General features: G+C 34.8%; 1 protein-coding gene across 1 annotated transcript; it reads right to left on the reverse strand.

The window, feature by feature from the left end:
• Positions 1-30,826: 30,826 nt before the first annotated feature.
• Positions 30,827-60,576, reverse strand: FHL5 (four and a half LIM domains 5). The gene is made up of 6 exons (XM_039853127.1): positions 60,359-60,576; positions 43,556-43,726; positions 42,554-42,728; positions 41,466-41,635; positions 37,560-37,746; positions 30,827-32,998 (listed from the first exon to the last, which is right to left on the reverse strand). The coding sequence occupies exons 2-6, from the start codon at positions 43,712-43,714 to the stop codon at positions 32,835-32,837; spliced, it is 855 nt and encodes a 284-aa protein (XP_039709061.1). The 5' UTR covers positions 43,715-43,726; positions 60,359-60,576; the 3' UTR covers positions 30,827-32,834.
• Between the last annotated feature and the right edge of the window lie 4,215 nt (positions 60,577-64,791).

Raw genomic sequence — 64,791 nt, forward strand, 5'->3', positions numbered from 1 at the left:
CCAGTGAGAGATGTCATTGAGATAAAGTTGAAAGAACAGCTGAGCTGTTTGAATACATTGAGAAGATACTGACACAATAGGGGAGAATTTGTGGTTGAATTTGTGACAGAAAAATTAAGCAAATGAGACTTCAAAGCAAACAAACTTCATCAGAGAAGGGAAAGACATCATATTATGCTACATGAACATTTACCTAGTCATAACAATATAAACATTAAGCCAATCAAAATGACAATACATCTATGTTGGAAGGATGAAGATTGCTAAGTGCATGGTGAAAGCTGGGGAGAAAGAGATCTAAATTTTAATTTTCTATGGTGAGAAATCAATAGTCATGCCTACATTAAAAACTCAAGCATAAGTGATATACACATGTTATTTAAAAGTAAGGACACACATATGCCAAAGAATCACTTAAAAGTGTTGAAAATAGTTGCCTGCAGGAAAAGGAAGTGGGAGGGAATCTAAAATTAGACAAAAATGTGAGGTGAGGCAGGAACAGTGAAGATTTAGGACTGGATGAGAGATATGTGGTAAAATTAAATCTACAGGACTAGGCGACTGGTTGGATAAAGAGAGTCAGAAAAAGATGACAGGGGTTTCAGTTAAGGTAACTGAGAGTACAATGAAGTCATGAGCAGAATTAGGAAATCCAGAAGAGAAAGGGGTCATAAGGGGGTAGATAAAGGAAGATAATGGAATACAGCTGAAATATAATGGCTTGGGAGTATAAACACCCTGATTCTGCCACTTTATCTATGTGGCCTTGGGCAGAGCTCTTAACCCCCATGGGCTTCAGTGTCCTTACCTATAAAGCAGGAGAAGCAGTAGAGCATAGTGGTGAAGAACCCAGACTCTGGAACTGTATTACTCAGGTTTAAATACCAGCAAACCCCCTTCTCCCAACCTATTTACTAGCCATGCAGGGGTTAGCTGCAAAAAAACAAAAAAAAAAGAGGAAAAGTAGGAGTTCAATATGTGTTTTATTGAATACCTAACCTCTCTACAATCCAAAGCATTGGTCTGTGTGCTTTAGGACAGCAAGAAAAGAACCTAAAATGACCCCAAATAAAAACAAATACAACAAAATTCTTGAGATATATTGACACAGGGAAAACTAGCCACTAGTTAGAATCTGACAATATAGATATATACTAATTATTATGGCATATTCATAGTCCTATTTTAATATGTATCTTAGCCTTTCCTTCCTATTTGAGCATTTCATCCTTCTTCAAAAAGTGTTATATTTTATCATAAAAAGATTTACATGTGAGAAATCAAGTACATCTCAACATATCTATTACACTCCCCAAAATGTCCTTGTAATCATAATTCTGGGCTTTGAAATTAGGACTCTGCAGAAGCAGGAAAAAAAAAATCAGAAAATCTTTCACATTTTATCAACGTGTCACATTAAACAGGCCAATCTTAGAGCAAAAGACATGCAGAAAAAGAGAGATGCTTAAAGTCCCATTGCCCATCCCAAAACTAAGTTCTGCACGTTTATGTTTCCAGTAAACCAGAATGTAATACCAAGATGTGGAATTTATGCTCTATTTTGTACTCTAGGCTTATTGCTACTGGCAAGGAAGCATCTAGTTCTAGGTAAAGTGATTGGAGTTAAATCAATACTCAGCACTAATGATTTCTAATCATTAAATGTGAGAAAGAGATGTGGCCCAACCTTAAGCAAGTAAACAGGATTATGGTGGCCTCAAATGACAGACAATATTTTGGTTATTATGCAAAGTTTTTGCAGCAAAATGAATTGGTTATGTCCAAAAAGACACATGCAGTATGCCGAGGTGAGGTGTGTTGCCTTTGAAGGTAGAGAATTTGCCTGTGTTATGAGTCTTGGCCAATACTTAAAGCATCAGATCCCTTATCTATAAAATAAGGATAATAATATTTTGTAGGGTTATTGTGAAGGCTGAATGATTAAGCATAAAAAGTGGGCCCAACTCAGGGTCTAACATATATTTAGAAATCAGTATTTTTATTTCTCTGTGAATGGAAAAGAGAAACAGTCCTGGGTAAATGACTACCAAACTGATTTTTTGTCTACCTGAAAGTAGAGAAGAGCTTTCCTTTGTAAGCACATTAAGCACATTAAGCTCTTTTCCACTTAATTATGGCCAGAGAGGTGATCTTTTGTTGGCCCTGCTAGCTTTAATCTCCATAATCGTTTTTAGTGGGGGAGGGCTGAGAAACGCAGTCTTGGTAAAATGCCAGACACTCTTGCTTGCTCAATTGATATTAATTAATCCTAGGGAGCAGTATTTTGGCAACAGATCTTGACTTGTGCGACCTTTCATGCTGATTTAGGATTTACTCTTCCATGATTCAGCCAAGCCCTTTAAAACCTTCTTAGGCTGTTGGCAGAATTCCATGAGCACTACTACAGTTTTTTGAGAAGTCTGAAGTTGGCACCTTAAATGTGTTATTGACAAATAAATGGAATGTGAGACATTACATATCCAATTTTAGTGATGGAAGATATCTGAATAATTGTCATAAATACACACAAATTCCTACTCTGACTCTGCAAAGGCTCAGGAGGATGGGTTCAGGAAATAGTTTCCTATCTGCTGCCTTCAATCATTCATAAGGCCTGTGGTTACTCAGCGTGTCCACTCACCATGACAAGGGTTATTGCTGGCAAAATAACTGTTCCTCTCAGAGGATAAGTAGCTTAAATTTAGTGCCTTTGGGTAGCATTGGCTTTACATTAGTTTTTAGTCTCCTCTCACTTTTTCTCCTGCTGTTTATGAAAAGGTTTCTTATTACGTGATTTTATTCTGTATTTGAAATGAAGGCAGCAGGAGTCACAAAGCTGAAACAAAGAACTGATACTTCTAGCCCTACCTGGGCCTCTTTCTGCCCAAGATGACTGTGCCTTTGCACCATTTGTGGCAAGAAGAGAGCACTTAATGTTCTAATCATCTTTTGCATCCCTACGAATGCATTTTCTTGTATAAGATATTTAATGTGGTTTAAAAATCTACTGTGAAGATAATTCTCATGAACTTGATAATATTATTTTGTAATTGGAGAAACTGTTACTGCTATTAATGCTATTTCTTTCCTGAAACTACACAACACTAATTATAATGTGTTGAAATGGTCAGTTTACTTTTCTCTCCTCTCTGCCCTATTACGAGATCTGTTTCATTATATCCCAAGCACCTGGAACTATGACCCATACAGAGTATAAACCCTTCAATCAATATTTGCTGAACGAGTGAATGACGAGGTCTTATGTAAGTAGTGGGACACAAATGATAGCAATGTATTAAAAAATTTACAGACTTCGTTTGATGAAAATTAGTATTTTTGGCATATGTTCTCTCTGCCTCCAACTTGCCCTTGATTAACTCCAATTTTTTCTTCAGATAAAATGAATTTCTCAGGGAAGCCTTTTTTCCTGCTGCTTATCTTTTATGCTTTGTGAATGCAGAGACCATAGTTATTTTTGTTATTTTTGCCCACCATTCTATTGAGAGCCTGGCATATTATAGACACATGACTATTTGCTGAAAAACTACTCTGTCCTCTGACTTTTCTTTTCTCTGAATCCTGTCCAATTGTCTAGGCACATGTCACGATTCATTTAGATCACTTCAATCATCTTCTTGCTGAACTTCCTACATCCACCTACTCCCCATTAAAACTGTTACTGGACACAGCTGCCAAAATAATTTTCACCAAGTTATGCTCAGGCCATAAATTTCCTTTCCTCAAATTGCTTTCAAATTAATTCTATTTATTAACTTGTAAAGAGAGACTTTTAACTTTTCCACAGTTGCTCTCCATAAACTTTTTGAAATCTCATTTCTCCTTAGAAATTCTTTGTATTACTGAACCCATTTTTGCTTTGTCTTTAAGTTTATACATCCTTTTCTCTCGCTATATCTAGCTTGTTGTTTTGCCTTTAGTCATGAAGATTCAAGTGCTTTCCATGTGTGAAATATCCATGTGTGAATATCCCATGTGCTTTCCATGTGTGAAAAAGACCCAGGAAATGTTTTACGTCCATGGTAGGTAAGCTGTCAATATAAAACAACTCGTAATATGAGAAATGAACCACACACAGTGACTTGAAATTACTGAGTAATCTGAATGAACTATAAAATAAATATATGTAAGCTGACCATAGAAATAAATGGCTTTGCCTTCCAACAGGGAAAAAGAAGAAAAGGAAGAAGCAGGAAATGGGGCCCCCCACTGTGCCGTGTCACTGCTACCTCACTGATGCTCTGCAGTAGAGTGGGATGGAGGTGTGAGTTTTGGAAGCAAGTGGAAGTACACAGGGCTGGTGGTGGTAGACAGGTAGGTAATGGCAGATAAGAATAAACTCAGCAATGCTGGCAGCAGCATTGATTGGCTGCAGCATTGATTGGCTGTTAGAGTGAGCAAGCCAGAGTTTGGTGAGAATATCCAACCATAGCAGAAGAAATCAGAAGTCTGTCCTTGAAGTTGTGAGAAAGCTCTCAGTCAGGCTATCCTACTAGAATTTGAACGTTGCTCAAAATATGTGATGACGTCCATGGTCTATAATACTTTTTGCTCTTTTGAGTATGATAGTTTGCCTTCCAAAAATAACTACTGTTTCTTGAGACTATAAAATAGGGAAATAACACATTTCATTCAGTAGGAATTATCAGTGTACTGTTGGCCTACAAAATCAACTATCCAGACAGTTTTTTCTTCTCAGAGGAAATTATCATATTAATAGAATTTATGAATTTTATGATGAATGTAAAAGAAAATACAATATTCAACCATGAAAAACCCCAAGTAGCTGTTTACAAGTATAGCTATCATTGATGAGAAAAATTTTAATATTATGACATTTTTAATTACCAAATCTTTAAAATATCTATAGAATTAATTCAGCAAAGTGTATAACCAAGTTACATACCAGGTAAAATTCTTTTTGTATTTTTATTTGGTGGTCTCAGAAAAGTTGTTTATTAATGAACTTGGATCTAATGGATTATTGATATTAGACACGGTATAAGTTGCAAATGTGACCCCTTCCTCTCCATACTAAAGTTCTTGTGGTATATGGCATTATTACTCCTAATTTTTTACCCCTCTATTCAGGCCCTTTGCCGTGTTGAAACTGGCTAAGAGGCAATGACCACTGTGGAAGGCTTTTGGCTACAAAAATCAGGATCTCTCTACAGATCAAGCAATATTCTAGCAGGCTGCCAATGTATTTTATTACTGGGGACACAATGATCTACTAGTCATCACTAAACATCTCTATGCATCAAAATAGCCTGATCACCACTAGGTGTCTGATCCCTTTTTATTTAAAGCGTCTACCTTGTCTTTGGCAATAAAATGCTGACATTTGATCTCTGCCATGTTGGAATCTCCCATGTATCGAAGGAACCTATCTCAATGGCATTGTAACAAAGGTCATTCATTACTGGCCTAGAAATGAGAGCAAATACAGACATTTTAAAGGATATCCTCACTAATATATTTCTCAGCCTTGGAGTGTCTTCTGAGCCTTCTCATGTGATATATTTGGTATATGCATGTTTGAAGCTAATACAGGATAAATCCATTCCAACATTCCTGTCTTCCTCAGTCTTTGTATTTCTTTCTCTACATTGTGCCAGAAAAATACTGGCATTTCAACTTCATTAAACATAGGCTACCAGCGAGTCCAAGTTTCAGTCAACCAGCACATTCTAGCTATAGAGTCGAACACGTTAAACAGAATATCTTTAGTAAGTATACTCATATGAAAGAATGCAGCCTGATATAGTATTATAATCTGTCCTCCTTGGTATAACAACCTACAAATTTATTCACATGCATATTATCCAGGATTCTCTAATATACATTAGCAAAATACTGCAAATCTTTTGGTGTAAAACTGCTTCTTTTTTGGTCATAATTATATTTGACCCCTGGAGTTTGTAAATTTATATTTGACCCTTAGTTATGGCTCTTGTGGCAAAAGGATGGTTTGGGTGCATCTTGAGCAGATGAGCATTCTTTTTAAGACAGCTGTCTCAGGTGAGGTTATTATAAGGTTTACAAGCAAGGGAAGGATATTCTCCTTATAAGGGAGAGCAAGCGCATGCTCCTGATAAGAAAGGGTGATTGACTCAGGATTTGAGGATGCTCGCTGTGTCTGAACTGAGCCAGGTATTCCCATTCACAGTTTCAAGGTCCCATTCCTTACTAAATGGTGCCTTAAATTTTACACAAGAAACTTGGCAAAGCTTCAAATTCAACTGTCTTTGTAATACTGCAACCTACATTTTATATTTAATTTTAGTTAATCATTTATATTAAAATTTTCCAGTTCAAATTACTAGTGTGTTCTCTGTCTCCTGACCAGATTCTGACTAATAAAGAACATAAGTTACAAAACTGTTTGCTAAAACATCGACTTAAAGTTAATTTCAGGGTTCATTTAGAAGGGTATTATGGTAGTAATGATGACAAATGACATTGACTGAGGTATGCAATAGATTCTATTGAGTCCACCTGAGTTTTTACATAAAGAAAATGACAAGCTCAACTCAAGTTACAGGCTGAGGACCAAAGGGTTCCATAGCATTCCTAAAAGAATCTAATTTCTTGAAGTTTTGTGGCAGATATTGCTGGAAAAATGTCTCTTTCTCCTCTAGTCTCATCTTTTCCCTTTAATACCTACTATTGGCAGAGCTGAACATCGCGTCAGCTGGCAAAGAGGCAAAGTAGTTTGCAGAGTTCAGATCCAGCATTATAAAGTAGGGAAAAGACAGGTGAGTTTGAATCTGAGACAAGATAAGGGCTTATAAGGCAAACCTATTATGGGCACGGATAAGCAGCTTGAAGTTGAAATAAGTAAATCCAATTCTAACTGAAAAAAAGCCATAGATTACTTTGTGATTCATAAGAAGAGCTGGAACATTTGTGCAGGAAGATAAAAAAGAAATTTATGATTTAACTCTTCAATTTTATAATTATCATATGTACAAAAACTGTACACTTAAAGTACTGATACATGTAGATCACTACTTCACAGAATTTCAGAGGTAGAAAATATTTTTTTGTTTTCTAGTCCATCTTCTTCCCTTTGGTTTATCTGGATTACAGACTATTGATATTAGCCCACTGTATTCAAGCTAAAAGTCTTTGTTTGTTTTGAGGTAATATGCCCACATGTGAGAGGGCAATAAGGACTTTATGAGAGGTTCATCAAGTCAAGTCAGTTTTTGTTAATATTTGGCCACCAGTTTTTTTTTTTTAATTGAGCAAGTATACTGACTTCTTTATCTCTTGGTTTCTTTATTTATTAAAAAAATTTCGAGGTCTAGTACCTTTATGACTCCATACCAATGAAAGCATCTCAGAGGATATCTTCACTTTCCAATGGGATCAGAGGAGGCATTTATAACAATAATGAGTCAGAATCACATTTCCAGTTACCTGATTTACCAGTCAAGTGCTAAAGAGGAGAAAAATTATTTTTCAATGACTTCTGTCACAAGCTTTAGATTCAGAGAATGCACAGATGCTCCAGTGTTTATCGATCTTTTGGTAATGAGTCTGATTGGGATAGTTCTACTGTTATTTTTAAAAGTATGAGAAATGTTACTATAGAAAAATTGAAGAGTATTTAGCTCATTAAAAGACAGAGGCAGCAAAATACTAAATTTCTTTTTTAAAGTTTAAGATTTAACTGTAGTACTTGTGAATTTCTAAGGTTTCAAACTTGACTGTACATTCATATTCATGATGCTGTATTTTATCTTTAAGTGCTATCCACTAGGTTTATTTTAGATGATCTTGTTTACACCCTAACAAGCAGTGGACTTCTTATTTTTATTTCTCAGAAATGTGGAACAAAAGATTGGGTGTTGTAGGAAGCTGAGAAAAAGAGGCAACGGGTGCAGGGAGCTTCTACTAATGCTCAAATATCAGTATGAAAAGGTTTTGGTGGTCAGAAATGAATTTGAAATGTGGGAAGAAAGACTATATAAAATACTATAGTAATCTGGGTATAGAATACTTAATTCACTGTATTAAACTAGTTATTTCAGAGTAGAAAATATTTTCAACAATATGAGAATGTATTTCTCAAAGATTATTTAGGTACCTTAAAATGGTGCATTTGATTCTTTATTTAAAAAGAAATAAATCTTAGATCACTGAAGGATCAGTTATTACCCTTTTGTTCTAGGACTTTAGTTTTGGTTAGGTTATTTTCTATCATTCTTATAAAAAGAAAAACATTTTAATATTATGATGAAAATATAATAACATAGAAACTAGATTTTGGTGACTTTTAAGGTAATCTCTTCAACATAATGTGAATTCAGAAATTCACCATATTGACTCAACAAGAAGACTTGCAACAAACTTAATTTTTATTTCTGATGTCTACTCATTTTTCTCTTTTCTTTCAAAATGCTGGAATCTGGGGTAGATATGTGTGTTAGTGTAAGGAGAAGGAGAAAAAGAAAATCCATTTTTAAATATTGATCAAAATCTGTAAAATAATTAGTATCTTTTTGCAATTTAAAAACATTAGTAATGTACTTTTTGAAAAGTACATTAAAATGTATCTAATAATAAAAATGTCAGCAAAGGATTTTATCATCAAATTGCTCTCTAAATTGAGAAAATGAGTTTAGATCTTTCTTCCACTTTATATTATGTTTGACAGGATGAATGGCATGTGTAAATTGTCTTTCTGTGTTCAATTTAAAGAGTGTGCAGGACCTGTTTGTCTGGAGAGCCCATTGAGGCCTACTACTATGCACTTCTGGTTTCATTTTGAGACTGAAATTATAGAGCTCTTGGGAAAATAAATGAGGAGTGAAAACTTGGTATTGAGACTTCTCATTTCAATATTTGTCATTCAAAGCATCCTTTATTCTTAACAATGTAAAATAAAAAGTTCATATCCACATTTATTCTGCTAATCATTTTTTTTTACTGAGCCTAAAGAATCTTACAGAAATGGAATTTTTATAGTAGCCTCCAGAGATATTGAAGTGACAATGATATCTGTATCCTAGATAAGAATGTCTGTTATTGGCAAAATGAAGTAGAATGACTAAAACTCAAATGAATCTTATCTGTACCTCCTCACCATCCTCAGAGTACTTATCTTGTTTTATCTTTATTGCGTGGTTAATTTTATGCCTATGACAGTGTAAGCTTAGTAAGGGCAAGATCTATACATACTTTGTTTGATACTGTTTTCATAGTACTTTGAACAATATCTGGTTTATGGTAAATTGTTAATAAGTATTTATTGAATGTATGTCTAAGGAATAAAATCAGTGAACAATATTATGATCTCAGCTGCTAAAAAATACACTATTAAATGGAAGGCAAACTTTTAAAATAAAAGAACTAAATGATCATCAGGAATTATCAAATGATTCATTGTCAACCTAGGGTCAAAGACTGAGTCAGTAAAATTCAAACTCCTGAGAAATTCTAGAATTTAGTAATTTATTAGTGATTCTTTGAAAAGAGCTTATTTAACATCTATTATATATTAGTTCCTGGAGTAAGCTCTAAGGCAGCAATTCCCAATGAGATCAGTATCCCTTCCCGCCCTAGTGGTGTTTTGCCATTTATGGGGTATTTTTTGTTGTCACAATCATGCTCTTTAGTCAGGAGCCAATAATTCTATACATCTTTCAATTTATAAGACAGTCCTTTAATATGAAGAATTACTCTAGTTTCCACAAGATTTTTAAATAGTTTGCGCCATATTTATGTAGCATATTTTATTCAATGTAAGATACCACTGATACTAAGATATACCATTATATGTGTAACTGAGAAGGGAGGAATGTTACAAGTTAAACTATGACACAATGCCTTTACACAATGCCTTTACATTTCTGCATGAATATAGATCAGTCTCAACAGCTCTCGTTCATTTGAAATTTCTTTTTTACCTATTTTGAAGGATCTACAAATTCACCTGTCATCTGTTCCATTGAGTGGCATATGATAAGAAATCCTTGCACATATTTCATTAAGAAAATGTAAGCCACCATTTATTCATGGTATGTTCCTTTCATAAAGAAGCATTGTACTCTTCCTTCTTAAAGAAGGAAGCAATTTAAACTTTCCTTTGGAAAAAAATATTGAGTGATGATCATTTTTCCAATGATTAACATTTTAAAATTTCAGAATGATGTCCCACTACTCTGTTGCCATGCCTGTGAATTTATTTCAATGCTGAATTAGGGCATAATTTTTTAAATGATGTTTTATGTAGTAATTAAATGCAACACATGTAATATCCACAAAGCAGGTAACTCAACTGAGGTGATGACACTATGAGCAGCAGATCAAGTTTGCTGATCTTTCCTGCCACTGATTGAAAGAAACTGTAAGAATCTATTGATTGTTAGATGAATCCTCTAATTTCAAAGTTGTTAAAATGTGAGGAAAAAAATGCACCCAGAGACAATAGGTGAAAAATTTATTTTTATAGTAATCTGAGTCCAGAGCGTAACTCCATTTTATTTATGTATGCTGACTTTTTCAAGAATGCTAATAGGATGTTAATCACAATAAGATTGTACTTTGCTTTGTTCATAACATACCAAGAGTTGTTTATTTTGGAAAGTCAGGTCATTCATTGTTGGAAAAGATTTGTGGTATTTGAGTCTTATAAGACACACCTATAACTGATTACATTAGAAGCTACTACATTCAATATAATTCTTTATGTAGTTGGAAATAGGAAATTCAAATCTCATTTTGTTCAAGGATTTACATATTCACATATAGCCTCCTTAATAATAAGTGATTTCTTTTTATTACTCTCTTATCCCTCCCTTATAGTGAGGGCATTTTGTTGATTTCTTTGAATAAAGAATGTTCCTTTATTATATTTATAGCTATATATATATATGTATATATAATTGCACACATATACACACACACATATACACACATACAGATGTAGATTTGAAATGCATCCATGTTTTTCTAAGGTCTATAAACTTTAATCTGACTTTATTCATATTCTTAGAATTTTCACACATCTTTAACAAGTTAATTAAGCTCAAGGATTTTTTTTTTTCTAAAAGAACTGGCCTTTTGTACTAAAACAATTATCCTCCAAAGAAGCTGTTTCTGATACATAGAAGCTGAGAGGATATTGATGAGTTTTGACCTAGTTCCCTTTTCATTTAGAGCAAAAACAAAAACTTTCAACTAGGCATCTAGACCACCTCCTAAAGACTGACTATATCATTGAAACAGAACTCATTCAAAGGCATATCAGACAGCCATTTTCATGTTAATAGATGAAGATTGTAACCTTGAATCTAAAAATCTTGTTTTGAAGTCACTAATTGCCTCAACGTTTTGAAGATTGTAAGTTTGAGAAAAGGTCTAATTAACTTCCAATGGTTCAATGTGATTCAAGTAATCATGAGCATTTCCCAGAGTGTGTGCAAAGTCACCTGCTGCAGGTCTGTGATGTGTGGGATTATGAAAGTGAAGCCAAAAGACCCTTAGGAACCCATCTCTCCGGGTCTGGTGAAGTTCACTGTTCACCATGGAAGTGGCAAATGGAATGACATTAGGACCATCAAAAAATATTTTTGTAGATTTTAGGCACACCTGATGATTCTTTTGTCATTGGGTTTGTTTTGATTGTGTCAATAACCTTTGGCAGGTAGTCTGCTCCTTAACCTGAATAAGCTGAATTCATCTCTTTGTGTTCCATCCCAATGCCTCTCCTGAAAAACTGGTTCCCAATCCTTTGGTGGAGAATCCCAGATTGTCCAAAAGGTTTTGGGATCCATTGGCAGCTGATGTTTAGTTCCTCGGAAGAAAATTCTTTAGCATGTGTGGATGCCTTGATAAACCACAGCAGATTCTCCAGAACACCCTCTCAGGATATGCATTTGGTTGCCAGCAAAGAAAACTCTTCTCTTGGGTTGTATGGTGATTGCACACTGAACATGAACAGGGCACTGGTATGACTTCCTTCCTGAAGCCACAGTGAGAATGTATTTGACCTTCTCAGGGTACTGCAATTGGCCATGAGGACACAGCTCTGCTCTGGATCTGAGCAGGCAAGTACCAGGAGTCTGTGCTTCGTTCTTATGTTCCTATTTAGCAAGTAGCACCTCAGGCTGCTGCAAATACCACTGAGCTTTTTGATATTTAGAGTGTGTATTTGTGTATGTTGCATTAACTATGGACTTTATTTCAGGAAAGTAAAGGAAGTACATACACATCTTAATAGGGGACTTGATCAAATAAGGTTGAGATCCACTGAGCTATTTTGGTAGCCAAAATTTAAAAAAGAAAAAGAAATTTCAGAACATAAATTCAAAGAAATTTCTCAGAAAATACAACAAAGAAACAAACAAAAAACAGGTGGAAAAATTAGAACAAAGAAGATATTTAGAAGATAAAGTTCCACATCTGACTAAACTTCAGAAATAAAGAAAGAAGAGTGAAAATGGAAGGAAGGAAATGATAAATGATGAAATACAAGAAAATATTTTAAATTGAGAGATAAATAACCATACCATTCTTAAAGGCCTTACCAAGTCACCAGTCCCCAAAATGAAAATAATCCACATTAGAGAACACCATAGTGAAATTTCAGAGAATAAACACAAAGAATATTTCAGGACACAGATATAAATGTCTCCTGAGTATTAGAAATGCCACATACTAAGGACTGAGGGTCAGAATAGCATCAGACATCTCAAGTCCGGAAACAATGGGACAATAGAAGATGCTTTTCAAAATACTGAAAGAAAGTCTATCTACTTACTACCTACATAGCTAGCTAGTTAGCCAGCTAGCTATCATCTATCTCGATATTACTAAAAACTTTATACTTAAATTTCCAATGAAAAGTAGAGCAGATGAAGACTTATTCAGAAGGTTTACCTTTTATGCAAACTTTCTTAAGCTACAAATGGAGAATGTGTTCCAGCACAATGAGGGAATAAATCAAGAAAACGAAAAACAGAATCTAGAAAAATATGCAAGAGCACATAAGGAAAAGCTTAACAAACTGCCTAGTGCATACTAAGTACTGAATGAATGGCAGCTATGATGATCACTCTAGGTTGATACATTCATAGAGAGGAAGCTCAGAAGATGGAGTGGGAAGACCTTACATTCTATTCTGAAATGTGGAGTTTGAGCTGCTGGCTATCCAAGTGATTTGTCCAAAAAAGAAGACTCGCAGGAGAGAAATTGGGCTGCAAGTTGGACTCATTGGTATCCAGGTGGAATCTGAAGCTATGAGACTGAATTAGTTCTACATCTAAGAGAAGTGTGCAGAATGAGGGGGCGGGGGGAAGCAGGAACACAAATATTTAAGGAAAAGGGAAGCTTCAAAAAAAATTAAGAACAAGAAATCAGAGATTTGAGAGGAAAACTAGTGGAAAACATAGGGAAGTATCAATTTCAAGGAAAGATTCAGCATCCTTACAATGGACAAGGCTATTATACACATCCCTTGGCTCTGGCACCTAAGGGGTTGATGCCAACCTTGGTGGTCCAAGGAACACAGGAGCCAGAGGGCAGAAAGCAGAGAAGCTGCGACAGGAGGAAAGCAAACCAGGTCCCTGTGTGTGGACTACTCTTTCTTGAAGCTTGTCTGAGAACGAGATAACTGGGAGAGATTTGGGAAAGTTCACGTGTGCAAATATGACTTCAGAAAGGAGGAGAAAGGAAATGTAGGAGAAAGACTACACATGAGGGAGCAGGTCCCTGAGGATCTGTTTCCCTCTGACTTTTTTATTTTGCCTTCTCTGATGAGTAGGGATTGTAAATCCAAAAAGACAAATTATTATTCTTGGCACTTACTTGAATAAGATCTATTTTAAAGCCCTTGTGGGAGAGTGTGTTTTGTCCTGCTATAAATACCTTTTCTGTATGTTTTCTTCAAATAAATACAACATATGCAAAGGAACCCTGAGAGAGAAATCAATCTGAAATGACATCACATGTCTAGGGATTACTCTCTATGCCCAAACAGAAATAGCTCTTTTTGATAGCTTTTCCTATTAACATACCACCTCTAGGAAGAAAGTGCTGTGCCTCACATTTGGAAAATTGTTTTCTATTTTAATGTCTTCAAAAAAGTAACTGAATGATTTCCTCTGTCTATAAAAGTAGTAGGTGGGTCTGTGTGTGTGTGTTAAAAGAGTTTGGAGGTTGAAATAAAAGCTTATATAATTAAAGATACATTTTTTAAACTTTCAATGAAAAGAATCACGTATAGAATAAGATGTAGTTTGATCTCAGGATATAACCCAGGCATTCCTTATAGCTTACCAGCCTGGAAGGTGGGTCCTATGCTGAGCTCTATGCTCCCACAGTCCTGTTTCATAGCCTGCACTATAAATAGAAATGGTTCACTTAGAAGAACCAATATGCTTTTCTGCATCAGCATCTGATTGATCCCAGGGAATGGACTGTTATTAAAGCTGAGAACAAGAACTAGATTATTTTGTGATTATTTGGAATAGGCTTTCATATGTTGTAAGGAAAAGGTTATTTATACATTTCACTTTGAGAGAGCTGATAAAAATCTCCATAAAAAATAGCCTTCATGATTACCAAACATATTTTGTCTTTCTAGGCAAAAATACTGTGACTTATGTTCCTCGTGTGAGTTCTGATTATTTACCAGGCACTGTGTTACTTAAGAAACATCTAATATTTTTAATAATTACAGTCCTATGTCACATATACTTGTGCCACCACATTAGCTAAGAAGGAATTTGAGTCTCTAATAAATGACTATCTTACATTTTGAGATTTGCTATACGAGATTTAAAGCCACTAGTGGGAAGACCAGTCTTTCTAGCAGTTTGAAGATTGAGTGGCATTTTGGGGCAAAACAACTAAAGATATGAAAACATCCTTATGTAAGGTCACTAGCCGTTTTCAGAAGAGAGTGATTATGTCTAAGAAATTTTCATCTTATCTGAAAAACTCAGCAAAGTGCCATTATTCTGAGTGGTTCTGATTGGTATTTTCAGTCATATGTTTATATATGTTATATGAGTGAAATCAACCATTATATTACGGGGTCCTTCATTTTATGAAATTAGCATATTCCTCAAAATTTGTATATAGATAGATCTCCACAACATTTACATTGTACTCTATATATAATCACTAAATATCTGCAGCTCTATTTGAAAGGGGCTCTTCTGTGAGCACTGAATAAAGCTTTCTATTATTAAAGAGAATAAATGAGTATAATAAATACACTTTTTATTATATTATTTTAGATACAAGCAAATTTGAGTCTAACTGGCTGTGCAAATGGGTTCAAACCACGTGGTCCAGTCCAGGATCGTGCATTGTATTTAATTCTTGTGTCTCTTTAATATGGCATTATTCCTCAGTCTTTCTTTGTCATTCATGATTTCAACAATTTGAAAAAGTACGGGCTAGTTATTGATGGAATGTCCCCCTATTTGGGCATGTTTGCTACTAACTCATGATCAGACATTAGATCATGTGTTGTTAGCAAGAATACCAAAGAAATGATGTATCCTTGATGCTTCATAGCAGGTAGCATAAGATTTACTTAGTCCCATTACTAATGATCTTAACTATCACTACTTAGTTCAGGTGGTATCTACCAAGTTTCTCCTTTGTAAATTAATAAATAATTTATCTCTTTGTAATTAATAAATAATTTGTGAAGCATTCATTGATGATTCTTGCCTGGATCAATTATTACTATGATGTTACAAAATGGTGATTTTCTAAACTTTTTCTTCTACAGCAAAGAAATTTTTTACCCTCATTATGTATTTATTCACCTATTTTTTATATCAGTGTGGCCTTGTAGATTTTATTTTATTCAGTAGGATGCAATATTTTATTATCATTCTATAAGGTGATGGATGTGTTAAATAACTTAATGGGGGAACCTCCTAACAATATGTGTGTGTGTGTGTGTGTGTGTGTGTGTGTATTTCAAAACAGCATGTTATACACTTTAGTATCTTACAATTTTATTTGTCAATGATACTTCAATAAAATGAAAAAATACATTCTTAAAGCATGGAATTTGACTATTTAATATATACAACTTCAATTATGATCGATGATTTTGAAAAATGGTAGTTTTGTTGTAATTAGTGTACAACTTATCAAACAATCTACTAACATTTCTTTTTTCTTAAGCTCGTATAGTATAACATTCACCACTATTAGTAGGATGATTCTCTCTTTTAGATTTTAGTTTCTGGTATAGTCACATCAGTCATACTTTTTGTAAGATTTTTCTGTTTTCTCTGCACAGGCACCCTTTTAAACTTCTCAGAAGAACAGCTTGAGAAGTTAGAAATGGATTAAAGTATATGTGGATAATAAAGAGATGTTACTAATTATTAATTTTTGACTCCTTTTGTGTAGTTTGTTCTATTAAATATTATTCATTTGGGCTCTTAAAAGATCTGTTTTGTTTGGGATATCTCTTTTTGAAAACCCTACATTGTAGTGTTTTCAAACTTGGATCTTACTTCATGTGTAGAAATCTACAAACCTATGCCCCAAAGTGGAACTGTAGGCATAAACTTAAAGTGTGAACCTATTCATTACTATTACTCCTCATATTGTAATTGAACAGAGTGTCATGGAAAGGTTACATTGATATTGCACTCAGATATTCAACGGGTTATTTAGCGCTTGCGTTAGTTTGTGCCTAGCCCAAATAAGGCATCCTATTTCTCAGGAAAGTATTTTCACTAGTTACTCTAAGTACTTATTTTGTTCTGTGATAATTTTAGAAAATAGCCTTGATTCTCTATTCCAGGAAGGTTTATTCGAATATGTGAGTTGTTATTTTACACGGTGACTGTATGGTAAAACTTCACCATACGTATGGTCATTAGTAGCACCTAGTTTTAATCATATTTAGATAGTTCTAATGGAAACATAGTTTCTTTGTTTGCTTTTAATTTTAGAGAAATGCTATTCGTTTAGCAATACATCTGATATGTTTGTGGAAACGCAGTACTTTATAGTAGGTTCACATTTATTTACCAGAATAACTGGTACGAAAGATTAAATATCTTTATACAGCATGCAGGAGTATATAAAAAATGAGTTCAGATGACCTCCATCTATCTCCAGATGCAATGCTTCCATTCTTCCCTCACTGATACAAACAATGTAAGAAATAAATCAAGTTGCAGTAATCGAAAGCTGCCACTCTGGGCTGTGGATGCATAATGGCTTTCCTGTTCAGCCCTGTGAAGCTGGCTGCGGCTCAGTGATTACACATCAGCTCTGTGGCAATGAGCTTCAATATGAGGATGATGGATCCACCTGAATTCAGTGGTGCATTGCTCATACTCATTTTAATGACAGGGCCTTTGCCTGTATACCATTGCTGTCATCCTTTTTTTCTTTACAAGAAGGTAAGTATTTACTCATGTTCAAAGCATCAGGTAAGTAGGGACTGTTTTTATATTATAGACTGTAAGTCAATTATTTCCTCATTTTTATGACCAATCGATGACTATTTTCAAGTTAGATGCAAATGTTAATTGATGATAATATCTATTAAACACTTGAAAATGCTAAGTGCAGTAAAAAACACATGAAAGCCATGTTTCCTGTCATCTAATAGCTCATAATCTAAGATGATACGATAGTCATATACTCGCCCTTCTGCCTTACCCAAAATAATACCTTCTCTGGTCATTCTTAATTAAGTCAGCTTTGTGTTGCGTAGCTGATATTTGAGAATGTTTTGGGGAGGGGCAATTGATTACAAATGGGCCCAAGGGAACTCTTTGGGTGATGGAAATATCCTATTTGTTGATTGTCTTGGTGGCTACATAAGTGAATACATTTGTCAAAACACATCAAACTACATATTCAAAATGAATGAATTTTTAATGTATTTAAATCATACCCTGCCTTTAATTTATAAAACAAACCTAGAAATTAATGTTAAGCCCAGTTAACTGATAGAAGTTTCTTCAAAGGATAGGAGCAATTAATTCACAGAAAAGGAAATACGAATGGCTCTGAAAAAATATACCAAACACTAGACTCCTTTCAACATAAAGGAAAGGCAAACTGAAATAATATGAGATAGTTTTTTCACCTATAAATTTGGTCACAGTGATTGATAACAAACACGCTGTGTAGGAAAACGGGTACTCTCATACGTAACTGGTTGAAGTATAAATTGGTACTATTCCTACGGAGGGTAGTTTGGCAATAACTAACAAAACTATAAATGCATATACCTTTTGAACTAATAATTTCACATTTAGGGAACTTGTCCAACAGATACAGTTGCATACATACAAAATAACATATGTGTAATGTATTACTTGTAGAATTGTTAATAATTGTAGATGATTGTTCAAATGTCCAAAAATCAGGGACCTGCTAAGTGAAGTCCTATTTGCAAAGGAATACTGTGCAGCTATGAAAATGAGAAAATCTCTATGTAGTGGCATGGGTAGCTTTTGGGATTTAAGTGAAAAGATAAGGTACACTTTCCTGGGAGATAGAATAGATGTAATTTTCCCTTCTCCTCTCTTAAATACAAATAAAAATCCTGGATGTTATATATGTAAACAAATAAACAAAGGAAAACATAAGAAGACTCTGAAAGGTGGAGAGAAGTCACAGATTACCTAGGAATCAAAGGACACAAGAAAAAATGATGGTAAGTTCCTTGGGTTTTCTTTCTGCCTCATATATTCCAGACTTGTTGCTGATAAAGCTGGCATACTTGGAAATAAAAGGACAGTGCCAGAACAAAGATTAAGAAAGGCAAACTCCTAAGTTAGACAAAAAGAGGATGAAAGAGAACTGACCATGAATCAGTTCAATAATAGATTGATAGATTCAAAATATGTCTTTGAAAGAAAATATCAGATGTTTTGTATGTCTGTTTAAGATAAAACTTTTCAGTATGCTGAAATATATCAGTGCATAATTATCAGTTAATTTTAGGCTGATAGAAATATCACTGTCATGTAGCCTGCTTTATTTCACTTCTGCTCATATTTGGATTTCTGCTGCTGAAAGTACACTCCAGGGACCAGAGCCATAACTAAGTGCCAACTCCCATTCTAACTCTAGCATAACCATTATGGCCCTTTGGGAACTTCAGAGATGGAGAGCCTTCAATTTTAAATGGTCTCTTTTGCTTCCTGGACCTCTTCACTTGATGAGGCAAGAATTTATGCCTGGCTCTCCCAGATAATTGTTGGATGGCTGCCAGTCCTGGCTAGGACAATGATTTAGAAAAGTCCTCTCTTTAATTGATTTCAGGGAGTTCGCACATACCATGGGAGAAATAGTCCTCGCTGTGGCCCACACCCCAGGGACTTTGTGGACCAAGTGATTGCACATAAGCAAGCTCTGTCTGGGAAGACATTTTCGATGTTAATCAAGTTGACTTCAAGAGAGAAAGTCTGAATCCAAAGAGTTGTTCTCAAGATATTTCCTTGTTGACAGTCCTTCTTCCAATGTCAGCTTCCCTCCATTGTACTGTCAAGTTGCAATGGAAATCTCTTTGCAGCTTAAAAATGATCACCTAATGCACAGTTTTTGGTAGACTTCTGCAGTTTGTTCAATCACCATATTCCAGTATCTCACACAACGTTTGCTACTGACATTAATCCCAGAAGAAATACTTTTTTTTTTTTCCCTAAAAGTAAGTGGTTTCTAAGGAGATTACAACTATTTGACAAGAACAAAACACAGTCTAAAGTTTGGACAAAGTGCTAGAAGAAAATAAGGTAAATTTTGGTGCAGTACTAAGGTCCTTTCTATTTTCTCCTGGTTAAAATTTGCCTGATAAACTACTTTCCAGGAATAAAAATTTAATTTCTTAGTGCTAACCCACACTTCTCAAGGCCAAGGCATTTAATAATAAATGGGATCTAGACAAAATGTGTTCTAAAAATGTAATTATTACTTTAAATATCATATAATAATTACGTTTTCTTAAAGAGCCCTTTTCTTTTGGGGATTTCTACTAAAATATTTACAGGTGAAATAATACGAGTTTTGCTTCAAAATAATCCATGTGTGAGAGGAAGGAATTAGGTAGGAATATAGATAAAAGGTTAGCCGGGAGTGAATAATTATTGAATTTGGGTGTTAGGTACCTGAGTGTTTGTTATACCCCTCACTCTACATTTGCATGTTTTCCGTCATAAAAAGGGAAAAAATAATATCACATAATGGTCACTCATAGAGGCATTTAGTTCTTGTGAACATGAATACTCTCCTCAAAGACAGATCATCCAAAATTTCATAGCAACTGTGCTTCATGCTTACTACTTAGCTCTGTCCCCTAGATCTTAATTTAGCAAGCAATGTTGATAAAAAGTAGTAATGACTTTTCAAAGAACTGCTCCAGGGAATTCAGCTTGATTTGCCACGTATAGTAGTGTCTATACCTTGTCCACCTGTGTTTCTAAAGAAGCCCACCCTTTTTGGGTCAGGAGACTTATGTGTTCAGATGTCATAAGCAAAAAATGAAGTTCTAAAAAGAGAGGATAGAGTGTGGACAAAAATCAGTTTTTATTTATGAAATTAAATTACAATTTCATTCAGAAAAACAACAGCACTCCCAAATGTACTGTTTTTTATTTGTTTGTTTGTTTGTTTTAGAATTGGCTTTTGGCATAGCCCATTTCCCAGATATGCTATGCTAATTTTCCAACAAGGTTGACAGCTATGGTTTAAACAACAATGCATAAATCATTAGTGTTAATGCAGATAAAATTTTAAATATAGGCAGAAAAATAGAGAGATGGATGTAATTCTTTTATTAATCAAGTATTAATGAGGGAATTATGTCATAATGTTATATGCTCAGAATCTGGAGCTAGACTCCTAGATTAAGTCTCAATTTTCCTGCTTACTGTGTGGTCTTGGGCAAGTTGTGAAACCTTTCCATGTCTTATTCTCCCTCAGGTTGTCATAGTGTTGTGGGTTAAATAAGTTAATATTCATAAAGGATCTAGAGCAGAATTAATTCTTTCGTTCACAGAACTTATAGTAATAGATATGCTATGAGAATGTTAGCACTGGAAAAAATGTCGAGTCTAATCCTCTTATTTTATAGCTGAGGAGGCTTGAACAAATACCAGCGTTCAGGCCCCATCATCAGAGAACTGAAGTCTGGGGTAGGGTCCCCAGGTGAGTTTAATGTGCAACCACAGATAGAAAATGTGACTTGAAAGTTACAGAAATCTGTCCTCTAATATCTGACATCTGATGGAACATTTTATGTGGGCTTCAACCCCTCTTCCAACATGTCTGTGCATCTGTTCCTACTATGTTAAAGCAGAGCATACAAACATATAATTAGCATGTTCACACTTAATATTTATTACTGTGAAAACCTCTGATTTTTCTTTCCCAGCTTAAAAATAGTCATTTGCTTTAAAATGCCATGTGTGAAAAGGCCAACATTGCTAGGGGGAGAGGTGAAAGCAATTTGCATAATTTTGAAGCTTAGAAAAGAAACTGATCCAGTAATGTTGCTTTGGACAGTAACAATTTTCTGCCATCTAGTGGATAATTCAAAGAAAAAACCATGTCTTTATTTTTAGAAAATCAACACTATCACAAAGCCATGACTTCTAAGCACCCTTAAAGGAAATATTTTTTGTGTTAGTAAGACAACTAGTTTTCCACAAACTGTGTCTCAAATGTGCTCTTCCATTTTATTGATTTACCGACTTTTTTATGAAAAAAATTTAATTATGTCCTGTCATTTTTATAATGTCAAAAAATTGTGGACTGACAAAGTATAAATCCAAATATGTTCAATTCCTAAAAGTTTGCATACTTATAGGCTTGTGACATATATAAATGTGTTTATATTTGGCTCTGTTTAAATTTATTTTTTTCGCAATATTAGATGCAGTAGTGGCCAAGGTTAAGAGCCTGTACTCCAAGGTCAAACTTCCTGATTTAATATTCGGGTTCTTTCTTATACTACCTGTGGGAACTTGGAGAACTTAACCTCTTTGTGCCTCAGTTTCCCCATTTGATAATGATGATACCTGCCTTTTAGGATTGCTGGAGGCATTAAATCCATGCAAAACACTTAAGTGTTCAATGTCATTATTATTTTTACCATTGTGGTTGTTCACAGGTGTATCAATATTTATTAATTATGAGGAATAAGTTCAGAAGTGACTTGTACTAAGATTCGATCCAATTTAAAAAATCAACAAACTTTTATTTAGGCTTATTTTATGCTTAACGTTTGGGAAACACAAAGCTGAATAAGACATTGCTCTGTTTTTGAGTCAATGTTCTCATAAACGAATGGGGGAGAATTAACTATAATTCAAAGCAAATATAATGAGTGTGAGACTAGAGCTATTATAAACAAAGTGTAGAAGAGGGGTAAGATATTTCCAGCTGGAGTAATTGACTTATGAGCTGTAACTTAATGGATAAATTTTAATGAAAATTAAATTGCATAACTGGAGATGATAGGAAGGCCTCCACACTGGGTATTTTAAACAAAAGAATCAAGTTAGAAAAAATCCAGGATTTATTTATTTTGAATGCAATGAAAATTCTTTCACCCAACACTTACCTAAGCATCTACTCTGTGCCAGACTCTGTTCTAAGCAGTACACATGTGATAGTGAATACAATAGACAAAAACTCTGTTCTCAAAAATGGATATTCCAGTGCAGAAGAAATACTGAAAGAGATGACCAGAAGAGAGGGCAGGGCTAGATTTTGGAGGGCACCTAATGGAAAACCAATAAAGGCTACTGAGTAAGATGGAGTCGTGATCAAGCGCTACTTACGAAATATTTATCTGGTGGAGGAAGTGTGAAGGATAGATAAAAAGATGAGGTCTTGGAGGTATAGAAACATATTTCAATAGGAAGCAGTTTAAGGAATCTGGGTGAGAGGTAAAGAAGGCTTAAACTGTGCAAGTGCAAAGGAAAAAACAGACTTAAAACACATCCAACAGGTGGAACAGGACTTGGGACCAGCAGGAAATGGGTATGTGGGAAATGATGGAACGTGGTGACACTAGGCTTGCTTCAAAGGCAAGAGGCACAGTGTACCCAGCATATTGTTAATACAGCTGGCAGAAAAGACCCTGGAGTCAGATCCACTTCTATCACAATGACTTAAGGCAATCATTTTATGTCTTCAAACCCCAATTTCCTCAGTACTACAATAGGAATAATGGAAAGTACAACTTTATTAGATTGTTGTGGAAAAAAGGATAAGTATTACTTTCTACATTACTGGGGATGTGGTGAACGCTCCACTCTTGAGGCCGCTGACTTTTGAGGTTGCTGTTGAGGGTGTGAAGAGGCTAAGGCAGAGTCACCTATACTACTTGCATTTAGAATTTGGTGTATTTGAAGGAGAGGTTGCTCTCACCTTAAGATTTACAATTATTCACAAAGAAAATAATTATTTGAGAAATTTTCAACAATTATTCTACATTAGAAAATGAACCACAAATTGCCAGTTATAAAAAACAGTCACAGAGATATAAAGTACAGCATAGGGAATATTGTAATAATATTGTAATAACTATGTATAGTGTCACATTGGTAATAGACTTATCATTGTGATCATTTTGTAGGTTATATAAATGTCTATTTACTACGCTGTACACCTGAAACTAATATAATATGTCAACTGTAGTTGAAAAATAAATTTTAAATTTTAAAAAAAATTTTAAAAAGAAATTGAGCCACAAATTAAAGGGCCTTGTTTTACATTTGGGGATCAAAACAGTTGTAAGCTGTAAGGTGTAAGTTTTGATATTTTCTGTCAAAATATCAAACTGTCAAACTGTCAAAATCTTTTCAGCAGCTGGAAACATACCTCGTATGAGGGACAAAAAGGCTTCATGAAAAACCTAAGAATGTGAATTAAACTAAAATTTCAATACCCAGAGGGTTTTATTTCCCTCATTCTCAGGCCTGTCTCTGAATTTATGCTAGATGTAAACTTCTATCATCCCATCCTGAGAAACCACATGTAGAGTTTAATATAGAGGCATCAGGCAGCAGAATTGTGAGTGTTGGTTAAGGACCAGGCAATATGGATCAAGAAATGTGCCTTGATGTTTATTTTCTGGAATTCCATCCAAAGTAATTATGTGAGTAGACTGAATCTATGTCCAGAGAAAATTAATGCACATTAAGAGAAACAGAACACTGAAATAGGACAGATGGAATTGTCAAGAAACGGGGAAGCTTAATGAAGAAGAACAGGAGAAATGCTGTGCCCTGGGAGGACAGAGGCAGCCCGTGGATGCTGCTCCAGTACAATAAGAGGATTTAAGATGTCCAAAGCTACACATACTCAGCAATAAGTTAAAGGAAAATTATCTGCACTTTTGAGAGACAGGGAGTATGTATTTTGCAGTTTAAGTAAATACAGTTACATTTTAAATTTTTTGTAGGTATACGATACAAAACTAATTAGACAGATTGACTTCAAATTTGGTAGGCACTTTTTGGGATGGTCTGGCTTAACACAAAAGCTATGCGTTGCATGCAAAATTCTACTTTGAGGTCCCAAGAAGAAACTTCAGATAAAGACAGTTGTTCTCCAGAGCACCTGGAAATTAAGTGTCTCAAGACACCCATGCAAATGCTGGTTGAGAGAAGCACACTTTACAGATTAGTAGTCTGTGGACAGAGGAAATAGTGATATCAAATTAAAAAATTCAAGAAAGATACTTGAAATTGCAGGTGTTGATTTGCAGTCTAGCTGCTTCTCACATGGGAACTCCAAATAACATGATCAAGGTGAGTGGTAAAAGGGATTTGCATATTTATCATGGTTATTGACAATCGACATAGAAATAATATTATTACAGCAATAATAACACTTTCACAACTAGAATTCAATTCAGTAAGTATTTATTGGTTGTCTACCAAGTGTCAGATATATTACAAAGAACTAGATTTATAAAATATGAATAAATGCATGATCTAAGAGTAGAGTGGGGATGAGAAGAAAGGTGAAGATCATTTGCATTTTAATAAGTTAAATATGTTCTAGGTAGATGTGAAACAATTTGCTTTTATATCATTTAATATTCACAGCAGCTTTTTGAAGTTGATGTTAATAGACCCCCAATTAAAGATTGGAAACTGAGGCTCAGGGAGTTCAGTAACTACCAAATGTCACACACACCAAGGAAGTGTCACACCTGGGAACTGAATCCAGTTTTTGTGGCTCCAAAGACCATCCTCTTTTAATTAGATTGCCTCCCATTCCTAGCTGTAATATAAATCAAGTTGTTTAAACTGCTCATAACATTGTAAAAGACAACGAAGAAAATGATTAAATTTCTCTAAGGGGTATTAATAAAGATTTCACATAGGAGGCAACTTTGATCTGGGCTTTAGAGAGTGATTAAAATTTTGACAGGCAGGTAAGAGGAGGAGAATCCTAGGTACAGAAAAATAAAAAGGAATGGTATTTTTGGGAAACTAAAAAGCTTGCAAGGAAAAATTTTAGAATTGTGGTTTTTTCTTACAGGACTTAGATGTAAGGGATTGGGGAGAGGGAGGGGCCAAGATAGAAATTATTTAAAAAACAGCTTTATTAAGATACTCTTTACATATCATATAATTCGGCATTTCAATTATACAATTCAATGATTTTTAGTAATTTAGTAATATAATGATGGTACAACCATCATTATAAACCGGTTTTAGAATATTTTCATCCCTTTCTATAAATATCCCTCAGGCCCACTTATATAATAAGTCCCCATTCCCACTCTCAGCCTCAGGAAACCATGAACCTACTTTCCATCTCTATAAATTTGCCTTTTTTGGACATTTCATGTCAATTAAACTATATACTATGTGGCCTTTTTTTGTCTGGCTTCTTTCACTTAGCATAATGTTTTCAAAGATCATCCATGTTGTGGCATGTAGCAGTACTTTATTCTTTTTCACAATTAAATGATATTCCATTGTATGGCTATACAATGTTTTGTTTATCCATTCGGCAATTTAATATTTGGGTTATTCCCCCTTTTGACTATTATGAATAATGCTGACATAACATTTGTGTGGACGTATCTTTTCATTTCTCTCGGGTACTTACCTAGTAGAATTGCTCGATTATATGGTAGTTTTATATCTAACTTTTTGAGAAATCGCCCAACTGTTTTTCAAAGTGGCTGTCTCATTTTACATTCTTGCCAGCAGTGTATCCTGAGGGTTCTTCTTTCTCTACATCCTAACGGCACTTATTTATTGCCTGTCTTATATATCATAGCCATTGAAGTACATGTGAAATGGTGTCTCATGGTTTTAGTTTGTTATTTTTCTAATGACTAATTGTGTTGAACATCTTTTTATGTGCCCAAGGCATAAATTCTAAAGGCTGTTTGGATAACGCATTAACTAAGATGCAGAACATAAGAATATAAGTGGAATTCATAAGAAAGATAATAAAGGTATCATGAGCTGTCCACGTAATACTGAGTTGCAGATGTCTGAAGGACAGAGAGAAATGTGGGTCTGGAACTCGGAAGAGAATTTAAGGCAGGACACATAGATTTGGGCTCAACTATACAGAAAAGGCAGTTGAAATTACGAAACTAGAGTTCATTGGCAGAGAAAACGTAGAAAAAGAAGTTTGAGGAGAGAATATTTAGGAATATTGGTTAAAGAAATAAGTAAAGGATGGCATACTAATGAAGGGAGAAGAGCTTTAGCGGGTATATGAGAGACCATTGTCATGGATGCCATTGGAAGAAAAATATTTTATTTTGCTAATGTTAATATTTTATTGTATTTTTTTTGCAGTTTTTCTTCACACATAAATTAATAAATTTAGCCACATTGGATAATATCATACATGTTATTTTATAATATTCTATTTCTACTCAATCTTATGCCATGAACATCTTTCCATGTCACTAAGTAGTATTAAAATTATTTTCTAATGGCTGCTTTTAAAGTATTCTATTGTAAATAAGTACCATAATTAATTTCTTCTTTTTTATTTTGAACCTTTAAGTTTGTTTTCTGTTTGGGGATTTTTAAATAATACTGCAGTAAACATTCCAGTACTGAAATGTTGGTGGCGACCTCCAATGATTTCTCCAGTATAAATTCTTAGAAACTAGAATTTCTTGGTCGAAGTGTATGAAAAAAACTTAAGGCTTTCTTTATATTCATTGCCAAATTGCCTTCTTGAAATATTTTTCTCTACCCAGTAGTGTATGAGAGTAATGACTCGAATGTATTAAACATTAAAAGAAATTTTCATAAACAAAAGGAAAATATTTAATGTCATTACTATTTGAGAAGATCTGTTTCCAAGATTTCTCTGAGGACCACCTAATGAGAACTGCCTGTGGGCATTCTGTTATTTTCTATTTAAAGAAATGTATTTTAAAAAATAAAAGTTGTATATATTTAAGGTGTACAACATGAGTTATACACATACATAGTGATAATGTATAATTTGATATACATATACATAGTGAAATGATTACTACAGTCAGATTTTAAAGGAACAGGAAAGGCCAACAATAACAAAATACTTTATGCAAGCATAAGAGGTTGAAAGTTACTGACTTTAGGACTACATATCCATTGGTGGCATCTGAAAAGTAATTCCCCTTAAGGAGAGGAGAGAGATACCAAATTATAATTCTCAAGTCCAAGATTTTATCAAAAAGTTTTCTTTTGTCCATTTATTTTGCTTCCTTTGAATAACTTGTTGTTTGGGGAAAGTTTTATTATATAGGGGGAAGAGTTTTAAAAATTCAATTTAATTTTCTATTTTTTTTAGGAATGTTAATTTTTTATACCCTTTTTTTTTTTTTTCTATTTTTCTTTTAGATCCATACTCCTCCAGTTATTTCCTATCTGCGAGCCTGGATTAGAATTCTCAGATAAACAGCTTCATAAATGATGCTGCAGAGATAAACCAGGGACAGGCTACCATTTGTATAAAGAAAGAATAAGCCTTTGGGATTCAGTGTGTGGACTTCCATAAATATCAAACTTGATTTTTGTTTTTGCATGTGGTGGGAATGGCATTTAATGTCACTGTTTGAGTCACTGAATGGATGTCTGTTGAGCTCATTAATGTTCCTCATTCAGAGAACCCTTTATGGACATTGACTTCATGAGTTTGTTACCATTCGTGGGAAAATATTTGACCCAAACACTCTTTGCTTCTCTGTGACATGGATCATAATTCTATCACAGTGAGCTGTTCACTTTCTCAACTACAGAGATATATATAATCCAGTCATTGTAAATACACATAAATCCTGTTATTTCTTTTATACTTAAGCTGGAGCATGGATCTCTTTTTTTTTCTCCTCTTTTTTGATTCCCAATTTGAGAACTATCTTCCCAAACCCCATTGGGTATCTGGCCTTAAAGCTAGTTATCTGGGAAAAGTCAGAATGTTCAGAATTCTGAAAAAGAACTCTAATTCTCTCTGGATGATGCATTTTAGGACCGTCTAAGGAGCCACATGGATGACTGAGTGGAAGGACTCATCTCTTAAGTTCTCTTGAATTAGATGGTTCAAATGAAGATTTTAGCATCCTTGCTCCTTGGTGTTCTTTTGTTACGCTGGAATAACAAAATCTGGATACAGTGACTTCAGAGAATTTGTAAGGTCAATCAGTCTTATGACATTTTCCCCAAATCTTTACTTCTTCTTGGAAAGAGAACCTCAAAGTTCTTTATAGTTATCCTGACTCTTGAAATGTTTCTGGCTGAATAATGATCTCAAGATCTGATGCTTCTGGGGAAGGGGCTCAGGATAAAAGTAACATTTTAGCAAATATAATTTCCATTGATTTACTGAATTTTCATTGAATAAACACAATTCCAAGACATAGAGTTTACCTTTTGAGTACCCAAAAGAATTTCATTATATTTCAAAGCCATGTGATTTAAAAAATGAACTAGAAATGTTTGGTGAGATATGTTTTTCCAAATATTTCTCTGTGAAACGCATTCTGACATTAAGTGGCTTAATCTAACACAGCTCTGGAGAGAACCTAACTAGTATGGATTAGCTAATGTATCGTGAAGGCTTGTGTTACAGATACAAATTTTGCTTTAGGTAAAATAAAAGTATATAACCTCTGAGTTCTAACAATTCCTATTATGTAGGAATAATAAGAGATTAGCAAAGATGATCTCAATCAAAACAGGAAAAATCAATTGAAGTAAGCTATTTGTGATAGATATATGTAGAATCATAGAAATTATAAATAAAATAATTCTTAGTTTAGAATATTTTAAAATTTGTTCACTGTAAGAAAGAGCACAGATGTAGTTTAGAGGAAATGCATTACTGTTTGTGTCAGACAAAAATCAATTCTGTTATTTATTTATTAATGCCCTGAAATAATGTCTGAACATATAGTTAATTAGGGTGTTGGAAAAATGGATGAGACAAGAAGATAAAAGTCATCATACTTCCTTTATGTAATTGTAGTAGGAATCACTACAAAGTTATTACATACCTACTCTGTTTACTATATAATTAATGTAAAAATAAAGATCTAAAAACAATTTGAGAAATATATACTATGCAGATTTATTTGGCATAAGAAACTTCTGAAAGCCACAATTTGAAAAACAAATAAAAACTGTATTATTTCAGTAATAAACATCTATATAAAAATGTATTTGAGAAAAATTTATGTGCTCAATTAAATATATCTAAAATATACTATAACAATTATTTTAAAATATGAATTATGATTAATATCCCAAGTAGATTAAAAAGTATTTTTTTCTTAAATTAAAAATGATGTAACTAATATCAGACATGTTTTGGAGTAATTTTTCATTTGTGGTACTAAGTTTTGTGGTGATTTTTAACCAAGACCATTTGTTATTAGTGCTATGCATTTTTACAATGGTTGACAATCTTTCACGCCAATATGCAACATAATTTTTTTAAGTTATAGTGACTATGTGAGTTTTGAACTCATGATTGTAGCACTATCACACTTCATTTAACTAACAGACCTTAATTATTCTAAGATCCATTGGTTAAGTGGAAATTGAACCCTTGGGCACCCTACCTGTTATCCGGGAAGCAGAAATTCTTTTCTGCATTTTTCTTTGTCATTTTTAACTCCAACACAGCAACATAAAATATTTTGATTTGTTGACTCGCATACTCATCTATATTGACAAATATAGCTCTGACAAATATGGTCTGCATTACTTATCGCTTTTCTGTTTTCACTTCCATTGCCACTAACCAAATGTATTACTTCTTTAGAGACCTAGTCTTTTGAACCTTATCCTCTTCAGTTCTAGGCCACACAGAATCATTAATATGATCTTTCTCAAACACTGTTGTAATGCTTTTTCTCTCCTATTTAAGAACAATTAGTAACTTTCTATTGCATGATATAGCCTAAGAGTTAATATTCTCCCTTCATCTGATCCTTTCTTTTTTAGCAATATCATTTCTTCTTGCTCTTTGGCACAGTTGCTCTGTTACTTCCAATCTATCCAGTTGTTATTACACAGGATTTGCTTCTAACTGCTTCCCTGTCTGTGCAGATGCCACTCCTTGAATCACTGGGAGCCTACTGCTTCCTGTGGCAGTCAATTCCATCTTTAAATGGGTCAGTTAGAGAGCTTTTCCCTTTATTGGCCTGAAATCAACTGTAGTATATGGTATAAAAGTTTTACTTTAATTGCTACATTCTAAATATGAAATTTATATGCAAAACTATATATACTATATCAAAGAATAACAACATCTGTATCTTGGAAATGATTTTGTGAATTTTAATTGTACAGATAAAATGCAAGCCAGATCATGTGCATACTCACTGCCCCCATCCCTGCAAAATGCCTAAATATTAACAATTGTTTAACTAAGAAAACATTACATTTTGTATGTTTATATGTAATTGGTTAACTGAGACAATTGTTACACGTTGTGTATCTATCCAGACATCCAATGTTTGGTTTTCTCAATGTGTAATGAACTATTATTTTGTAGCTCATAGAACAATTGGCATATTTAGTTCCACATGTGCAATTTCAAACAAATGAGGAAAAATACTGATAGTTTTTCTTACATTTTATAAAGTGAATATGAGAAACTATCTTGGCATTAGTACAAAAGGAGACAATTATATCCTTGAAGTAACCTATGTAGCCTGACCTTTTACTAGTATCTAAATCGTTAGCATCTCCAAATGTTCTTGCATTTTAAACTATTTCAAAAATTGTTTCCATAACTACTTTGAGTCTCCTGTGATGTTATTTTAATCATTTGTGATCAGCCACAACATATAATTAAATTTCAATCAGAACTTTTTATACCATGTAGTAATCTGAGTAGATACATAAAAATGTTACGACTATGTGGGTTTCTTCTCCTAACCTCTCTTTATCCCAACCAAGTGACACTTAAAAAGGGTGATAATTGACCATAGAGAGCAGAGGTTACTTTCCATTTGTCCCACATAATGCGGAAAATATTGTAGAGAAGCAGCTAGGTAGGGTCGTCACCAGTTGATAAACATATGGTGACAGATTTTTCACTAAGGCTGTTACTTCTCTTACGACCAATAAAAACTAATGTAATTTTAGAATGGTTGCTTCGGGTTGGGAGTGCACCTCTGGGTCATGCAGGAGGCTGAAGTTCTGGGGCATAGTTGGCATGTGTGAGCTAGGTGGCACAGGGGTGGAAGAACGTGTAAGGGGTCCTCTACAGCCCACATTGCTATACTCTACTGCTTTACAGGTCCTGAATCTCCAGCAGTGAATTATTCTTTCTCTGTTCTTATTATTACTAGATTTCTTTAAAACCCACTTTTATATCTTTCCATTAATCATCTATGTAATTTTAGAAGTCAAAATGCATGAGGCTCAGAGCTAATTATGCATTCTATTATGCCTTTAGATATCTGGATGAAAATCATGTTCCCATACTCAATTCCTTCCCTAAAACTCATTTCCACAAGTGATGATTTAATGATCTATTTACTTTAAAGTTTTGCCTTCAGGGACAATGATTATCCTGGTTAGCTCATTTGAAAGAATAGACATTTTCTTTCATGGAATCTGTAAGTATTTAGAAAAATCATTGTGGGCTTTGAAAATATATTTAACACAAAATGTGTTGAAACCTATGTTTTAATTGTCCCAAGTAGAAAGAACTCCTTTATATCTATGTAGAGTATGAGAGCCATGGTGCCCACAATTCTCAAATTCCATTGATTAAACATAGAAACCAACTAGCTGTGAAAGCAGTGTGGATGAGGGCAAATTGCAGCTTTGTTTTTTCAGAAACAGTATGTGCGAGCAATAAAATGACAAAATGACAGAATTCTTAAATGTTTTCACTGATCATTGTTCTCCTACTATTCAAAGCCAATCCATCACATTATGTGTAACTAGCTTGTTAGAAATGCAAACAGTCTTACATATGCCTTTCAATTTGATCTCTTAATTTCCTTTTTACTCTGCAGTTTTGAAAATCATTTGTCTTCAGTAATAACATGCATGACTTCTACGTATAGGTCATATACTTGATTATGATAAAGAGATATTTTCCTATGTTTCTAACAGCAGAGTGCAGTATTTTGCAAGGAGAGGTTCCTTGCGATTGAGTACATATTCATTTCTGTTAGACTGTGCCTTTTTGGAGCTCTTATAATGCAGTTCAATAAGAATATGTGCAAAAACTCTCACACTATAAACTCTACGTTAATATTTTCTAATAGGTAAGTCAGAAATACTACTTCAACCAAGTTCTGGATTTAGTGAGAACGAAAGCAAGGTGGATTTTAGGTGCGGAAGGACTATCTCCTTCTAAACGTCAGTCTCAGCCCCGGAGGCACATTTGCGGCAGAAGATTTCCTTGTTATGGGTCAGGAAGCCTTCCCCCACCAAGGAGACTGAGCACTTTCCACAGTTAAAGCATTCGCTGTGCCACTGGCGGTCTTGAAAGCAGATAAACTTGACACCTCTGAGACCTGTAAAGGAATTGGAGAAAAAGAATAATCTATTTTTTTCAATGAATAGATAGGGCATTCTATCAGGAACTCCTCTGAGAACTGGAGATACAGCGATGAGCAAGACTTTGTAGAGGTAAGTAACCTAAAACAGAATGCTGCCCCCCGGTGGCCCGCATTGGGAATGTCACCTATCGGCAAGTTCCTCCTCTGATATTCAGCCTGATTCTCAGCCAGATTTTCTCATAATCTACAAAAGTAGATAGAATCTGGGTATATAAAACATGTTTTGCAAAACAGATAAGGATTGTAAGACAGACAAGGAAATATAGTGTCGTGTTGTGGGAAGAAAGTATGTATAGGTTTTCAAGTCAGAGATATCTAAGTATAAATATCTTTCTCCTTCTTGCCCTTGTTTTCTTACAGTCAAAGTTAAGATAACATAAAATAAACGTGTACTTCCCAGCCTGATGTCTGATGTCTTAATGACTTTTAGTTCTCTTCTCACATATTTAGTTTTATTTAGGATAAAGTCCCATGGTCATATTATGGTTTGGGACACAATTTCCAAAACCCCCAAATAGCGAACTCGTCCAGGTTATCATGTAGCTAGCCCAATGGGACGACCTTATTACTTTGCCCAGAGACAACTTTAGCCTGGGCTTGTGACAAAGATCTGTGAATCTGATTACTCTGGCACTGAGGCCAGGCTATTTAATGATTAATTTCTAAGAAGTGCCTTGTCAGCTTCCAGCACTTCAGCTTGGGAATTAAGTTAGCTATGGGGCTTCTGAAAAGGTAGTAGAATTTGAGTTCAGTGAGACTCTATTCTCTATATTTTTAATATGAATCCAGGGTGCAGTTCAAGGAATTGTTTTAGAGGAGTTGGAGAAAAGGAGAAAAGGTCTAGAAATTGGGAAGAGGTTGGACGCCTTAGATTTGAATCTTTATTTATTTGCTAAGTGATCTTAGTGCTAAGAACTTCTTATGATTTGCTTATTACCAATACAATAAGGCTAAAATAGTTCATGTGCTGATTCACATATAATTTCCAAATATGCCATTTGAGATGGTGAAGCAAAAGAGTGAATAAACATTTTATTTCAGATAAACTAAATATGATAATAAACTTTTATTTCCATCCTAGAAATGTTATTTGATGTCTTTACATACAATTTACTAGTTCATAGATAAATTTACATCAAATTCCTCTACTTTCCTTGATTAAATTTATAGCTTGCTATTTATGATGCTATCATTACTTTCTAACAAGAGTAAATCAGTGATGAATCTATTAATTCTTTTAATGTTATCAAAACATTAATAAGCTGACTGTAAGAATAATGTTCTATATATACATAAATCATCTCTTCATAAAACTAATCATTACACATCTAGCAATTTTGATGGTCATGAGTTTTTCTTGATTTTATTAGTAAGCTTGTACAGTGGCAAATATAAAGTAATTCTACAATTTTATAAAGAAGAAAAAATAGAAGAACCTGGTAGCAGGAATTTAAGATAGGCCTAATTCAACATGTGAGATGTTTATAAAGTGTTTCAATTTTAGATATGTTTACTCCTCTCAGGTCATGAGGGTCATTTGCAGTGAGAAAGTCATCCAGAAAACAGGTGTCTGGTACCTGTTTTACCTGGTTTTATTTACTCCTGAAAATTTAGTAGAACAAGAGCTAGCATTTGTTGAGTACATTTTAAGCCCTTTACACATATTACTTCACAGAGCTCTCACCTCACCTTCATGGGATAGATATTATCATCAACCCTACTTTGCATGCAAAAATTGACAGAGAATTCAACCACTTGTCCAAATCACCAAGGTGGTAAGTGGCAGATCTGGATTCAATCTTAGACTATCTGGTTTCACAGCCTAAGCTTTTAACTTCACCAAATTAAGTCTGAATTTACCTTTTGTAAAAAAAATAAATAACATGAAACAGCATCCCTTTGTGAAGAAATCATAACATTTGAAACTCCTTTCAGTCAAAATAAACAGAAAGCTAAGATGTAATCCTGTCCAACTCTTTATTTTTCAGATATGGCAAATAAGTGCCTCAGAGGCAAATTATTTACCCATTGTCACACAGTAGTCAGAGGTAGAGGCAAGACCAAGGTAATTTACCCCCTTGTCCAGAGCACTTCTCACTACATGAAGTTGCTTCATTTATCCCAGAAAGTTTGAAAGTTTAATCTTATCTTGGAGGAGGAGAAAAAATATATATAGTTATACCTCGAGTTGCTCAGATGAATCAAATGCATTGTGATGGGATTTAAAAAAATTATACTGGGTAATTTATAGATTTAGTTAATTTAAAACAGTATTTTGAAGACATTATAAAGTAGTTCCTTAAGGTGACATTGTTTGCATGAATATGCAACTTTCAGAAGATAAATATATGACAATATAAGAATTCTCTATGATATAGTAGTTCAAATAGCTCAATTTTAAAGAAATACTACTGTAGGACATATATATATTAATATATATGTTTAAGAATCAGATCAAAAATATTAAAGTGAGTTGATAGTTTTTACAGGCTATAATAGTCTCTGGTATCTCTGTCACTAAGCCAAAAGAAGATTAAGATAATTATCAAAAGACTGAATTATGTATTCTGAATTAAATACATAATCCTCATTTGGATTACTTTCGGGTCAAATCTCTGATTCCTAATCATCTTTGTGTTACATGCAGAGCAATGTGGTTTTGCCATCTGAATCTTAAAAAGCTGGGCTCAGTTGATTGACCAGCAACAACCCATGAGAAAAAATCAGTTAGACACATGAATCTATTATAGATCAGAATTGAAACTCGTCAAGTTCAGGGTTTGTGTTGACTCTTTGCAGACTAGTATTAGTCATTTGGGTCCCCCAAAGTTTTCAAACCCATTTTGAGTCATTTAATTTTCTCATTTCATCATAAATCCACCCTTTTTTTCCTAAGTCACCCAAAAGAGTTCTAGAATAAGTCTACTTAATGTGTTGGGCTATGATGGCAGATTCTAGTAAGGAAATTTTAGAGCTCCAAATACTGTTGCATTTCTGGAAGTCCCATTTTCTAGCTAAAAATCAATAAAGACAATGGCTTATTTTTTTGACTATGGGAATTGTCAGATGTGTAAAAGGCAGGAGAGTAGAGTGGTTAAGAGCCCAAGCTTTGGAGACTGATCATATGGGATTATAAAAGCCAGCTTTTGATAGGGCTAAAAGGTGATGTAGCTGAGTGATGGAAACAAGGCATGAGGAACAGAGAAGATAGGCCCTACATAAGAGGGCAGCCACTTAGCTCCATATGACAGTGACTCAACCAGAGAGTATAAGGGTAGTTGTCTCACCCCTGGCAGGCTCTTTCATTTACTTTTGGCACAGAGATGGATTTTATATTATATTACATTACATTATAGTTTCCAAACATGGACAGGCCAAAAAAACATGCCTGCAGCCCGATGTAGCCCTGATTCTGAAAAACATGGTGCCCCTGATAGACAAACAAGACTGTACAGTGTTTACCCAGGTAATTCTCTCCCTCCCCTGCAAGTCCGTGAAAGCCTGCCATGCTGGGCTTGCAGTGAAACTATTTTCTTTCTTTAAAGATTCGTAAAGACTCAACTTTTATTTTGCGATATATTTAAAGATGGAGGAGGAGGAGAGGGATAAAATAATCTTTAATTCTATGTTACATAAACTGAATTTAAGAAGATGAAATATAATCTAGGAATTCTAGGAGTGGGGAATTCTGCCACATTATTCAGTGATACAAATTGCCTAAAAGAACAGCCGCTGGGTTCCTCAGGTGTCATGTTAGCTTCAGTTCCTTTACTATAGGATTAACATTTGAGAAGTGTCTCTGAGGAAAATGTAATGCGTTTTTTGCCTTGAAAATCTATTTAACACAGATTGATTTACCATTTATATTATTTTCACATCATGTCACATGTACTTTGTTTCTTCAGCAGAATGCTATCTTGTTTTAGTTCATCTATGTATAATTACAACTTATTGTAAGTGAATAGAGGAAAGATAATACATTTGTTAGAAGCATCTTAAAATGAAGTTTAATTAATTCCTAATCTATGTTACCCTAATTAGTACAGCTTTGAATTTTTGTGCAATACTTACATTTAATAAAAAAGTTTTCTATTTTAAGGCCCCTCACCCTTGTTTGGAATTAAGCAGGATTTTGATTTCTAAGTATCTCTTCCTCCCACTCAAATCCTTAAAGGTCTGGTTTAGATCAGGCCTCCTCATGAAGATCTTTTCTGACCTCTCAGCCGATCCTGTTCTCCTTCTTTCCCAGACTATTACACTCCTTAGTGTCAGTACCATTAAGTTTAGCATTGTTTACCCTCTACAGAGCACAGCTACCCAAATTATACTCTATACTTGCCTCGAGGGGTCTGTGTAATATGTACATTTATATATGAGTACACATGTGTGTTTATCTCAAAAGGAAACATAAGAAAAAGATTATCCATTTTTCACTTGTATTTCTTAAATTAACTAGATAGCATTTACATAGCTGTAACTATCTCATGGTAAGACCGCATTAAACTGAAGAACTCACCAGTAATGGGTTTGGTGCAGGCTGCACACTTTTTGGCATAAAGACGATTGTAGCAATCCAAGCAGAATGGATAATCATCTCTGGACATAAATTCTTCTTCACAGAGCTCTTTTCTACAGCCACTACACAGGAAACACTCTTTGTGCCATGGCTCACCCCGGAACGTTACCCCACCTGAAGTTATCACCTGCCAAAGGATCACAAAACAGCAATGACTGTGGGAGCCATTACAATTCAGAACTTTCGTGATTCTCTTTTATGTCCACATGTGGTTTGGGCTACTCAAGCACCCTATGTCAGGATGTCCATTTCCTATGATTTTTTGAATTGATATGAAAAGCAAAAGGCTATAGGGATTAAATTGAACTAGTGAGAAATATCCTAATTTTTATTCTATAATGGAACAGAAAAGAAGCAGGGCCATAATGGATCCAGGAAGATATGAAAGAAGTTGCCTGTTGATTCCTTTGCTCATCTTTCTATGATTTTCTTGTTGGTCTTCAAAGATCTGCCATTAGAGCTGAGATATTTTTTACAATGTTCTTATTTTTACGTTTACCTTTTAAGGATACTGAAAAAAAGTTTTTTCTTGGAAGCTTTACTCCGGGTTTAAGAATATTCAGTGGTGGCAACTCTGAGTGGAATTGATAAGCACCATCATCTGCTAGCGATAGCTAACATTTCTTAAGTGCTTTTTCAGTCCTCAGCCCTGAGCTAAAGGATGACCTATTAACATTCTGAATACTGCTCCACAGCAGAGACTATTTTTTTCCCCTAAGAGATAAGTGAATACTTAGAGTTAGAGTGGTTAAGTCACTTGCCAAGATCACAGAGCAAACATTCTAACCTGCAGCTCATGTTCTTAAACATTGATACACTTCTGAGGAGAAATTACTTTGTATTGATAAATAGTTGATAAATCCTTGCTGAATAAATGTATAAATTTCAAGGGGAAAAAGTGTTTGGAAAGCAATTTCAACATTGTATCTAGAATGAATGGGAGACTGTGGGCAATTGCTAAGTTTTCAGCTTTAGGACTCTAAGTAATGAACACTGGTTGTATGTTGAACCTTTACCTGCGACGTGCTAAGGTTTTTGTCAGAGATGGTTATTATTCCTCCATAATGCACCTTTTTTCTAAAGTAGTTTAATTCATGGATTCTACTTTTTAAAAGGCAGAAACATCTATCTTTAGAATGACATGGGTAAATATTGGACACCTCTTCTTGTACAACACTTTTTAAGTCATAGCTTCTTTCAAATCCATGGCTATTGAGCTTCTGGAATAGCTGTGGAACCAAAAATGTGCTCATGTAAATGTCTTATAATGGCTGAAGCAAGGTGGTATCAGAGATTGTTCTTATAATCTCAGTTTTCAATTAAATAGACACAGAAAACATAGAGCCTATTCTAAGCCATCATATTGCTGACAAAGTAAAAAGTGTTATTTGCCTATGATACAGACTTTTGAAAACATTATTCTAAAGATATTTCAAAATCTTATAACAAATATCTTACAAATTAAAGATATTTAAAAGAAAAGTTATTTTTCCTAAAGGAAAAAGTATACTATTTTAAATAAGTAAATGGGAACTGTGATGGTCTGTATGAACACAAGCAATTTAAAATACTCCCTATTAACTTCAAATGCCTTATAGAAGGCACAGTGGAATTCAAGATTCCTTTGATTTATTTGATCAAATGATTAGCAGGCAACACTTAAAAGATTCAAAGCTTGAAAAATGTATTCACAGCAAAAACCTTGATAAGTACGGTAAAACTGTTTAATTAGGGATAAGAAACTCAGAACATTAAAAATAGTTTGCTTGTGATTATTTTCCTTTTGAAGAGGCAGGTGGGCTAGGATGAAGTCTAATGTCTAAGGGTGGATTTTGCCACTGATCGGTCTCAGGATTTAGAACAAGTTTCTTCTCTGGCAAAGTGGAGACAATAATGATTTTGCATTTAGTATATGACAGCCAATGAATTGCAGAATACTCTATTTGAACCTTGAGAAGTTTAATTAAAAAACTTACAGTTTGAGGTTACTTGCTGTTTGAGAAAAAATAAATTTTAGCTTCACAAAAAAGCCTATGAAAAAAGTTTTAAGGGCCCAATTGTCAAGTAGTTTTTTTTTCTATTTTGTTTTGTTTATATTTAGTCTTTGGTTGGGTTGAAACTAATTGTTTTTCTTCATCTTGGATCGTCTTGATCAGAAACTTTTATATCAGGCTTTCGTTAAAGGACTTGTGGTTTAAAAAGTTAAATAGAAAATAATCTGGCATGTCATGATCTGTCTACTACCCAATATAAACATTTCATAAATGTTTGGTGACTTCAAATCATGTCCTAAATATAGGACAGGCTCCCATAACCTGGGAAATGCCAGTGATTTGGCCCCAAACAGTGCTCAGAACCTGATGTATTAGAGAATTTTCCTCCTTAAATCTTTATAGCATCAAAAGAAATTTTATATTGCATGCCCACTAAATGGTTTTAAGGCAATCCCTACAAGTCTCATTAATATTTTCACATAATTCTTTAAGAAACATAGCCCAAATATGGTCAACTTAGTGAGATAAATCTATCCACTTTATTACCAGCATCTGTTTCTAAATGCATGTCATTGACTCGTAATTCTTTGGAGCTTCACCTCACAGGGTCATAGGGTCTGACTGTTGCGTATAAAGTCATTTTCTAAGTCAGTGTTTCTGGTAGAGTAATGGAAGTCTCAGGTATAAGATAGTTTTATGTCATATTACCATCATTTGTAACTTTCAACCATCATTATAGTATAATTTAATAATTATAAATTGGAGTTTGTTGATGTCTCCTCAAATGCAGTAGTAGTATTTTAAATATCCCTAGAAAATTACTGCGTGCATGTTTGTGTGCTATGTGTGCATCCATGTTTGTATATGCATTTGTAGAAAGTGTTAATGAAACTTCTAGATGTCCAGATGCAAGTATATAAAAGGTCTTAAGATACTTGCCAAAGTAGCCCATAAATCAAAAGTATTTAGAAACCACTGTACTAATCCAATATGTTTTCATGATTCCGCTTTCTCAGTACAATTTATAGTGCTATTTTAAACTTATGATGCCTCACAGGTCAAGGATTTCTTTGAGAACATCAATACATATTTTTGGACTACAGATAGATTTATCAAGGTGATGGAGATGAGCAACTTTTTCTCATAAAGGCTTAGAGAATAAAAGAGAATTGGACAATGTTTACTTGAAAAAAATGACTTTTTTCTATTGAAAAACATATTTTCAATGGGTATCCAAGTCAGAGGGCCCTACATGATACTCTAGGACTGGAAGTGAAGCGAAGGAAACCAGTCAAAGCTCTTAACCTTCTTTCTATCTTTCTGTCTAATGAATTTCCCTGACGATCTCAGCACTCTCTTGAGCCTTGCATAACCATCCTTTCGAAACAGAAAAGCTTCAAGCCAAGAAGACATTCGTGTTGCTGAGACATAATGTGAGGAGTTAAACATCTTGTTTAAATTGGTTCACTTCATCACTCTGTGAGACAAATCTATGTTTTTATGAAACTAAATGGATCGAAAATTATTTTCTATGAAATATTTTGTATTCAAAGAGAGATGCATATCCTCTAATAGATACATGAAATCTTATACAAGTGAATGGAACTGGAATATCAAATCAATTGATTTTGGAATGTTAAATTCATGTTCTGGGTGGAAATTTATAGTGATCAAAGTTGATGGTCCTCCTTGCTGTGACAGGTGGTGTTTTTGGACATATTGGAATTCAAACTGGCATGGATGTGTAAAGATAGATATAACATGATATTATCAGTTCATTCCAAATATATAGTGAGGCTAAAAAGCAATGGTCTGGAAGTTTCCACAAGCTTCACCTTCTTTAGATAATTACCTTCTTACAAAAGCTGCAGTAGTGAGCAAACTCCTTCTGAAAACACGGCACACAATAATAGCCACTGTCTTTGGAAATCAAAGGTTTAGTTCCCATCGGCTGTCGGCAATGCTCACACACAAAGCAGGTTTCATGCCAGTAATTGCCTTTAAATTCCATTTTGCGGGAACCTGTATCCCAGAAGAATCTGTTAGTACAAATCAAGTACAACTTTATTTTCTTTTAAGCAAATTACTTAAAATATATATTTTAAAGTTAAGATAATAAACTAATTGTTCTTATAAAAAATGTTTTGTTGATTTCCAAAAACATTTATCTGGAAAAAAAAGTAAATAGAGTTCAGCCATGATAACAGTGAATCACTCTTTCACTGAAACTTCTTCTGCCGTGTAAGCTACAATTTTGAGATGTGAAAGTACTATGAGTGGAGACTCTAAAAGGCTGCTTGTGGTTCAGGTAAATTTTAGGGATATTAGAAATGCTGGGAGAACAATCTCCTTAGATTGGTGTTGTGCAGTTATGGTCTCCTAGGAAGTCTTTGAATCTGTTATAAGAATATAAGAGAGAATCACGTTCTTATGTTGCTGTCTATAGGGATTGAGAAGAGGATCAAAACATGGAGAACTAGTGCTTGCCTAAAAGTTTAATGATTTTCATTGATCCTTATCCTCTCTAAGAGAGAATGAAGATGATTGACTCTCAAAACCAGTTGGTGTCAAGCTACAAAAACAATGGTTGGCTCCATTCTCCTTTGACAGAATGCTTTCTGGTGCCATTGTTTTTTTCTAGAACAGGATGTTTAATGCAGTGTTAGTATTATTGGTATAAATTTTATCTTTATTCTATCAGAGTCTGGTTCAAAATATTTCTATGGTTTAAGTTCATGAAAATAAACAGAACACTGTAATTTACCTGGGCAAGACAGAAAGAATAACCTTTTTATTTCTACTAAATGAGATCAACAGATAGCAAGAAAGCTCTCTTTCTCAAAAGCAAGGTCTTATTAGCTACTATACTTTTCCCAGGCTTGGACTTAATTCAAAGCTTTGCAGCTTCGGTTAGGCACCAGAATCCCCCTGTGATCTTACCAGGCATGATGGTCTTCTTGCAGTGGAAGCACTTGGAGGAGCACTCATTAGAATAACACTCAGAGCACAGCAGGCGCTCATCCTTGGCAACAAAAGGCTTTTCCACCAGAGAGTGATTACATTTGGCACAATTGAAGCATCTCTCATGCCAGTGCCGGCCTTTGTAACAAAGATCCTTCGAGACAGTGAATAAAGTTAATTAAAAGTATTTGCTACAAAACAGGGCATTTGATAAGAGAAAACTGAACACTCCTGGGACTCTGGTGCCAGTATGTTGTGCTGGTAGCTTGAGGGAAAGTTATTATTGATACTATTACCCATAAAGAGGAGACTCTCTGGGGCAATTAAGAGCTAGAGCTTGGGGTTTTCTTGGTTGGTCACTAACAACAGACTGAAAATAAATGGACTCTCTTCTGTTTCTTCTAATTTCTTCTACCTTCCCTTTATAAACAAGAAAGAATTTTTATGGAATGATTTTTGCTTTTAGGTTGTCATAACCTATTATCGTTTGATATTTAACTAAACAAAATCTCAAAATCATCTAACTAAAACAAAGGCAAAAAAAATGAAGAAAAAGGAAAAAGTACGATAATGTGCATCGTGGGTGGAATGGGCTGTAGGCGTGAAAGGTATCAAGGCACAAGGGGTTTAGTAGTGAGATGCTAATTTAAAGTTAGAAAATATAGATTTTTAAATTATGTACTTATTCATTTAGACTCTTGTCGTTCCAGAAATAACTCAATATTTTATCTGTGTAACTTTGGGCGAATAACTTCTTTAATATTTAACATCCTAAACTATATCCTAAGATCATTGAGAGGATTAAAGTTATGTTTTGCAGTGCTAAGCATGGTGCCTAGAAATTGATTGACGGTAACTTTGAAGATCCTCTTATCCAGCAGCAGAGCAATAGAGTAACAGTCAAGTAAAGGAAAAGAGGCATTCCAAAGCATGTGTCTGCTGTTTATATGCAATAATTTTGTGAATTGAGATAAGACCTACCTTGGAATCTGATTCAATTGCTTCTTTGCACTCCTCACAATAGTTACAAAAGACATGATCATAACATGAAATGCAGTATGGATTGTCATCCTTTAATACATACTTCTTCCCAAGAAGTGATGTTGTGCAGTATTGACAGTCAAATTGAGCAGTTGTCATTTTGGCTTAATCCTGTGAATTAGAAAATGATTCATATATATATAAAAGCAAATTTCATTGATAGGAGAAATTATAAAGCCTCAATACAGTATGAGTCAAGCACTTGAATAAATTTTTATTTTCTTAAGAGAAAATCCACCAATTTAGAAAAATATACTGTAGTTATGGTGACACTTGGAGTGATTTAAGAAAGGCCACTCTCCCATCTTGGCAGTTTCTGTGTGTTTTGCTAACAAAATGCATCAAGCCAACAGCCAGATTGTGAAAAACATCTTGCATTTATCATCCACTAACTGTGGAATTCAATGAGAATGTGATGTGTTGAAATAAGATGATTTCACCTCAAGGACATAAATATGAATTGTTAATAGGGCTTTCACTAACTGTCATCACTTACTATCTTGCTGGAGAACTCTGGAGGCAGAGTTCCATGGAAATAACAAGTCATTTTTATTCTAACTAAAATAGAAATTAATAATCAAGTACATTGTATTTTCTGGGCCATTCTTTTATTTCTCAAGTCTTTTATAGGGTATCTATTTAATGAGAGTTCGGAAGTTTGTCCTAAGATCTTCCTCTACCATGTATTCTCCCTTGGGATATCCTCCCTACCTGTGGCTTCAACCTTCCCAAATATTCTCTTGACTCCAAAATCTCTAGCTTTAGAGATTTTGTTCATCACTTGACTCCCGAGCATCTCCATTTAAATGTACCATACCAAGCTAGCCAAATAAAACTCCATGTAAAATACATACATACATACATACATACATACATACATACATACATAAAACAGCAGGTAGAATTGAGTCCAAGTGCCAGGTCTTTGTGACTGCTGTTGAGCAATTGTTCAGATGTAAAAGTACAGATAAAACCATCAATAGTAGAAAGAGCTATAGGCTTATTCAGGTTGTAGGGCTAAATTAACATGTCTATAGAATGAATAATAGCAGCATCATCTTACAGAATGAAATATTAATATGAAATATAAAGCCAAAGCCAGGATAAGAATCCTAGTTTTTTTGTAAATTTAGGAAAACCATTAAAGAACAAAACATAGATTTCAAAGGTTTAACTAGGCATCGAACATGAGTTTTTTATTGTCACCAAAAGCAGTACCACTGATTTTCTTCAACAATTAAGATTTGTCATCTCTGGATTTACTGGAGTATACTAAGAACTATGAACATTTTCTAATTTTTCACAGCAGAATTTTTTTTTTAATTTTAGTAAAATGAGAAAATCAATTATTATGATGCTTTTTACAACATTTTAAATATTAGCTTTTATTTGCTACATTCAAATGACATTCCCATACATTCGCCTTCTTTTATTTTAATGATGATGTTTCCAGCAGTCTTGCTGAATATACATTATAATTAATTCTGTGTATAGAAGTTTTGCCATATTGTTCTTCACTAACAGAGAAAAGACTGAGGATTTGAAACACGTGAGTCTTTTCCCAGGAAATATAAAAATTTAGACTAGAAAGTTCCCAATGGAACATACCAAAATTATCTGCAAGGAACATTGAATTCTGTATTTGATTAATTCCACAGAAATGTCCCTTCCTAGTGAATACAAACACACTCAATGGATTATTGAGATCTGGGAAACAGGAGGAAAATTGACTTGATTTCCTTGAAAGATTTTAAAACGCATGTTTTATTTACATTCACAGTGATCAAGTATTTATCTCTTAATAGTGAAATAAAGCATATACCTTTAACTTTCGTCAATTAATGTGGCCACTTTCAAAATTAATATAAGTTTGTCTTAGATGTATAGAACAGCACCATAAAGCACGGCCTCTCAGGACTTGGGAATTCCCAGGCCATTTCCATTTTGTAAGGCTTTACTAAAAGCCTTATAAAATGAAGAAACACCAAAAGCCTTATATTATAAAATGAAGAAACACCAAAAAAGATTACAAAATTGATAGTTTCAAATGTATAGGAAATGTTAGATTTCTTAAGTCAAACTGTTATTTCTTATACTTTGCATATATATTAGAAATATTCCTTTCTATATACATCGCGTTTTATATTTTAAAGGTTTTAAAAATAAGTGGATCATAAATAAATAGAATTAGTATGCATCAAACCATCTTTTCCTTATGTTCATCAATAGAGAAATAATTCAGATGGGTGCAGTGATATCCAGAAAAAGATTTTGCATGTGGATAGTGGTCATGGAAATTGTCCAAACAAGGAAAATCTGGGATGCTGTGGATGGATGCAAAGAGTTGATGGCTGAGAGGGACCATTTCAGACACAAGAGAGGAGAGAGAGAGACAATAAAGTCCTCTCTCTCTCTAATACTCAGTTACCATAGAAATGTGCAAACTGTGGACACGATTCCAATATTCCAATGTGTGCAAGCTTCGTGCCCAAGGTTCGCACAAATCAAGTAAAACCTGCATGTGTCCTATTACTTTCTTGCCACAGATTATAAGTTTCAAAAATGAGAGGGCTATCCTTCTTATGGTGGAGTTGAAATATATAAGATATAATTTGGTCATTCTGATTTCCAATAACATGTCTATGTTGATGTGTTTTTGAGGAACTTTATTTACTTGAGAGAATTGAATTACCATATGTCCTTTATTGTAAATATCAATGATAAGTTACTACATTGATTTGATTCCAGCTTTTTTTTCCACCACAGAGGCAGGTAATACTATATAACATTATTGATTGCATGTCTCAAGATAGGGGATATATAGTAAATGGTATTTAAGATTACTTCTATCTCTAATACATGATCTGTAAGTTTGCTAAATAGATGCACACAATACCATAACCATTACTTTTGCACATATGTCAAAGTGCACTGTCCTTTAATTTACAGTTTGCTTTCTGGCTTAATTTTCATCTGATTATTTACAGTAGCTTCATTCAGCCCATATAAATACATCTGTGCTCATCTGAAAGTGTTGCACGACTATTTCAATTGCCCATTCAAGTCTTTCATTGGTTCTGTAAAGTGAATTTGTTTCTGCTTTTCTTTAGGGAAGAACTTAAAAGAATTTAAATCTAAATGGCATAAGAATATTAAAATATTCTTGGGAAATGTTAGTATAAAATGTTGAAGCCTTTGAAACATATCTGATTGATATATCAAACTTGGATGCAGAAACTGGATGAAGAATCTTAATTTGAGCTATACTTAACTGAAGTTACCTGTGGTCATTTTCCCATTTAGGATTTTAATTCAAAGTGTTGCTCTGATGATAGACAGACGGCTGATAGCCAGTCAAAAGCGTTTTGGAAGCCTCATTGAAAAAAGTATATTGCTTTATGCTCTATAAAGAATTACGGAAGCCATTTACAGTGCCTAATTATACAAGCCATCTAGTCTCCTAAGGGACTGTTTCAATCATTCTCTTCTCCTCCTTCCCTGCCTGCATCCTCTACACATGTTTATTAGGTACTTCACATTCTATTGATTTCACTTTATAAGCATCCCTTAAATCGTAGTTTAGGCCTTACTCATATCTATGATGGACCTTGGTGACTTACATCAAACTGAAGTTATTATTAAAGATTTCTCACTCTGTTGAGTGAAACTAAGCACATTTCTAACACATAATTTTTGTTCTCCGAGGATGAATTTACTTTCTATGAAGAGTTCCAGAATATTCTCCACAATGCTTAAGAAAAATCTTTCTCAGACTCATCTGATCATCTCAATTTCTTGGTGAAAACTTCCAACGGCTCTTCTTTGACTGTGAAATAAAGTCTAAACTCCATCATTTAGCATAGAGACCCTTTACTAGCTTGCCTACTTTTCCTACTATTTCTCTATCCCTTCCCCAACCCTGAACTGTATCACACACACACACAATACACACACACTACACACACACACACATATACACACACACACTGCCAATGCACACACCACTTCCCATGATTTACTATTTTTAAATAATTACGTTCTTTTATGCCTTTGAGCCTTCCCATGTGACTTTTATCTCTAATGCCCTCATTCTTGTCTTCCGCTGACTTTGTCCACATGATTATTCTCCTAATCGATCAAGGTCCAGTTAAAAATCCTACTCTCAGTACCTTTCTCATGCCTCTCAGGACAGAGTAGTTGATCTCATTAGTGCATATACAGATGTCTACTTTTCTTTTGCCACATTTTGTAACAGTTTGTTTTGCCCTATGTGTATCTCTCTCACTGTTAGCTCCTCAAGAGTAAGGATGTTGCTTACTTCATCTGTGTATCTCAGGTCCTAGCATAGCAGGACCTCAGAACATGAGTTATGACTGAAGAAATGAATGAATGGAAAACTCTCTGTTCTCTAAAGGCTTGGAATCCAATACAGGTACTAATGAAAACACACATGCAAAAACGATTCTATCAACAGAATAAAGGATAAAGAGACAAGTATGAAAGAGTTAAGAATTTTATGCTATTTGTTTACTTGAGTTGTGAATTAATTTTATCTATTATATCTGTTAGAAGATATGTCAAAGGATGAAGGTTAGAGAACAGAAGGTAAAGCTTAAGAACCTGTCCATGGCAAGGAGAATTCTTTCACTTTTCCTGTGAGAACAGTTGAATAAAACAGCTGGAGTGCTCTTCGAATATCAGTAGAAGTAAGTGGTTGTTCTGTTATTATTAAAGAGTTTTCTCCAAACTAGTGGCACAATAGGCTTCCATTAACAATTTTTGAACTGTTTGATCAGACACTTCAATTCTCTGATTCAATTCTGATTCAATTTTTGAACTGTTTGATCAGACACTTCAATTCTCTGATGGAAGCTACTCCAGCCTTTCTGGGTCTGTGCACGTGACATTTTGAGACAAACCATGTCTTAACCGAAATTGCAAGGTCTTTGTCTTCTGAGATCTGTGACGTTAGCTAAAATGATGTTTGATTGGAGTGTCGTTCGATTGACTGAGTTTGACAAAAATGCGGGAGGTAAATAAGATATACGGAAAAATTAATCATCCTGAGCCTGTGTAGACTAGGCCAGGTGGGAGAAGGGTACGTTCGACAGCAGAAACATTTCAAGTTCACATATTTTAAAAAGACAAAGGCGCTAGAATAACTAGTAAAAATCTTGTACTTTTACATTTTATTTTTGTTTCATTTCCTCATTCTGAGGGTGGAATTGAGCAGACCTGCATCTACTTCCTTATCTGTTGTTTGCTTGTAACCCAAGATATAACATACTGTGGAGAGTATTGTGTTAGAAATCAGAAGCCGTAGATTGTTGCACTGGTACTTTGGCTCTAGCATCTAACTTAGCCACTGTTACGCAATCCATTTAACTTTTATGGCCCTTACTTTCCTTAACTGTAAAGTGAGAACAATATCAGCTGCTTATGACCCCTCTGGATAATCAAGAGAGATGTAAGAATGGAAAAGTCATGAGTAAGTCAGCTGCCCGTGTACTCGACTTGATGGAACATACACAATTTTAACCGTAGTTCCCATTTTAAAAGAGGCTATTTTCCTTCCCCGCTTGAACATGACTTTTTAAAAAACTAAACAAACAATGTTAAAAATAACTAAAGCCAGAACTTCAGGCCATCAATCAAAAATAACCTAAAACAAGCACCATCGAATTGTGGTGGAATGTCTCATATTAGTCTCTAGGGACATGTTCGCAAGCCCAGTTTGTTGAAGCTGAGTGTCTTGTGTGGAGAGGTCAAATGTGAATTCTCCTGAGAACTGATGAACTACTCTCCCATGAAACAAAACAGCTGACTAGAGCTTTCCATCTGGTTAATTTGTTCTGTGGATACTAACAAAGAAAAAAGTGCTTGGTATGATTTTCTTGGAGCAATTACATTCAGAATCATGTAATTATGGCAGCTATTACTGAAATAGATGTAAAATATAGTTCATGGTAATATGTAACCAGATTTTATCAAGCACTGCATTCTTTTTTTTTAAAAAGTAAGACTCTTAGAATATATGTAGATTTAATACCATTGTTGACTTTTTTCCTCACTGGCATACAAAAAAATTTTCAAGATATAAAGCATACTGCCTTTTAAGATGCAACAGGATTATTTAGATTTCCGTCTATCCAGATCCCAGCTTTCTGCTTTTAAACCTAACATTAAGCTTGCCTCTACAATTTTGATCCCAAAGGAACCACAATCATTTCAGTTGGTGTAAGTTTAGTCTTTCCTTCAACTCCTTGAAAACTTGCTGTTATTTCTATAAAAGATTTTCTAAAAGAGCAGAACCAGTCCCTAGTTTGCTTCAGGGTCTCTTCAAAGTTTTGTTTGAGGTTCCAATTTTGTTCTAGGGTTTGGTATATACAAGGACTGAACTAAAAGAGATAATTTATCTAAAAGTGTTTAGCATTGGGTCAATTCATGGTAGAGGCAGGGGAAGTATTTCTTGTACAGGAAGCCCCCAAATCAACCCTATTTCCTAGCGACAGAGTCTACGAGGGCACTGCAGATCTAACATAAGTATCAGAGAGTATTTCCCCCACCTGTGGCTTCTTGAAAAATTCAACAAGGACTGCATGGAATTCCTCAAGGGTAGTAATTGTATAATTTGTTTGTTTTCGGTCTTCTTTTCTATTTGGAGATCACCTTCTTAATCACGCTTCTTAACTACTATCAATATCCGAACCATAGTAACTGTTCCCTTAGTGGGGAGGGAGCTCCTTAGATTCATTTGTGTAACACTGTTTCTACCTGCTTTCTCTTGCACCTAATAAATGCAGGCTTATTGAGCAAAAAGCATGATTTGTCATTGTAAAAACTAAGTCTACTGAGGAAGAACTTAATCTGTAACCTGAACCACATCTTTAACAGAAACTAATCAGCTGAATAACCCCCACGGGACCAGGTATTTGAGTGCACAAGATCACATAAAAAAATGCGCTATCTAAGGGAATATTCTAGGGGAATATATTTCAGAGAGGAAAGACAATGTCTTTTGTAAATGGATTTTTTTTTTCAGTTTTGACTTCAATATCCTGTGATAAAAGGATATTATAAATTGACCACTGTAAAACTAAGATGGCTATTTTATTTTCCTGGATGTTTTAAAATAAATTCCAATTTCCTTCCATAATGAGTGATGAGAAAACTTAATCCATACTTAATTCACCTTAAAAGAAAGACAAACATATTCGGTTTAAACAGTGGTTCAAAAGCAGTTTAAGTTAATAACCATGGGTCCAGGAGTTTAAAGGAGCTGTGTCCTAATCACCACAGGATAGTCCACTTAGCCTAACCTTCTATTATCTTGAAAAACTAAAAGTATATACTCTTCATAATATAGGAGAATCAAACAAAAATTATTTTCTATGACTTTCTTTTAAAAATATGTTTTTAAGTATGAGAAATAAACCTTTTCTATTCTGGTAATACATAAATCATTTTAGAAACTGTTCAATAAAATGAAGAGTGTGCTTTATTTGAAAGGTGGCCAATATGAAATGATAGATGCATTTTTTATCGAATGGAATCTATAAAGTAGTGTTTTAAATCCATGACTTACATAAATGACAACTCCAGTTAAACAAATTAGTTAGAAAGACCTTTCAGCCATTCAACTAATAGTAATAAATAAGATTTCATAATCAATCACATAATTCTTTCCTGAGAATAAGCCAAGTCTAACCATATAATAATATATTGGCTTTCATTGTCCTGGCATTAATGGATTATTATAGATTCTGTAGTTTTATAAACTTCAAATTCATATTATACCTTGTATTATACATGTTTTGGGGGTGACTATTTTCATTATAATCATAATGTAAGTTCACTGAGAGCAACCACTGTGTCTTACTTACATTTATTCTCTATTGAAGCCTAGCAATGCCCAACGGTCACTGGGCGACCTTGAAAAATGTCTCAGATAAAACTGATGATAATTAAATAAAATTTCTACTTTATTAAAAGTGATGTTGGCTCAAGACCAGGAAAATAAATGAAAACACCTTCAATTTTGGAATTTCCTGTTGGGAGAATCATTATGATTCCCTAAGTGACTAGAAGCGCCCTTCAAACATTCTTTCCTTGGTTTTGGAGAATGCTCTAGAGACTCTTTCTTTTCCTCTGAACTGGTAGGCCAAGTTAAAGGATAACAAATGTCCTATCTCTTTGTAAGTTTACCAGGAGTTTTGAAGATGGAGGTGTAGAGGAGGTATTTGCTATCTCTTCGGACCTTTTTAATTCTGTTTTCACTGCAGCCTTTAGACACCTACTGGGCCTGCAGAGGGCTGGGGAGGGGAGGGATAGGCCTCTGAAAGGAGACATGCTCTAAGGCCCTTCACAGAGCTGGGTGGGGGGCCGTATGCCAGGCACTTCTGTGAAGCCCCGCAGCTTGCCATTAAGGTCTGGTCATGAGGCATATGTACCCCTTGTCATATGCATGAAATTTTCTATCAGTCTCCAAATTCTTAAGTCTCAGTTGATTATTTTCATGATTTTTTGAGACAGCTCACAGTGACACTTTATAAAACCACTCCATTATCAGCAACCCATTAGGAATTTTACATAACATCTAAATACATATACTGTAAAAAACAAAACAAAACAAAAAAAAACAAAAAAAACCATGACATTATATTCTGCCTTGCATGGAGGAATATTGTGAATTATCTCCATCAATGGTGCTTTAGAGCAAATGAGATAATAAATATCAAAATACCTTAAAAACTATTATGAGTTACACAAACATAAACATTGCTGAGGAGAAAAGTACCCAGAAATTAAAGTAATGTTAGATAGAAAATGACAAAATTTTAAAAAAATATGTAATTTGTTATCCTAAAATGTTGTACATTTGGCACTGATCAAAACCAAATTTGGCTTCTCGTCAACTGACATTTAACTTAAATCACCGAGAGTCTCTCTTGAAGAAATCACTATACAGTGTGATGAAAGGATAGAAAGATAGTGAGATTTACTTTACACCATGGTATAGCCTTTGGTACCTTTTGCATTTTGTACCAAATGCACAAGTGCCCTATTTTTCAAATTAAATGAAACCAATACAAATCAGCAGATGAACTTTATTTCCCCCGAATTTCTTGTTTCTGATCATAGCGCATGAGAACTGGAAAAGATATATCAGTTTCAACTCATTTTACAGAGACGGAAACTAAATTCCCAAGAGGTTATTCATCAGCTAGTATTCCTTTCCAGAAAAAATTAGGAAAAATAGAATATATCTTCTAAATAAAATTTTGTAAATACTTAATAGAAAATACCCACATTGCTAACCAAAATGAATTTTAACAAGCTTCTTTTTAGGCTAGGTTACTAGTTTGAAATGAGTGACTTATTTAGGACCAGATCATTACACAGAAATGAAAGAGATTTTCTTTAAGAATGGCCAAAATTGTACGCCAGTTTGGTCACTCATTTAAAGAACCTTACATTTACCATAATTTTGGTAATTTTACACAATTCGTTTATCAGCTTTGCTCTGTGTGACCTCATTTTCTCAAGGAGAAAGAACTGATTCTTAGTCTTTAATTAATTAGTGGCATAACCTGTGTTTTCTGTAATAGTTTACTAAAAAAACATAAATCTCAACCATTAGGATAAGGAGAATGAAAGGAAAGAGATAGGAGAGGGAAGCAGAGAAGAGAAGAATTTCGGGAAAATCAGGAAAAGGACTCCCCTACGAATACAAAGATATTTAGAGATAATGCCTCCTAGTGCTGCAGTCATTTTGGTATTTTTTCCTTTGTTATAAGAGCACGCTTCTGATCCAGGCCCATTTTCACAGAACCACTAAATCTAGGAGCTCGGGGGGATTTTTGAAATTCTCTAGTTTGTTTCTCTCACCTAACAAGTGACAAAAACGAGTTTAGAAAGGCAAATTGAAGTGTTTCTTTCCCTTTTTTTTAAGCTGACAAAGTGGTTAGTAAAAAAGCTTCAACCAGATTTCAGATTTCCAGGCTCTGAACAGAAGCCATTCGTTGATGTTGTTTTCATATATAAATGTGCAAAAAGCTTGTATAGAATGACAGCTTAGGTTCCTGCTATGACTTTTCAAAAAAAGAAAGAAAGAAAGAAAGAAAGAAAGAAAGAAAGAAAGAAAGAAAGAAAGAAAGAAAGAAAGAAAGAAAGAAGAAAGAAAGAAAGAAAAAGAAAGAAAGGAAGATGAAAACCCTCTCCTTATTTGTACTCTGGCACTACAGGTTTTAATTGCTGACCAGGTTACAACCTCATAGGCATAAATAAACCGGTTCCTTCCGTGTCTGAAACCAAGCTACCACTTGCTGTACAAAATGAATCAATTATCTTTAGAAGCAAGCACATGTCCCCTGCAACATTTAAGGCAACTCAATTTCTATTAGTTTTTGTTTCTTATAGTTATTATTGGTTTACTGTGGAATTGGAAAGAAAAGCCATAAACCACATTTGGCTTTATTTTCTGCATCTACCTAAAACATGAGGCAGTGATGTGTGTGCACGTGTGGTGTGTATGTCTGTGTGTATGTAAGTATGTGTATGTGTGCTGAGTGGTATGTGTGTCCAAGAGGCGGGTGTTTGGGTTGAGGTTGAAGAGAGGTGGAAGTAGATGTTAACTAGTTTTCCCAGTATTTATGCTTGAAGCCAAATAATCATGTTCTTACCAGAATGTGATTTAAAAAGATACAAGGCAGAACTACATCCTGTACTTTGGTGATAACACTTATCATAATACCAAGCTACTTTCTTGACAGCTTAAAATTTGTTGGTGATGGAGGGGGTGACCATTTAAACCATCACATGGTGATATTTAAAACCAACTTCAATTTAATTTTTATCTGTTCTCAGTCTCAGAGATTTAGACAAAGTTGGCTCTCAGCATCCATCGAAGGAAAATGATTGCAGCTGGGGTACACACAGCTTTCACTCAGCAGTTGTGGGTTTATATAGCTTTGGAAATACAAAGTGTTGATTTAAGTTGTTGATGCTACTTCTGTGTATAAAGTAAAGGGGAAAATCTGTTATCGTTCTCTCAGAAACCAAACGTTCACAGTATAAGCTGACAAATATTTGTTATGATTTAGTGTTATTTTCATTTTCTCTAAGCATTACTCAGTGTGTGAATATTTAAGGCAAGCGAACGTGTCACATAGACAGAGCAACGAGACCTTTTTTGCCTTGTTCAGGGCTGTGTCCCTGGCACCTAAGACAGAGCCTGGCACAAATGGAGGTTAAATGAATGCAGGAAGGAAGAAGTCAGATGTTTGGTGATAGAATACTGAAAGTTTAGAGCCAAACAGACTTTCCCCTTCTATTTTATAAATAGAGGTCAACCCAAAGTCTTTAAATGACTTGTCTTTGAATCACACTGCTTTCTGTGACCACCTCCCCACCCCCCGCCATAATCCAAGCTTTTTAGGAGAGCATTTTGGACCTTTCACAATTGAGCATTTATTTGCTTTGGTCTGGCTTTTATACTTTAAAACTCAACAATATTAAGCAGCCAACTCTCTGACACAGTGTACTTTAGTTCCATAGGTTTCACAAAGAGCTCTTGAATGCTAATTTGGTCCATCCACAGAGCTTGGCAGGTAAGACCAGTTCTCTACCCTTGAAAAGCTTCCATGCTGGTATAAGAGGTAGACTCACAAATACTTTCTTTAGTCCATCACTCTTCCATCAGATTAGGGCCCTGGCTATAAGTTCTCATAGCTCTTGATACTTCAGCACTCACAGTACACGTTAGCCCCAAACATCTTTCCTGATCAACAATAAGCTTCCGGCAAGACAGGTGCTATGTTCCCACCAGACTGCTGGTCTCTAGCATTTACAGCATACACTGAACACTCAGTAAATATTGTGGATGGAAAAGAGGGAAAAAAGGAAAAAGGACATGTGGCAATGCTTGGACATATGCACAGGGTGCTCTGGAAATTTGAGGAAATTTCTAGAAAACTTCAGGTAAAGCTTCTTCTGGAGCAGTAACTTGAAGACTGAAGAAAAGCTATCCTCTAAAAACAGGTGGAGGAAGGATCTTAAGCAGTAGGGATGCTGAAGAGTTGTGGAGGTGGAGAAATAACATGCCAAGGGATATGGAGCACAGCTAGAGAGCACTGTTACAACTGTTGTAGAGCACAAACCTGGATGCAGCATTTCATTTACGCTTGGAAAATAGGTCATATATGAAACACAATATTTTTACATGTCAGAGCTTTCAAAACTCAACTATACATTGCTATGAAAAAACTAGCTCACTGTTTTCTTCTTGGCCAACCGAAGATCACACTGTAAAAGTAGGTCTGTGATGTACGTTATAAAAATATATCCTTTACTAAAAAATCTCTTTTATTTGGTAATTTTTTTCTTTGCACATTTAAACAAAAATATTTAGTTTCTTTTTTGCAAAGTTCTGTACATAAAAGTAAATATACCGAAACAACCCTCAGTAATCCTCACTGGTGGGCTCACCGTTTACAAGGAAGACTTACACTGATTACTTAAATTTATGAAAAAAAATGGGAATGCTTTTTTAAGTTAAAAATTATGTGACAGAACCTCTCACTCCCCCAGGTTTCTGTACTTGTCATTTAAGAGAATTTCTCTCTTTTGAAGGTATTGGGGATAAAATGTCCCTCCCTTAGGCTCACTTGAGCCTACTTCACTTGAGGGGTACCATAACTGCTAAGTAACTAGACAAAGGGACCCTCTCAAGGGTAACCCACTCTCCCCCTCACTCCAGTAGAAATTGCCAATGCACAGGCCCACACTCTGCTCCCCTCCCTGAAGGGAGCCTACTGCAGATGCCGAGCCCTTGCAAGAGTCCAAGTTCCCTACGCCCACTGGGAATAAGCTCAATTCAAGCTGAGTGGGGGTAGTCTTTGGAAAAAGCTTTGTTTTCCAATCCAGCTTTAACAACAATAAAATTGATATGACGCCTATGACTATTTTGCAATTATCTTAGAATCCTGAAAGGAGAGGCACATGATTAAGTGACTTCTCTAAGTTCCCAGACCTGGGACTTGAGCTTCAGCCAATTTGGCACGAAAAGTATGATTCATGGACCGGTATTATCAGCATCATCTGGGAGCTTGTTAGAAATGCGAATCCTCAGGCACTAACCCAGATCTACAGAACCAGAATATACATTTTAACAAAGACCTCTGCTGACTCCTGAGCACCTTCAAATTTGAGGAGATCTGCTATAATCCACTATACTTTTTCTCTTTAACCTCAATAAGGAATCTGAATATTATTCTAAGGCCAGTGGAGAGCCAGGAAAATGTCTGAAGTAAGAGAATGGTAAAATCAAATTTGTTTTTAGATCAATTTTTTTAGGTCATGACTCTGGCTTCAGTATGGGGAATGCAGGAGAAGAAGGCAATTTTGGAGGCAAGGAGACTGGTGAGAGACTCTTGCTAACCAAGTAAAAGAAGATGGCAGTCTGAAATAGGGTGGTGGCAATGACTGACCAAGGAGAGAAGTAGGTGAATGTATAAGGTAGTGCTGACAGAATGGAGATTCTTTGGGTATGTGATCAAGGAAAAAAAGGAGTTAGTTCACCCCAAGTTTCTGGCTTGCGCAGCTGGTTGCATAATGGTGTCATTTACTGTACATGAGTTTATTTGGGAGAAACAGGGTGGGCAACAGGAAAGGGAAATAATGAATTTACTTTTAGATTAAAATGATAAAATTTGAGAGAACTGTGGGACAGCCAAGTAGAGCTATAAAGCCGAGACCAAAGAGATGGGGCAGGGAAACCATGTAAATTACTTGGGCATTTTGAAAAGGGTCTCATGGCAAACTCTATATCAAAATTTTTGCCTGACTTGTCTTTGATGTTTCTCCCCTCTCTCCCATTGTATTCACTGAGTCCAAACCTACTCTGGGCAGTCCTGTACTTGGCAGACAATTGGATATATAGATCTGTAGCTTAGAAAAAGTATCTTAGCCAGAAATAAAGATTTTGGATCTATAAGCATATGGAATAGATATTAATTAAAACAATGAAATTGCCCAGAAAGAGAAAAGGAATCTAGGATATAGGAGAGAAGTAAAACAGTCTGAGAATAGTGGTCTTAGAAGTAAGAGGAAAACCAGGAGTTTGATATCATGGAAATCCTGGTAAAGAGTATTTCAAGATGGGGAAAGAGGAGAATAGGGTAAAATGCTTTTGAGACATCAAGGAGATAGAGAATGAGAAATATCTGCTGGATTTAGCAATGCACTAGTGATTGATAACTTCAGTGAGTGCTAGGGAAAACTGATGAGGACTAAAGCCAGAGTGTGAGAGATTGAGAAGGGCAGGCTAAGGAAGTGGAGGTACTTAATAGAGTGTAGATAATTCTTTTAAAAGATTGACCTTTGAAACTGATTGATCTATGAAATGAGGGCAACTGGAGGAGCCCAAGGATAAAGAAGCTTTTCAAGACGGGGAATTTGAACATATTTAAATACCGATGGAAGGAGCCAATAAAGAAAGAAAGATTAAAATCTGTGATCTATATAGTGAAGGGTATAAGATAATAGGCATTAATTTAGCTCTTCCTTTTTATGTTACAATCTACCAACAGGTCGCTATGGGGATTCTGAAGGATGGCCAGAGAAACAGGAAGATCTCACTGCAGTCATCCTTTCCACGTTCTGGGATCTTTAAAGGCTTAATCGTATCACCTTTCCATTCTACGCGTTGCTTCCGCAAAAGGAACTGTTCTGCTCCTTGAATCTTCTACTTTTATTTCCATGACACATTTCCCAGAACAAGGCCACCACGAATTAACTAAGCAGCTGATTTGGATATAAACCCTTAAATGTCATCTTTAGCTAAATTCCTTGCCTTAACCTCACCTACCTTTAGGTGAGGACAGTTTAGAAAAACAGTTTAGGCATATTTCCACCCTAAGCCTTTAAAAGATTTAGTGAACCGGGTTCCAGGCTATGTCTGAAGCTGAGGTTTCATGGAGAATAGTGAGGACCCCAGAGAATACTCAAGGGTAGATTTCAGGAGTCTCGCAATGTCATCAAAAAACTATTTGCAATGGACTTTTCTTCCGAGAAGAGGATCCATTGAGTCTATGAAATTAAGAGGATCTGTGATCCCTAAATACTCTGATGTGCAGATAGATAAATGCTCAAGCTGATCATTTTGGAGGGATTTAAGACGTGGCAGGAAGGAGCCCTCCTTTTTCCTATCCTTCTCTTCATAGTTCCTTTCAGGGTACCAAAAGGTAAGAAAGAAAAATGGCGACAACTAGAGAGGAAAAAGACAATTACAAGAACATGGAAATGCAAGTTTGTTTAACTGATGTCTGATTCAGAACTTCTCATGTGAACCCAAGTATTTGGTTTTCAATTCTAAAGAGATCATGTTTCCTAGATTGAAAACATAAAAAAAACCAAACACACAAAAAACAAATCATGTTTTCTCCAACGTGTTCTAGAAAACCACTTATTTTAGGTATTATAGTAGAAAGTTACTAGGCTTGTCTAAGGAACTCAAATTAATCTAGCTTTACTCAAAATATTGTTGGTAAGTATAATAAAAATAAGGGCTAAACTTGTCAGTGAGGTGATGTTACATTAAAATACAAATCTGCTCCTCTTGTTTAGGTAGAACAGTCCCAGAATTGGCAACTAATGATAACGTGTGGGAATAAATAGAACAAGTGTAGAAAACAGACATCAGAGTTTACCTTCCCCATCAAGCCATTTGGATTATGGCTTTAGGCATATATCATAACAAATATGTTAAGAAATCTCTTGTGTGATACATGTGTTTGCAATATTTGTGTTATATTTTAATCCATATACTTTGCTAATAAAAATGCTAGACTTTCTACATGACAATATTGTAGATGTGAAATGAAAGCAAAAATGCCTTGAGGATTTTCTTGCATTTAATTTATAAGAATTACAGATTTTATTAATTATTCTTTTTAGTTTTCACAGTTCTGGAGCCCAAATTGACAGCTGAGAAGTTGCATTTGATTTTCAAATGGATGACAGACACCAAAGACGGTCTGACTAAAATAGTGAGGGAGAAAGCATAAACATATGGGACTGATGCTTGTACTTAAGTTTAATGCTCTCTCTGTTTCAAGGAGCAATGCTTTAGATTCATGTAGTGTATTCATAGGCCAGACACACAGACCACAGACATTTTAATCTTAGAATATCAATGATTATGAATCGTCTCTATGCCTGCTTCTGGAAAGTAAGCAGTTTTTTTTTTCCTTGAAAATAGCAGGCATCTCACTAACTCACTTAAAATCTGTAAATGACTTCCAATTGTGCTATAGATATATAAATCCAGCCATAGAATGCCCTTGGTGATAAAGTTAGTCATTCAAATATATTAAACCAAAGAAAACCCCAGAATCTCACCACCCCCTCTTATGACAATGAAGCTATACCCCCATGAATACAGCCTATTTTCAGAACTTAGGAGGCAGCTCCAAAGAGTTATTTGGTCACTATGTTGCCTCCACACATATATCATCAAAATGAAAAATCTAAAAAGCCCAGAATATAAAGTTTGATAACTGTTGGATCAAATGACTTTAAAAAGTTTCTAAGAAACTTCAAGATCTATACTTACTTGCCAAATGTAATTTTTCTCTTAAGCAGTCACTAGAAAGTTTATAAGACTCTCTTTCAGTTAAAATAAATTAAAGGAGCCAAAATACTATGTAAAAACACATAGGAAACATTAAAGAAAACAAAACTTACTTTTTCTTAGAGCCGCTTCTTCCTGTAATTTAAACAGTATGAAAGGAGACTGTATGATGATTTCTTTTTCCTTTAACACATTCATATGTCAACTCCAAAAGGAACAGAATGAGCCACCAGAGCTATCTGAGGGGCCCTCCTAATTGCAGCTTTTTCAACTTTGTAGAATAAAATAGGAGAGTTAGTTGGTCTCCTCCAAGTCTTGTGACATGTGCACATAGCTGACTCCTACTGGGTTGAAAAAACACTTCTTGTCAATTTTACTGAAGACTGTGAGGAACAAGTTCTCTGCAGGACATCCTTAAAGGGCAATCCTGTCAGGATTAGTATTTGAAATATCTGGATAAGTTCCAAAAAGTTTAAACTGCAGACTACACCCACAGATACGTACACTTGAGAAATTCCCACTACCTAGGCTAAATTAAGGGCACATTTAAATTAAATTTTTTTTTAAAGGATAATGAATTTTCTGTTTCCTTGATTAGTCCGTTTTTGTTGTTGTTGTTGTTATTTTCTTTGTTTTCTGGTGACTATCAGAACCCTTCTTTTAGGTTAGAAATGAATGAACTACAGAGATTTTCTGTTAAACTATCTGGAAAGAGATGAAGCCCCATTTCTTACCTGCAGTTTTTGATAGCTTGAGAGATGACCTTTGGGTTGTGGCCTCTATCACTGCCTTCTTGGGAAATTTGGGAACTTTGAGCCTTGGATTTGACTCGAGTAACTCAAGATTGTTACCTGCTTCCTGCACCTGCCATGTGGACTGAGCAGTCTCTGCTCCTGTGTATTTCTCTATGAGCTGACAGCAATTGTTATGTCATATTCATGGCTGTATGACTTCATTTAAGCACAGACTCATCTAGTCTTTTGAAATTTTCAATTTAAAGCATGAAAAGTAACTAGAGATTTCAAAAGTTGGATCTACAGAAATGTTTGAGTATTTAACTAATCCCAAACAGGAATTCTTAGTGGGTCAAACTGATTCACAAAGCAAGTGATATTTGCTCCTAGAATCTCTCTTTGAGGCTATTTCTTTGGTTTGTAAGGTGGAGTGAGAGAGGAAATGTTCTGTCTTCACTCCATTTGTTCCCAGACCAAACTCAAACTGTTCTTATTTTAAGTGCTAAAGGAATGATATATTAATATTTTCTGAGGTCAAACTCAAGTGTATACAATAAAAAAAGTTGACTAGGGAAATGCAAAGCCAACCAACTCCATGTTTTACTGTTCACCTGACTTTGATAATTAAGATATTATGAAAATGAAAACATGGTGACTAGCATGAGCAAATTGATTCAGTGAAAGGACACAAGTACATTCAATTAGTAAAATAGATTTTAATCCTCATGATGCCAGTGCTAGACAGGCATTAATTTTCTCCTTTTATAAGTGAGGAAGTGGAGTCCGGGAGATAAAAAATTGCCTAAGTCCCCATCTAGTTATGGGGCTATTACTCTTTTTGTTTACATTTATGTTTCCTGATAGGGTAATCTACATTCACTGATTCAACTTCTGATCCTCTTCCCTCTTCAACCCACTGCAATCTATCTTCCACTTGAAGAACTCCACCAAAAAATGCTTCATTAAGCTCATAAAAGATCTTAATTAGCACCCCAAAAGAGCACTGTCTTTAATCTTACCAGAAATTTCTCATCTTTAGCCATTTCAATAATTTTTTTTTGAAATTCTCTTTTCTTTTGAAAATTCTTTTCCTTGGTTCACTAAGCTACACTCTTGAGTTCCTCCTTGGTCTTGGATCCTCTGCCTTCTCTCCCTTTATTCACCTCATCCTTTCCTAGAGCTTCAGACAGTCTTAACAGGAGTTAAGACAGAACATTTCCTCTCCCTGAGAATGCTTCTTCTTACACTCTCCATGGAGTGTAACAACAGTTAACAATTATATATTATGACTCCCAAGCTAATATTACTTTCTATTCTCAACTGATATTACTCTCTAAGGTTCTAAACCTGTATCCTCTTGTCTGTTGGCCATTGTTGTCTAGAGTTCCCCAGGTATCTCAAACACATATAAAGCTCTTCATCTTCTCCACATTCCAAACCTGTTAGTCCACTGTATTTCCCTTCTCAGGGCTTGGCACAATCATCCAACTGGTCAACTCAGATTCCTACCTTTCCTCACTTATTCTCCACCATTCATCCCTAACTTCTGTTGGTTCTACTTTTATTAGCTCTCAAATTTCTCATCACCCTGCATTTCCTCACTTGGATTGTTGTATCAATCATTGAACAATAGGTTGCCTTGGTCTGGTGCCCTTCTATCATTTCTCTTTATCACTATAAAACAATATTTATTTAAAAATGTTCATCAAATTATAAAATACATGCTGCTTGCAGAAAATCTGGAATAAGAACTGAAAAAAATTTTAACAATTTAAGATGACTTTCATTCCAAGAGATAGCCACAGCCCAAATCTTCATCCAACTCTCTTCAGATATTATGTATGCATGTATACGACTATACAAGAAAATGTTTCTGTAAATGTTTTTATGCAAATTTGATAGTTACATATTAAATTAAAAAACCAAGACCACATTGCATATAACTCTGTATCTTTTTTACTTAATATACTGTGATTTGCTAAATCAAGTAAATATTTTTAAAGTGGTTATGAATAATGGCTGCAATATAATGAAATACATTATAGGCTAGCCCTCCCTCTCTCTCTCTGATTTGTTTTCTTCAACACCAAAAGTTACCTTGAGCATTTATAATGTATGAATCACAAGGACTTAGATTTAAGAGGGAAAGAGGGAAAAAATATAGCACACTCGTTTTATGTTCATTTACATTTATCAGATACTATTTAAACAAATATATTTTCTATTCTGTGTCATGCCTTCAAGCAGTTATCTAAACTGTAAGTCTATATAATAGGTTAAAGGCTACATTTTAGGTGAGTAAAGAGAAGCTCGGTAGGAAAACAATTTGATAAAGTGCTTTCTCTTCTTTACATTGAATAACAAGAAACAAGAGTAAACCTTTGGCACCTTTGTCTTAGCTTCACTAGTCAGATAGAGGGTTTTTCTTGGTGGACTAACATTTGAATAAACAAAATTATTTCAGGGCCTAGCAGAGTGCCACCTTTCTATGCAAGATCTGTTGTCCATGTTTCTCTTCTACTAAAGGCTGGGGAAAAGACCTCTCTACACATTTTTAAGTCTACATTTTACTCTTCAGAAAAGGGATACATTATTTCACAAGTATATACATTTTAAAAGATTTTGGCTAATTGTCAAACTGCCTTCCAGAATGGGTGACCTTTCTAAAAGACAAATCTAATCATCTTATTTCATTGGTTAATGGAATCTTAAAGCCTCTCTTGCTTTCAGGATAATGGTTAAATTTTTAGTTTAGTGTAAAAGGTATTTCATGATTCCCCTCTGGTCTCTCCAACTTCATCTTACACTACTTCCCCAAACCATTTATTTCTCATACTTTAGGGTTTTTTAAGTGTCTCATTTCATATTAACTCATGCCTTAGTACTTCTGAACCTTCTTTCCTCTTTCCAGAAATGCCTGCTTCCTTTTCCCTATTTTCGCCAGGGTAGTGTTGTTTTTCCTTCGGGACTCATTTCAGGTCATCTCTAGTCTGCTCAATTCCCCACCCAGCTGTGCAAGGCAGTTTGACTTTCATTTCTTCTTCCACAAATTCCTGATTGCTTCTCTCAAAATACTACCTGTATTAAACTATAATTGTTGAACTTTGCCATTTTCATGAAAGCAAGGCATATTTTTAAGATTTACATTAGTTCTCCCAATAGCTGTCATACAGGATCCAGATTGTTGAATCAAGCATTTAAATTCCCTATCCTCCCTTTCTTCCATTACACCACAACATAATCCCTTCCTTCCTGCTCTTAAAATACATATCCAGGTTAAGTTTTATTACTAATCACTGAAGAGAAATAGATGTTAAATAGAAGGAGGCCTGGTAAAACAAATATGACACAACACTGAGAACTCATAAAAATTTAATATGTTTAGTTATTCCATTTTTCATGATGTAAATGGAATAAACACTGTGATTCTGAAAGCCTGAAAGTCAGGGTCTCGTTCTTAGATGGTTTGGAAGAAGTGTCTCCTGAGTTCTATTTATTCTTTTGTTTTGCTTAGGGTGACCTTCATGGTAGAGCAATTTGTATGACTTTGAGGGCTATTTTAATAGCCACTTTAGTAGTGCTCCCAGATTTCTGTGGAAAATGAATCTTCTAGAGGTTATGTTTTTATTTATTCTTCCATATACACTGGGGTAAAGGAATCATTGGTATGAGTCAAATAAAGCAAACCTTCCATCGTTCCCACTCCCCGTCCAACTCACATTTTCTTGATAGAAAAAAATCCCATTTGACCCTGGGTTGAATGGCATTTCTGAGGAAGAAATGAACTGTTTGTTCCTTCTCGACCTACAGTA

Source organism: Pteropus medius, unplaced genomic scaffold (assembly GCF_902729225.1).
Source record: "Pteropus medius unplaced genomic scaffold, Ma_sr-lr_union100, whole genome shotgun sequence".
NCBI classification, from domain to species: domain Eukaryota; kingdom Metazoa; phylum Chordata; class Mammalia; order Chiroptera; family Pteropodidae; genus Pteropus; species Pteropus medius.

Bases quoted from the DNA above. Each gene is read 5' to 3' on its own strand.
- FHL5 (XM_039853127.1), bottom strand. From the start codon at position 43,714: ATGACAACTGCTCAATTTGACTGTCAATACTGCACAACATCACTTCTT. The intron at 42,729-43,555 runs GTAGGTCTTATC...ACTGTCTCGAAG, and splicing joins CAATTGAATCAGATTCCAAG to GATCTTTGTTACAAAGGCCG. The intron at 32,999-37,559 runs GTGAGTTCTTCA...ATTCCTTTACAG, and splicing joins CTGCACCAAACCCATTACTG to GTCTCAGAGGTGTCAAGTTT.